The sequence below is a fragment of the Eleutherodactylus coqui genome, chromosome 2 (assembly GCF_035609145.1).
Source record: "Eleutherodactylus coqui strain aEleCoq1 chromosome 2, aEleCoq1.hap1, whole genome shotgun sequence".
NCBI lineage: Eukaryota > Metazoa > Chordata > Amphibia > Anura > Eleutherodactylidae > Eleutherodactylus > Eleutherodactylus coqui.
Window position 1 is genome coordinate 342477710 of NC_089838.1, and position 72089 is coordinate 342549798.

Here is a 72089-nt window from a genome sequence, read left to right on the forward strand (position 1 = left end):
ACCCATGTACTATCACTGATCCCAGTGTAATCTACCTACCTCTCCCTCATGTACTATCACTGATCCCAGTGTAACCTACCTACCTCTCACACATGTACTATCACTGATCCCAGTGTGATCTACCTACCTCTCACACATGTACTATCACTGATCCCAGTGTGATCTACCTACCTCTCCCTCATGTACTATTACTGATCCCAGTGTAACCTACCTACCTCTCACACATGTACTATCACTGATCCCAGTGTGATCTACCTACCTCTCACCCATGTACTATCACTGATCCCAGTGTAATCTACCTACCTCTCACACATGTACTATCACTGATCCCAGTGTAGTCTACCTACCTTTCATACATGTACTATCACTGATCCCAGTGTGATCTACCTACGTCTCAGTCATGTGCTATCACTGATCCCAGTGTAATCTACCTACCTCTCACTCATGTACTATCACTGATCCCAGTGTAATCTACCTACCTCTCACCCATGTACTATCACTGATCCCAGAGTAATCTACCTACCTCTCAGTCATGTACTATCACTGATCCCAGTGTGATCTACCTACCTCTCACTCATGTACTATCACTGATCCCAGTGTGATCTACCTACCTCTCACACATGTACTATCACTGATCCCAGAGTGATCTACCTTCCTCTCACTCATGTACTATCACTGATCACAGTGTAATCTACCTCCCTCTCACCCATGTACTATCACTGATCCCAGTGTGATCTACCTACCTCTCACCATGTACTATCACTGATCCCAGTGTAATCTACCTACCTTTCACTCATGTACTATCACTGATCCCAGTGTAATCTACCTACCTCTCACACATGTACTATCACTGATCCCAGTGTAATCTACCTACCTCTCTCATATGTACTATCACTGATCCCAGTGTGATCTATCTACCTCTCACCCATGTACTATCACTGATCCCAGTGTAATCTACCTACCTCTCACACATGTACTATCACTGATCCCAGTGTAATCTACCTACCTCTCTCATATGTACTATCACTGATCCCAGTGTGATCTATCTACCTCTCACCCATGTACTATCACTGATCCCAGTGTAATCTACCTACCTCTCACACATGTACTATCACTGATCCCAGTGTAATCTACCTACCTCTCTCATATGTACTATCACTGATCTCATTGTGATCTACCTTCCTCTCATACATGTACTATCACTGATCCCAGTGTAATCTACCTACCTCTCACCCATGTACTATCACTGATCCCAGTGTAATCTACCTACCTCTCACCCATGTACTATCACTGATCCCAGTATAATCTACCTACCTCTCTCGCATGTACTATCACTGATCCCAGTGTGATCTACCTACCTCTCACCCATGTACTATCACTGATCCCAGTGTAATCTACCTACCTCTCACTCATGTACTATCACTGATCCCAGTGTAGTCTACCTACCTTTCACACATGTACTATCACTGATCCCAGTGTGATCTACCTACGTCTCAGTCATGTGCTATCACTGATCCCAGTGTAATCTACCTACCTCTCACTCATGTACTATCACTGATCCCAGAGTAATCTACCTACCTCTCAGTCATGTCCTATCACTGATCCCAGTGTGATCTACCTACCTCTCACACATGTACTATCACTGATCCCAGAGTGATCTACCTTCCTCTCACTCATGTACTATCACTGATCCCAGTGTAATCTACCTACCTCTCACACATGTACTATCACTGATCCCAGTGTGATCTACCTACCTCTCACACAAGTACTATCACTGATCCCAGTGTGATCTACCTACCTCTCACCATGTACTATCACTGATCTCATTGTGATCTACCTTCCTCTCATACATGTACTATCACTGATCCCAGTGTAATCTACCTACCTCTCACCCATGTACTATCACTGATCCCAGTGTAATCTACCTACCTCTAACCCATGTACTATCACTGATCCCAGTATAATCTACCTACCTCTCTCGCATGTACTATCACTGATCCCAGTGTAATCTACCTACCTCTCACCCATGTACTATCACTGATCCTAGTATAATCTACCTACCTCTCACGCATGTACTATCACTGATCCCAGTGTAACCTACCTACCTCTCACACATGTACTATCAATGATCCCTGTGTAATCTACCTACCTCTCACTCATGTACAATCACTGATCCCAGTGTAATCTACCTACCTATCACCCATGTACTATCACTGATCCCAGTGTAATCTACCTACCTCTCACTCATGTACTATCACTGATCCCAGTGTAACCTACCTACCTCTCACCCATGTACTATCACTGATCCCAGTGTAACCTACCTACATTTCACTCATGTACTATCACTGATCCCAGTGTAATCTACCTACCTCTCACACATGTACTATCACTGATCCCAGTGTAATCTACCTACCTCTCTCATATGTACTATCACTGATCCCAGTGTGATCTATCTACCTCTCACCCATGTACTATCCCTGATCCCAGTGTAATCTACCTACCTCTCACACATGTACTATCACTGATCCCAGTGTAACCTACCTACCTCTCAAACATGTACTATCACTGATCCCAGAGTAATCTACCTACCCCTCACCCATGTACTATCACTGATCCCAGTGTAATTTTCCTCCCTCTCACCCATGTACTATCACTGATCCCAGTGTGATCTACCTCCCTCTCACCCATGTACTATCACTGATCCCAGTGTGATCTACCTACCTTTCACTCATGTACTATCACTGATCCCAGTGTAATCTACCTACCTCTCACACATGTACTATCACTGATCCCAGTGTAATCTACCTACCTCTCTCATATGTACTATCACTGATCCCAGTGTGATCTATCTACCTCTCACCCATGTACTATCCCTGATCCCAGTGTAATCTACCTACCTCTCACAAATGAACTATCACTGATCCCAGTGTAACCTACCTACCTCTCACCCATGTACTATCACTGATTCCAGTGTAACCTACCTACCTCTCACCCATGTACTATCACTGATCCCAGTGTAATCTACCTACCTCTCACACATGTACTATCACTGATCCCAGTGTAATCTACCTACCTCTCACACATGTACTATCACTGATCCCTGTGTAATCTACCTACCTCTCACACATGTACTATCACTGATCCCAGTGTGATCTATCTACCTCTCACCCATGTACTATCACTGATCCCAGAGTAATCTACCTACCTCTCACACATGTACTATCACTGATCCCAGTGTAATCTACCTACCTCTCACACATGTACTATCACTGATCCCAGTGTAATCTACCTACCTCTCACACATGTACCATCACTGATCCCAGTGTAATCTACCTACCTCTCACACATGTACTATCACTGATCCCAGTGTAATCTACCTACCTCTCACACATGTACCGTCACTGATCCCAGTGTAATCTACCTACCTCTCACACATGTACTATCACTGATCCCAGTGTAATCTACCTACCTCTCACACATGTACTATCACTGATCCCAGTGTAACCTACCTACCTCTCAAACATGTACTATCACTGATCCCAGAGTAATCTACCTACCTCTCACCCATGTACTATCACTGATCCCAGTGTAATCTACCTACCTCTCCCTCATGTACTATCACTGATCCCAGTGTAACCTACCTACCTCTCACACATGTACTATCACTGATCCCAGTGTGATCTACCTACCTCTCACACATGTACTATCACTGATCCCAGTGTGATCTACCTACCTCTCACACATGTACTATCACTGATCCCAGTGTGATCTACCTACCTCTCCCTCATGTACTATTACTGATCCCAGTGTAACCTACCTACCTCTCACACATGTACTATCACTGATCCCAGTGTAATCTACCTACCTCTCACACATGTACTATCACTGATCCCAGTGTAGTCTACCTACCTTTCACACATGTACTATCACTGATCCCAGTGTGATCTACCTACGTCTCAGTCATGTGCTATCACTGATCCCAGTGTAATCTACCTACCTCTCACTCATGTACTATCACTGATCCCAGAGTAATCTACCTACCTCTCAGTCATGTACTATCACTGATCCCAGTGTGATCTACCTACCTCTCACTCATGTACTATCACTGATCCCAGTGTGATCTACCTACCTCTCACACATGTACTATCACTGATCCCAGAGTGATCTACCTACCTCTCACTCATGTACTATCACTGATCCCAGTGTGATCTACCTACCTCTCACACATGTACTATCACTGATCCCAGAGTGATCTACCTTCCTCTCACTCATGTACTATCACTGATCGCAGTGTAATCTACCTACCTCTCACACATGTACTATCACTGATCCCAGTGTAATTTACCTCCCTCTCACCCATGTACTATCACTGATCCCAGTGTGATCTACCTCCCTCTCACCCATGTACTATCACTGATCCCAGAGTAATCTACCTACCTTTCACTCATGTACTATCACTGATCCCAGTGTAATCTACCTACCTCTCACACATGTACTATCACTGATCCCAGTGTAATCTACGTACCTCTCTCATATGTACTATCACTGATCCCAGTGTGATCTATCTACCTCTCACCCATGTACTATCACTGATCACAGTGTAATCTACCTACCTCTCACACATGTACCATCACTGATCCCAGTGTAATCTACCTACCTCTCACTCATGTACAATCACTGATCCCAGTGTAATCTATCTACCTCTCACCCATGTACTATCACTGATCCCAGTGTAATCTACCTACCTCTCACCCATGTACTATCACTGATTCCAGTGTAATCTACCTACCTCTCACACATGTACCATCACTGATCCCAGTGTAATCTACCTACCTCTCACACATGTACTATCACTGATCCCAGTGTGATCTATCTACCTCTCACCCGTGTACTATCACTGATCCCAGTGTAATCTACCTACCTCTCACACATGTACTATCACTGATCCCAGTGTGATCTATCTACCTCTCACTCATGTACTATCACTGATCCCAGTATAATCTACCTACCTCTCTCGCATGTACTATCACTGATCCCAGTGTAATCTACCTACCTCTCACACATGTACTATCACTGATCCCAGAGTGATCTACCTTCCTCTCACTCATGTGCTATCACTGATCCCAGTGTAATCTACCTACCTCTCACACATGTACTATCACTGATCCCAGTGTGATCTACCTACCTCTCACACATGTACTATCACTGATCCCAGTGTGATCTACCTACCTCTCACCATGTACTATCACTGATCTCATTGTGATCTACCTTCCTCTCATACATGTACTATCACTGATCCCAGTGTAATCTACCTACCTCTCACCCATGTACTATCACTGATCCCAGTGTAATCTACCTACCTCTCACCCATGTACTATCACTGATCCCAGTATAATCTACCTACCTCTCTCGCATGTACTATCACTGATCCCAGTGTGACCTACCTATCTCTCACCCATGTACTATCACTGATCCCAGTGTAATCTACCTACCTCTCACTCATGTACTATCACTGATCCCAGTGTAGTCTACCTACCTTTCACACATGTACTATCACTGATCCCAGTGTGATCTACCTACGTCTCAGTCATGTGCTATCACTGATCCCAGTTTTATCTACCTACCTGTCACACATGTACTATCACTGATCCCAGTGTAATCAATCTACCTCTCACCCATGTACTATCACTGATCCCAGTGTGACCTACCTACCTCTCACCCATGTACTATCACTGATCCCAGTGTGATCTACCTACCTTTCACCCATGTACTATCACTGATCCCAGTGTGACCTACCTACCTCTCACCCATGTACTATCACTGATCCCAGTGTAATCTACCTACCTCTCACCCATGTACTATCACTGATCCCAGTGTAATCTACCTACCTCTCACTCATGTACTATCACTGATCCCAGTTTTATCTACCTACCTGTCACACATGTACTATCACTGATCCCGGTGTAATCTACCTATCTCTCACACATGTACTCACTGATCCCAGTGTAGTCTACCTACCTCTCACACATGTACTATCACTGATCCCAGTGTAACTTACCTACCTCTCACCCATGTACTATCACTGATCCCAGTTTTATCTACCTACCTGTCACACATGTACTATCACTGATCCCAGTGTAACTTACCTACCTCTCACCCATGTACTATCACTGATCCCAGTTTTATCTACCTACCTGTCACACATGTACTATCACTGATCCCAGTGTAGTCTACCTACCTCTCACCCATGTACTATCACTGATCCCAGTATAATCTACCTACCTCTCTCGCATGTACTATCACTGATCCCAGTGTGACCTACCTATCTCTCACCCATGTACTATCACTGATCCCAGTGTAATCTACCTACCTCTCACTCATGTACTATCACTGATCCCAGTGTAGTCTACCTACCTTTCACACATGTACTATCACTGATCCCAGTGTGATCTACCTACGTCTCAGTCATGTGCTATCACTGATCCCAGTTTTATCTACCTACCTGTCACACATGTACTATCACTGATCCCAGTGTAATCAATCTACCTCTCACCCATGTACTATCACTGATCCCAGTGTGACCTACCTACCTCTCACCCATGTACTATCACTGATCCCAGTGTGATCTACCTACCTTTCACCCATGTACTATCACTGATCCCAGTGTGACCTACCTACCTCTCACCCATGTACTATCACTGATCCCAGTGTAATCTACCTACCTCTCACCCATGTACTATCACTGATCCCAGTGTAATCTACCTACCTCTCACTCATGTACTATCACTGATCCCAGTTTTATCTACCTACCTGTCACACATGTACTATCACTGATCCCGGTGTAATCTACCTATCTCTCACACATGTACTCACTGATCCCAGTGTAGTCTACCTACCTCTCACACATGTACTATCACTGATCCCAGTGTAACTTACCTACCTCTCACCCATGTACTATCACTGATCCCAGTTTTATCTACCTACCTGTCACACATGTACTATCACTGATCCCAGTGTAGTCTACCTACCTCTCACACATGTACTATCACTGACCCCAGTGTAACTTACCTACCTCTCACTCATGTACTATCACTGATCCCAGTGTAATCTACCTACCTCTCACCCATGTACTATCACTGATCCCAGTGTGATCTACCTACCTCTCACTCATGTACTATCACTGATCCCAGTGTAATCTACCTACCTCTCACCCATGTACTATCACTGATCCCTTTGTGATCTACCTACCTCTCACCCATGTACTATCACTGATGCCAGTGTAATATACCTACCTCTCACACATGTACTATCACTGATCCCTTTGTGATCTACCTACCTCTCACACATGTACTACCACTGATCCCTGTGTAATCTACCTACCTCTCACACATGTACTATCACTGATCCCAGTGTAATCTACCTACCTCTCACACATGTACTATCACTGATCCCAGTGTAATCTACCTACCTCTCAGTCATGTACTATCACTGATCCCAGTGTGATCTACCTCCCTCTCACCCATGTACTATCACTGATCCCAGTGTGATCTACCTCCCTCTCACACATGTACTATCACTGATCCCAGTGTAATCAACCTACCTCTCACACATGTAGTATCACTGATCCCAGTGTGATCTACCTACCTCTCACACATGTACTATCACTGATCCCAGTGTAATATACCTACCTCTCACACATGTACTATCACTGATTCCAGTGTAATCTACCTACCTCTAACACATGTACTATCACTGATCCCGTTGTAATCTACCTACCTCTCACCCATGTACTATCACTGATCCCAGTGTGATCTACCTACCTCTCACCCATGTACTATCACTGATCCCAGTGTGACCTACCTACCTCTCACCCATGTACTATCACTGATCCCAGTGTAATCTACCTACCTCTCACTCATGCACTATCACTGATCCCAGTGTGATCTACCTACCTCTCACTCATGCACTATCACTGATCCCACTGTAATCTACCTACCTCTCACTCATGCACTATCACTGATCCCAGTGTGATCTACCTACCTCTCACTCATGCACTATCACTGATCCCAGTGTAATCTATCTACCTCTCACCCATGTACTATCACTGATCCCAGTGTGACCTACCTACCTCTCACCCATGTACTATCACTGATCCCAGTGTGATCTACCTACCTCTCACCCATGTACTATCACTGATCCCAGTGTGACCTACCTACCTCTCACCCATGTACTATCACTGATCCCAGTGTAATCTACCTACCTCTCACACATGTACCATCACTGATCCCAGTGTACTCTACCTACCTCTCACACATGTACCATCACTGATTCCAGTGTACTCTACCTACCTCTCACTCATGTACTATCACTGATCCCAGTGTAACTTACCTACCTCTCACCCATGTACTATCACTGATCCCAGTGTTATCTACCTACCTCTCACACATGTACTATCACTGATCCCAGTGTAATCTACCTACCTCTTACACATGCACTATCACTGATCCCAGTGTAATCTACCTACCTCTCACACATGTACTATCACTGATCCAAGTGAAATCTACCTACCTCTCACACATGTACTATCACTGATCCCAGTGTAATCTACCTACCTCTCAGTCATGTACTATCACTGATCCCAGTGTAATCTACCTACCTCTCACACATGTACTATCACTGATCCCAGTGTAATCTACCTACCTCTCAGTCATGTACTATCACTGATCCCAGTGTGATCTACCTACCTCTCACTCATGTACTATCACTGATCCCAGTGTGATCTACCTACCTCTCACACATGTACTATCACTGATCCCAGAGTGATCTACCTACCTCTCACTCATGTACTATCACTGATCCCAGTGTGATCTACCTACCTCTCACTCATGTACTATCACTGATCGCAGTGTAATCTACCTACCTCTCACACATGTACTATCACTGATCCCAGTGTAATTTACCTCCCTCTCACCCATGTACTATCACTGATCCCAGTGTGATCTACCTCCCTCTCACCCATGTACTATCACTGATCCCAGTGTGATCTACCTACCTCTCACTCATGTACTATCACTGATCCCAGAGTAATCTACCTACCTTTCACTCATGTACTATCACTGATCCCAGTGTAATCTACCTACCTCTCACACATGTACTATCACTGATCCCAGTGTAATCTACCTACCTCTCTCATATGTACTATCACTGATCCCAGTGTGATCTATCTACCTCTCACCCATGTACTATCACTGATCACAGTGTAATCTACCTACCTCTCACACATGTACCATCACTGATCCCAGTGTAATCTACCTACCTCTCACTCATGTACAATCACTGATCCCAGTGTAATCTATCTACCTCTCACCCGTGTACCATCACTGATCCCAGTGTAATCTACCTACCTCTCACACATGTACTATCACTGATCCCAGTGTGATCTATCTACCTCTCACCCGTGTACTATCACTGATCTCAGTGTAATCTACCTACCTCTCACACATGTACTATCACTGATCCCAGAGTGATCTACCTTCCTCTCACTCATGTGCTATCACTGATCCCAGTGTAATCTACCTACCTCTCACACATGTACTATCACTGATCCCAGTGTGATCTACCTACCTCTCACACATGTACTATCACTGATCCCAGTGTGATCTACCTACCTCTCACCATGTACTATCACTGATCTCATTGTGATCTACCTTCCTCTCATACATGTACTATCACTGATCCCAGTGTAATCTACCTACCTCTCACCCATGTACTATCACTGATCCCAGTGTAATCTACCTACCTCTCACCCATGTACTATCACTGATCCCAGTATAATCTACCTACCTCTCTCGCATGTACTATCACTGATCCCAGTGTGATCTACCTACCTCTCACCCATGTACTATCACTGATCCCAGTGTAATCTACCTACCTCTCACTCATGTACTATCACTGATCCCAGTGTAGTCTACCTACCTTTCACACATGTACTATCACTGATCCCAGTGTGATCTACCTACGTCTCAGTCATGTGCTATCACTGATCCCAGTTTTATCTACCTACCTGTCACACATGTACTATCACTGATCCCAGTGTAATCAATCTACCTCTCACCCATGTACTATCACTGATCCCAGTGTGACCTACCTACCTCTCACCCATGTACTATCACTGATCCCAGTGTGATCTACCTACCTTTCACCCATGTACTATCACTGATCCCAGTGTGACCTACCTACCTCTCACCCATGTACTATCACTGATCCCAGTGTAATCTACCTACCTCTCACACGTGTACCATCACTGATACCAGTGTACTCTAACTACCTCTCACTCATGTACTATCACTGATCCCAGTTTTATCTACCTACCTGTCACACATGTACTATCACTGATCCCGGTGTAATCTACCTACCTCTCACTCATGTACTATCACTGATCCCAGTTTTATCTACCTACCTGTCACACATGTACTATCACTGATCCCGGTGTAATCTACCTACCTCTCACACATGTACTCACTGATCCCAGTGTAGTCTACCTACCTCTCACACATGTACTATCACTGATCCCAGTGTAACTTACCTACCTCTCACCCATGTACTATCACTGATCCCAGTTTTATCTACCTACCTGTCACACATGTACTATCACTGATCCCAGTGTAGTCTACCTACCTCTCACACATGTACTATCACTGACCCCAGTGTAACTTACCTACCTCTCACTCATGTACTATCACTGATCCCAGTGTAATCTACCTACCTCTCACCCATGTACTATCACTGATCCCAGTGTGATCTACCTACCTCTCACTCATGTACTATCACTGATCCCAGTGTAATCTACCTACCTCTCACCCATGTACTATCACTGATCCCAGCGTGATCTACCTACCTCTCACCCATGTACTATCACTGATCCCAGTGTAATCTACCTACCTCTCACTCATGCACTATCACTGATCCCAGTGTGATCTACCTACCTCTCACTCATGCACTATCACTGATCCCACTGTAATCTACCTACCTCTCACTCATGCACTATCACTGATCCCAGTGTGATCTACCTACCTCTCACTCATGCACTATCACTGATCCCAGTGTAATCTATCTACCTCTCACCCATGTACTATCACTGATCCCAGTGTGACCTACCTACCTCTCACCCATGTACTATCACTGATCCCAGTGTGATCTACCTACCTCTCACCCATGTACTATCACTGATCCCAGTGTGACCTACCTACCTCTCACCCATGTACTATCACTGATCCCAGTGTAATCTACCTACCTCTCACACATGTACCATCACTGATTCCAGTGTACTCTACCTACCTCTCACACATGTACCATCACTGATTCCAGTGTACTCTACCTACCTCTCACTCATGTACTATCACTGATCCCAGTGTAACTTACCTACCTCTCACACATGTACTATCACTGATCCCAGTGTAATCTACCTACCTCTTACACATGCACTATCACTGATCCCAGTGTAATCTACCTACCTCTCACACATGTACTATCACTGATCCCAGTGAAATCTACCTACCTCTCACACATGTACTATCACTGATCCCAGTGTAATCTACCTACCTCTCAGTCATGTACTATCACTGATCCCAGTGTAATCTACCTACCTCTCACACATGTACTATCACTGATCCCAGTGTAATCTACCTACCTCTCAGTCATGTACTATCACTGATCCCAGTGTGATCTACCTACCTCTCACTCATGTACTATCACTGATCCCAGTGTGATCTACCTACCTCTCACACATGTACTATCACTGATCCCAGAGTGATCTACCTACCTCTCACTCATGTACTATCACTGATCCCAGTGTGATCTACCTACCTCTCACTCATGTACTATCACTGATCGCAGTGTAATCTACCTACCTCTCACACATGTACTATCACTGATCCCAGTGTAATTTACCTCCCTCTCACCCATGTACTATCACTGATCCCAGTGTGATCTACCTCCCTCTCACCCATGTACTATCACTGATCCCAGTGTGATCTACCTACCTCTCACTCATGTACTATCACTGATCCCAGAGTAATCTACCTACCTTTCACTCATGTACTATCACTGATCCCAGTGTAATCTACCTACCTCTCACACATGTACTATCACTGATCCCAGTGTAATCTACCTACCTCTCTCATATGTACTATCACTGATCCCAGTGTGATCTATCTACCTCTCACCCATGTACTATCACTGATCACAGTGTAATCTACCTACCTCTCACACATGTACCATCACTGATCCCAGTGTAATCTACCTACCTCTCACTCATGTACAATCACTGATCCCAGTGTAATCTATCTACCTCTCACCCGTGTACCATCACTGATCCCAGTGTAATCTACCTACCTCTCACACATGTACTATCACTGATCCCAGTGTGATCTATCTACCTCTCACCCGTGTACTATCACTGATCTCAGTGTAATCTACCTACCTCTCACACATGTACTATCACTGATCCCAGAGTGATCTACCTTCCTCTCACTCATGTGCTATCACTGATCCCAGTGTAATCTACCTACCTCTCACACATGTACTATCACTGATCCCAGTGTGATCTACCTACCTCTCACACATGTACTATCACTGATCCCAGTGTGATCTACCTACCTCTCACCATGTACTATCACTGATCTCATTGTGATCTACCTTCCTCTCATACATGTACTATCACTGATCCCAGTGTAATCTACCTACCTCTCACCCATGTACTATCACTGATCCCAGTGTAATCTACCTACCTCTCACCCATGTACTATCACTGATCCCAGTATAATCTACCTACCTCTCTCGCATGTACTATCACTGATCCCAGTGTGATCTACCTACCTCTCACCCATGTACTATCACTGATCCCAGTGTAATCTACCTACCTCTCACTCATGTACTATCACTGATCCCAGTGTAGTCTACCTACCTTTCACACATGTACTATCACTGATCCCAGTGTGATCTACCTACGTCTCAGTCATGTGCTATCACTGATCCCAGTTTTATCTACCTACCTGTCACACATGTACTATCACTGATCCCAGTGTAATCAATCTACCTCTCACCCATGTACTATCACTGATCCCAGTGTGACCTACCTACCTCTCACCCATGTACTATCACTGATCCCAGTGTGATCTACCTACCTTTCACCCATGTACTATCACTGATCCCAGTGTGACCTACCTACCTCTCACCCATGTACTATCACTGATCCCAGTGTAATCTACCTACCTCTCACACGTGTACCATCACTGATACCAGTGTACTCTAACTACCTCTCACTCATGTACTATCACTGATCCCAGTTTTATCTACCTACCTGTCACACATGTACTATCACTGATCCCGGTGTAATCTACCTACCTCTCACTCATGTACTATCACTGATCCCAGTTTTATCTACCTACCTGTCACACATGTACTATCACTGATCCCGGTGTAATCTACCTACCTCTCACACATGTACTCACTGATCCCAGTGTAGTCTACCTACCTCTCACACATGTACTATCACTGATCCCAGTGTAACTTACCTACCTCTCACCCATGTACTATCACTGATCCCAGTTTTATCTACCTACCTGTCACACATGTACTATCACTGATCCCAGTGTAGTCTACCTACCTCTCACACATGTACTATCACTGACCCCAGTGTAACTTACCTACCTCTCACTCATGTACTATCACTGATCCCAGTGTAATCTACCTACCTCTCACCCATGTACTATCACTGATCCCAGTGTGATCTACCTACCTCTCACTCATGTACTATCACTGATCCCAGTGTAATCTACCTACCTCTCACCCATGTACTATCACTGATCCCAGCGTGATCTACCTACCTCTCACCCATGTACTATCACTGATCCCAGTGTAATCTACTTACCTCTCACTCATGTACTATCACTGATCCCAGCGTGATCTACCTACCTCTCACCCATGTACTATCACTGATCCCAGTGTAATCTACCTACCTCTCACCCATGTACTATCACTGATCCCAGCGTGATCTACCTACCTCTCACCCATGTACTATCACTGATCCCAGTGTAACCCGCCTACCTCTCACCCATGTACTATCACTGATCCCAGTGTAATATACCTACCTCTCACACATGTACTATCACTGATCCCTTTGTGATCTACCTACCTCTCACACATGTACTACCACTGATCCCTGTGTAATCTACCTACCTCTCACACATGTACTATCACTGATCCCAGCGTAATCTACCTACCTCTCACACATGTACTATCACTGATCCCAGTGTAATCTACCTACCTCTCAGTCATGTACTATCACTGATCCCAGTGTAATCAACCTACCTCTCACACAAGTAGTATCACTGATCCCAGTGTGATCTACCTACCTCTCACACATGTACTATCACTGATCCCAGTGTAATATACCTACCTCTCACACATGTACTATCACTGATTCCAGTGTAATCTACCTACCTCTAACACATGTACTATCACTGATCCCGTTGTAATCTACCTACCTCTCACCCATGTACTATCACTGATCCCAGTGTGATCTACCTACCTCTCACCCATGTACTATCACTGATCCCAGTGTGACCTACCTACCTCTCACCCATGTACTATCACTGATCCCAGTGTAATCTACCTACCTCTCACTCATGCACTATCACTGATCCCAGTGTGATCTACCTACCTCTCACTCATGCACTATCACTGATCCCACTGTAATCTACCTACCTCTCACTCATGCACTATCACTGATCCCAGTGTGATCTACCTACCTCTCACTCATGCACTATCACTGATCCCAGTGTAATCTATCTACCTCTCACCTATGTACTATCACTGATCCCAGTGTGACCTACCTACCTCTCACCCATGTACTATCACTGATCCCAGTGTGATCTACCTACCTCTCACCCATGTACTATCACTGATCCCAGTGTGACCTACCTACCTCTCACCCATGTACTATCACTGATCCCAGTGTAATCTACCTACCTCTCACACATGTACCATCACTGATTCCAGTGTACTCTACCTACCTCTCACACATGTACCATCACTGATTCCAGTGTACTCTACCTACCTCTCACTCATGTACTATCACTGATCCCAGTGTAACTTACCTACCTCTCACACATGTACTATCACTGATCCCAGTGTAATCTACCTACCTCTTACACATGCACTATCACTGATCCCAGTGTAATCTACCTACCTCTCACACATGTACTATCACTGATCCCAGTGAAATCTACCTACCTCTCACACATGTACTATCACTGATCCCAGTGTAATCTACCTACCTCTCAGTCATGTACTATCACTGATCCCAGTGTAATCTACCTACCTCTCACACATGTACTATCACTGATCCCAGTGTAATCTACCTACCTCTCAGTCATGTACTATCACTGATCCCAGTGTAATCAACCTACCTCTCACACATGTAGTATCACTGATCCCAGTGTAACCTACCTATCTCTCACCCATGTACTATCACTGATCCCAGTGTGATCTACCTACCTCTCACACATGTACTACCACTGATCCCAGTGTAATCTACCGACCTCTCACCCATGTTTTATCACTGATCCCAGTGTGATCTACCTACCTCTCACTCATGTACTATCACTGATCCCAGTGTAATCTACCTACCTCTCACACATGTACTATCACTGATCCCTGTGTAATCTACCTACCTCTCACACATGTACTATCACTGATCCCAGTGTAATATACCTACCTCTCACACATGTACTATCACTGATCCCAGTGTGATCTACCTACCTCTCACACATGTACTACCACTGATCCCAGTGTAATCTACCGACCTCTCACCCGTGTACTATCACTGATCCCAGTGTAATTTACCTACCTCTCACACATGTACTATCACTGATCCCAGTGTGATCTACCTACCTCTCACACATGTACTACCACTGATCCCAGTGTAATCTACCTACCTCTCACACATGTACTACCACTGATCCCAGTGTAATCTACCTACCTCTCACACATGTACTATCACTGATCCCAGTGTGATCTACCTACCTCTCACTCATGTACTATCACTTATCCCAGTGTAATCTACCTACCTCTCACACATGTACTATCACTGATCCCAGTGTAATCTACCTACCTGTCACCCATGTACTATCACTGATCCCAGTGTGACCTACATACCTCTCACACAAGTACTATCACTGATCCCTGTGTAATCTACCTACCTCTCACACATGTACTATCACTGATCCCAGTGTGATCTACCTACCTCTCACCCATGTACTATCACTGATCCCAGTGTAATCTACCTACCTCTCACACATGTACTATCACTGATCCCAGTGTAATCTACCTACCTCTCAGTCATGTACTATCACTGATCCCAGTGTGATCTACCTACCTCTCACTCATGTACTATCACTGATCCCAGTGTAATAAACCTACCTCTCACACATGTAGTATCACTGATCCCAGTGTGATCTACCTACCTCTCACACATGTACTATCACTGATCCCAGTGTGATCTACCTACCTCTCACACATGTACTATCACTGATCCCAGTGTAATATACCTACCTCTCACACATGTACTATCACTGATCCCAGTGTGATCTACCTACCTCTCACACATGTACTACCACTGATCCCAGTGTAATCTACCTACCTCTCACACATGTACTACCACTGATCCCAGTGTAATCTACCTACCTCTCACACATGTACTATCACTGATCCCAGTGTGATCTACCTACCTCTCACCCATGTACTATCACTGATCCCAGTGTAATCTACCTACCTCTCACACATGTACTACCACTGATCCCAGTGTAATCTACCTACCTCTCACACATGTACTACCACTGATCCCAGTGTAATCTACCTACCTCTCACACATGTACTATCACTGATCCCAGTGTGATCTACCTACCTCTCACCCATGTACTACCACTGATCCCAGTGTAATCTACCTACCTCTCACACATGTACTACCACTGATCCCAGTGTAATCTACCTACCTCTCACACATGTACTACCACTGATCCCAGTGTAATCTACCTACCTCTCACACATGTACTATCACTGATCCCAGTGTAATCTACCTACCTCTCACACATGTACTATCACTGATCCCAGTGTAATCTACCTACCTCTCACACATGTACTATCACTGATCCCGCTATAATCTATCTGGCTCAGTCAGACTACGTACGTTTGGAGCTGGTAGTTTGCCTCCGCGCTCCCGGAACGTTCCGTTCACCTTGTAGATTAGGTCTTGTACATATTTGTTATATGTGGGATGATTATTTGATATTGTGGGAATGTGAGCAGCTGCGTTCGCGCTTCCCCTCCTTTACCGGACGGCGCGGGCGGGCCGGGCGCACTGATGGCCAGGATTCTTCTGTTGTTACCCGACGTACGACCCAATGAGCAGGAAGTCTATCTGTAAAAGTGACTTTATTCTTTATTTCGGTAACATTCTGCGTTTTTTGCTCTTAACAATTAATTTTCCTTCTAAAGAAACAGAAGACCATGAGAAAAAATATCCTGATAAAAACTCAAACAAAAATATTTCTGTTCGATTTACCGACGGAGGATTTTACCACGGACACAAATATTATATATTCAGCCTGGAGGACGGAAAACGGCAAAAACACAAAGTCAGGTGGAGGAGATGGAGGGGATCCAGGTACATTCAGAATGGGGGGCGGAGAAGGCAAAACACAGGTGGAGGAGATGGAGGGGATCCAGGTACATTCAGAATGGAGGGCGGAGAAGGCAAAACACAAAGTCAGGTGGGGGAGATGGAGGGGATCCAGGTACATTCAGAATGGGGGGCGGAGAAGGCAAAACACAAAGTCAGGTGGAGGAGATGGAGGGGATCCAGGTACATTCAGAATGGGGGGCGGAGAAGGCAAAACACAGGTGGAGGAGATGGAGGGGATCCAGGTACATTCAGAATGGAGGGCGGAGAAGGCAAAACACAAAGTCAGGTGGGGGAGATGGAGGGGATCCAGGTACATTCAGAATGGGGGGCGGAGAAGGCAAAACACAAAGTCAGGTGGAGGAGATGGAGGGGATCCAGGTACATTCAGAATGGGGGGCGGAGAAGGCAAAACACAGGTGGAGGAGATGGAGGGGATCCAGGTACATTCAGAATGGAGGGCGGAGAAGGCAAAACACAGGTGGAAGAGATGGAGGGGATCCAGGTACATTCAGAATGGAGGGCGGAGAAGGCAAAACACAAAGTCAGGTGGAGGAGATGGAGGGGATCCAGGTACATTCAGAATGGGGGGCGGAGAAGGCAAAACACAGGTGGAGGAGATGGAGGGGATCCAGGTACATTCAGAATGGAGGGCGGAGAAGGCAAAACACAAAGTCAGGTGGAGGAGATGGAGGGGATCCAGGTACATTCAGAATGGAGGGCGGAGAAGGCAAAACACAAAGTCAGGTGGAGGAGATGGAGGGGACCCAGGTACATTCAGAATGGAGGGCGGAGAAGCCAAAACACAAAGTCAGGTGGAGGAGATGGAGGGGATCCAGGTACATTCAGAATGGGGGGCGGAGTAGGCAAAACACAAAGTCAGGTGGAGGAGATGGAGGGGACCCAGGTACATTCAGAATGGAGGGCGGAGAAGGCAAAACACAAAGTCAGGTGGGGGAGATGGAGGGGACCCAGGTACTTTCAGAATGGAGGGCAGAGAAGGCAAAACACAAAGTCAGGTGGAGGAGATGGAGGAGATCCAGGTACATTCAGAATGGGGGGCGGAGAAGGGAAAACACAAAGTCAGGTGGGGGAGATGGAGGGGACCCAGGTACATTCAGAATGGAGGGCGGAGAAGGCAAAACACAAAGTCAGGTGGAGGAGACGGAGGGAATCCAGGTACATTCAGAATGGGGGGCGGAGAAGGCAAAACACAAAGTCAGGTGGGGGAGATGGAGGGGACCCAGGTACATTCAGAATGGAGGGCGGAGAAGCCAAAACACAAAGTCAGGTGGGGGAGATTGAGGGGACCCAGGTACATTCAGAATGGGGGGCGGAGAAGCCAAAACACAAAGTCAGGTGGAGGAGATGGAGGGGATCCAGGTACATTCAGATTGGGGGGCGGAGAAGGCAAAACACAAAGTCAGGTGGGAGAGATGGAGGGGACCCAGGTACATTCAGAATGGGGGGCGGAGAAGGCAAAACACATAAAGTCAGGTGGGGGAGATGGAGGGGACCCAGGTACATTCAGAATGGAGGGCGGAGAAGGCAAAACACAAAGTCAGGTGGAGGAGATGGAGGGGATCCAGGTACATTCAGAATGGAGGGCGGAGAAGGCAAAACACAAAGTCAGGTGGAGGAGATGGAGGGGACCCAGGTACATTCAGAATGGAGGGCGGAGAAGGCAAAACACAAAGTCAGGTGGAGGAGATGGAGGGGACCCAGGTACATTCAGAATGGAGGGCGGAGAAGGCAAAACACAAAGTCAGGTGGAGGAGATGGAGGGGATCCAGGTACATTCAGAATGGAGGGCGGAGAAGCCAAAACACAAAGTCAGGTGGAGGAGATGGAGGGGATCCAGGTACATTCAGAATAAAGGGCGGAGAAGGCAAAACACAAAGTCAGGTGGAGGAGATGGAGGGGATCCAGGTACATTCAGAATGGAGGGCGGAGAAGCCAAAACACAAAGTCAGGTGGAGGAGATGGAGGGGATCCAGGTACATTCAGAATGGAGGGCGGAGAAGGCAAAACACAGTCAGGTGAAGGAGATGGAGGGAATCCAGGTACATTTAGAATGGGGGTCGGAGAAGGCAAAAACACAAAGTCAGGTGGAGGAGATGGAGGGGATCCAGGTACATTCAGAATGGAGGGCGGAGAAGGCAAAACACAAAGTCAGGTGGAGGCGATGGAGGGGACCCAGGTACATTCAGAATGGGGGGGGCGGAGAAGGCAAAACACAGTCAGGTGGAGGAGATGGAGGGGACCCAGGTACATTCAGAATGGAGGGCGGAGAAGGCAAAACACAGGTGGAGGAGATGGAGGGGATCCAGGTACATTCAGAATGGAGGGCGGAGAAGGCAAAACACAGTCAGGTGGAGGAGATGGAGGGGATCCAGGTACATTCAGAATGGAGGGCAGAGAAGGCAAAACACAGTCAGGTGAAGGAGATGGAGGGGATCCAGGTACATTCAGAATGGAGGGCGGAGAAGGCAAAACACAAAGTCAGGTGGAGGCGATGGAGGGGACCCAGGTACATTCAGAATGGGGGGGGCGGAGAAGGCAAAACACAGTCAGGTGGAGGAGATGGAGGGGACCCAGGTACATTCAGAATGGAGGGCGGAGAAGGCAAAACACAGTCAGGTGGAGGAGATGGAGGGGATCCAGGTACATTCAGAATGGAGGGCGGAGAAGGCAAAACACAGTCAGGTGAAGGAGATGGAGGGGATCCAGGTACATTCAGAATGGAGGGCGGAGAAGGCAAAACACAGTCAGGTGGAGGAGATGGAGGGGATCCAGGTACATTCAGAATGGAGGGCGGAGAAGCCAAAACACAAAGTCAGGTGGAGGAGATGGAGGGGATCCAGGTACATTCAGAATAAAGGGCGGAGAAGCCAAAACATAAAGTCAGGTGGAGGAGATGGAGGGGATTCAGGTACATTCAGAATGGAGGGCGGAGAAGCCAAAACACAAAGTCAGGTGGAGGAGATGGAGGGGATCCAGGTACATTCAGAATGGAGGGCGGAGAAGGCAAAACACAAAGTCAGGTGGAGGAGATGGAGGGGACCCAGGTACATCCAGAATGGAGGGCGGAGAAGGCAAAACACAAAGTCAGGTGGAGGAGATGGAGGGGACCCAGGTACATTCAGAATGGAGGGCGTCTGCCTTAATTCAAGGTGCTTCATAATTAATACATTCATTAATGAGAAGAAGAAAATCAACATTCAAACCGTTTGGGTTAAATCAACGTAAACAATACATGAAAAAGGGGGCGTTCTGCTAATATATCAAAGGAAGTGGCCTGATTGTAGCGCCATCAGCAGGCCGCGGAAGGTACGCAGAGAGGTGGAACTAACGGCACCTTCGGACCTCCCTCGCCAGAAACATCATCTTTTCTGCATCCGCGGTTTGGAAATTGATGGAAAACCGTCATCTCCCAAATTCATCCAGACTCCCCTCCCTCCCACGAGACACGCCCGCCTAAACGCTGATGGCTCCGCCTACTGCGCCTGGGGATCTGGCCCGTGTGCAGGGGCGTACTGTTGTGCCTTCAAGATCCTAAATGCCGTCCTCTGCGCAGAAGCGCGGCTGACTGGCCTGGCTACAGCACGATGGGTGCGTTCAGCAGAAGGAGGCGCTCAGATGCGTCCGGGAGACGAGCCGCGCAATTACCGGCATTTATGTACCGGACGGATCGTGCAGGACAGACGATATATATGGATGGAGGGACCGGCGGTACAATAGGGTATTGGTCGCATCACGCCGTCCCGCCTCTCATCATGGGCTCAGTTCATACTCTTAGGATCCGGAGGAAAGAAAAAATAATCAGAATTAAAAGTGGAAGCTTCCCCTAAGGGGTTAATAATAATACAGAACTTGTGGAGAATGGGAAATAAACATAAATAATGCAGAAAAAGGCATCAAATAAAACGATCAGATTAAGGTAGTTTAGGCGGCAGAGACTCTCCGATGTGAGGCGGCGGCCGGCGGGCGGAAAGTCAGAGAAAAGAGGGAAAACAACCAGCAGAAATAACAACTGCGGAGAGAGAAGCGCAGGAAGGAGGCGGATCAATATGGAGGGAACTCCGAGGGGCGGGAAGGAGGGGAACAGTTTGGAAAATCCAGCCGCAGCGCCGCCGGATACAATAGGGGGGCGCTGTGGCCGTATACAATAGAGGGGGCGCTGCGGCCGGATACAATAGGGGGGGGGGGGGCGCTGCGGCCGGATACAATAGAGGGGGCGCTGCAGCCGGATACAATAGAGGGGGCGCTGCGGCTGGATACAATAGAGGGGGATACAATAGAGGGGGCGCTGCGGCCGGATACAATAGGGGGGGCGCTGCGGCCGGATACAATAGGGGGGGGGGGGCGCTGCAGCCGGATACAATAGAGGGGGCGCTGCGGCCGGATACAATAATGCACTTGGTTTCAGGTGTAAAATGATACGTCAAAAAAGAAAACCTAAAAATAATGTAAAAAACCAAAAGCAGGCGGTGAAGTGTTAGACAGATGACACCGAGGCTACAATCAGTACGATCTCTGCGGCTCGCCGAGTCCTCCTATGTACAAAAAGCTTTATATACACCAATAAATATGTGAAATTCCTTCATTATTACAGTCCACAAAACGAGCCCACAAGGCGGCGCCGGCGGCGGACCCCGGGATTGTCGGCGGACCCCGGGGATTGTCGGCGGACCCCGGGATTGTCGGCGGACCCCGGGGATTGTCGGCGGACCCCGGGGATTGTCGGCGGACCCCAGGATTGTCGGCGGACCCCGGGATTCATCTGTTTTGGGGTTTTACGTTTTTTGTAATTAGTCAGCTGCTTAGTAATTACCGAGAAGAGATTGAAGCGGAGGGGTAATTCCTCATATTCCGGCCCCATATCCGGAGCCCCCCAACCTGCGCTCATCCAGTTTGTTAAAGGGGTCAACTGCTCCAATAGGGCTGCCTGCAGTAAATGAACTGAAGCAAACTTACTTCCCCGCAACTGCCGGGATCCAGCGCTGCCACCCGCTGCAGTCCCAGTGTTTGTTGTGAGTGATGATGTCACAGGAAATCAGGTGACCGCTGCAGAATCATAGAATGGTGGAGTTGGAAGGGACCTCCAGGGTCATCGGGTCCTCCAGGGTCATCGGGTCCTCCAGGTTCATCAGGTCCACATCATTGTGCTCAGGATACAAGTGCCGATGGCAGGAGAATGAGTGATGGCATTGCAGCCTCTCATTGGACGCAGCGGTCACCTGATTTCTTGTGACATCATCTATGACAACAAACACCGGGAGCACAGCGGGGCTGCAGCGTTTGATTCCGGTGGCCATGAAGAGGTAAGTATACTTTAGTTTATTATTTTAATGCAGGAAGCCCTTTGGGGGTGGGGTTATCCGGTAAGCAGACCACCCCTTTAAGACACCCATACACATTAGATTCCTTTGGGGAGATTCCACTATTTTCATGGGGGGGGGGGGGGATCATTGCTGATTTACATCGAGCTTCTAGAGGTCTTTGGAGTTTGGTGACATCATGTGACACCTCAGCACCAATGTACCATTACGACCATCGCACCACCACAAGCCCAAGATGTCGTATCCAGTATGACAAGGAAGCCCTGGATGTGGGAGGACGAGGGGCGAAGGTGAATCTTGTACCTGTTATTGGGGCAAAGCCATATTTTTGGTGGTTCCCTGTTGGTGGAGCCTTGGAGGGGCATTAGCCAAGTTGGCCCTCACTAGCCTTATTGTGATAAATGGAGCCAGGCTTATCCCGCCCCCACAGGGACCGCCGCAGACGTTTTGACCTCCAATGATCTAATGTGTATGTCAGGCTGGAGGCACGGTCACCCATGCTTCACTGCTGGAATGAACTGGTCGTTAATGGCGTCAACTGAATCTCATAGCGACCATCAATGAAGCCGAAGCACCAAGTTCAAAGAAGCCTTAAAGGGGTGATGCCACCTGAAGTATGCCCTCCCTGTGGTGTCACCTGCCCATTGGGATCATGAGATCCGCCATCTCGGCTCGTCTGTTTATTGGTGACTGAGGGCGGTACAGCATTAGTACTGCCATTACTGGTGGCTCCTATAGGTTAGAGGGCCCCGTGGCCCTGCAGCCTGTAGGACAGCAGCTGACTAGTTGCATGGATTTGCCGATTCTTATTTCGGGTGATTTGCCCGCTGTCGCCTGCGGGTCGTGTGATTGGCGCCGCTCCCTGTGCGTGGTTCTGTCTGGTTAGCCCTTGACCTCGCTGGCGGATGCCACTACTGCCTGGAGTGACCCAACGCTCGGGGGGCTCCTTCTCACAGGTGGAACCTCAAGTACAACCCAACAGCCATTGCTACGGCCACGAAGCGAGAGGACCCCAGCTCTGGACTATCACCCTCATCATCTTTGCCCCCAGCTCCTCCAGTGTAAAACATTTCTCTGCTCTTTGCTGCAGATGATTGCCGTTTCCATATCTGCAGATTTTCCCCTTTTGCCCCCACAGACTTCCTCTCGTGCCCACCTCCACCGCAGGGTTTCGGCCAGCGTCCCTGGGTACAGAAAGGGGGTGAGGATTCTCAGATGGCAGTGTCCCACAACACAGCCTGTTGCCGATGGCAAGGTGGAGTCCCCCCCTTCCGAACTTCGGACCCTCGCCTCCAGCTGGGCAGAATGGGCAGGCTTTCCTGCTTGCAGAGCCCCCTTTCTGCCCTTGGCTGCCGCGACTTGATCTCGTGGCACAGAAATCTCTTCCTCTCAATCACCTCCTGTAATTTCCCGTCACGTTCCCGGCCACCAGAGGGCACTGTTGGGGTTGGGGACAAAACAGCCTGGCAGAAGGAGAGAGAGAAAATCAGGAGTTGGAAGTTCAGGAACAATGGGTAATGAGCTGATATGCATGCGGGAGGAGTAATAGTCTGCAGGGTGGTCAGTTGCTACGCATGCAGGAAAAATACTCTGCAGGATGGTCAGTAGACATGGATGCAGGATTAATGCTCTGCAGACCAGTAACAGACAAGCATGCAGTAATGTCCTGCGGGGATGAGAACAGGAAAGGTGTAACGGCCTGCAGAGAGCTGAGATAATCTGCATGCAGAAGTAATGCTCTTAGGAATGGAGAGATGCTCTGCAGGAAGAAGTAAGAACCCGTGTGGAGTTCAGATTATGGGCATGCAAAAATGATGCTCTACAGAGAGGCGAGATCATCTGCACACATGGGGAATGGAGAAAACCAGCAAGTAAGAGTAAGGCTCTGCAGACATGGAGGATGAGTTTTGCTCTGGAGGAAGTAAGATGATCTTAAAGGAAATGAGGTCAGAAAACGGTATAAAATAATCGGCATGGAGGCGAATAGCTCTGCGGAGATGATCACAATGCAGCAGTAATGCTCTGCAGAGATGGGTGAACTCCATTTGGGAATAATGCTCTGCAGAGAGAGAGAATGATAAAATGATGTCATGAGTTTTGCACAATGGAGAGCTGGGCACATCTGCATGTAGTAGCAATGCTCTGCACAGAGGTGCATGATCTGCATGCAAGAGTAATGCTCTGCAGCGTAGTCAGCTGATGTGCACAATACATTAATGCTTTGCAGGCTTCAGTGTCTGGGCACAAGATGCACAGTACCTGATTCTGCCTGTGGGCGGATGTCTGGCGCACCCCAGAGGTGGAGGCTGAGCGGCCCAGGCGATAGCCACCTCCGAAATCTGCAGGAAGGAGACAGGAAAATGCAGTCATCAGCCATGCACTTGCATCTATCACCACCAGGAGGCAGCAGAGTCCAGACACCAAGAGGAGCCAGGCTGGCCTGCCATGATTTGGCATCAGTTATACTTGTTGTCATGAGGTATTATAGTACCAACTATACTAATGTACGAGCCCGAGTCCAAAAATCCGGGTAAAATGTAAGAACGCGATGCTCTGCAGATCCGGCATCGAGCTACTCTGGCATTATTGCACTTGGCACCAGGTATAACTGTATACTTGTCAGGTGAGTCCTGTCTAGCATGGCGCCCGCTATAGTGCTGTCCGTGGACTTGGTACCAGGTATAACTGTGTACTCATGGCACCCGCTATAGTGCTGCTCGTGGACTTGGCTCCAGGTATAACTGTGTATGCATGGCACCCGCTATAGTGCTGCCGGTGGACTTGGCACCAGGTATAACTGTGTACTCATGGCGCCCGCTATAGTGCTGCCCGTGGACTTCGCTCCAGGTATAACTGTGTACTCATGGCGCCCGCTATAGTGCTGCCCATGGACTTGGCACAAGGTATCACTGTGTACTCATGGCGCCCGCTATAGTGCTGCTTGTGGACTTGACACCAGGTATAACTAGGTACTCATGGCGCCCGCTATAGTGCTGCCCGTGGACTTGGCACCAGGTATAACTGTGTACTTATGGCGCCTGCTATAGTGCTGCCCATGGACTTGGCACCAGGTATAACTGTGTACTCATGGTGCCCACTATAGTGCTACCCGTGGACTTGGCACCAGGTATCACTGTGTACTCATGGCGCCTGCTATAGTGCTGTCTGTGGACTTGGCACGAGGTATAACTGTGTACTCATGGTGCCTGCTATAGTGCTGCCCGTGGACTTGGTACAAGGTATAACTGTGTACTCATGGTGCCCGCTATAGTGCTGCCCGTGGACTTGGCACCAGGTATAGCTGTGTACGCATGGCGCCCGCCATAGTGCTGCCCGTGGACTTGGCACCAGGTATAGCTGTGTACGCATGGCGCCAGCTATAGTGCTGCCCATGCACTTGGCACCAGGTATAACTGTGTACTCATGGTGCCCACTATAGTGCTGTCCGTGGACTTGGCACCAGGTATCACTGTGTACTCATGGCGCCTGCTATAGTGCTGTCTGTGGACTTGGCACGAGGTATAACTGTGTACTCATGGTGCCCGCTATAGTGCTGCCCGTGGACTTGGTACAAGGTATAACTGTGTACTCATGGTGCCCGCTATAGTGCTGCCCGTGGACTTGGCACCAGGTATAGCTGTGTACGCATGGCGCCAGCTATAGTGCTGCCCGTGGACTTGGCACCAGGTATAGCTGTGTACGCATGGCGCCAGCTATAGTGCTGCCCATGCACTTGGCACCAGGTATAACTGTGTACTCATGGCGCCCGCTATAGTGCTGCCCGTGGACTTGGAACTCGGTATAACTGTGTACTCATGGCGCCCGCTATAGTGCTGCCCGTGGACTTGGCACCAGGTATAACTGTGTACTCATGGCGCCCGCTATAGTGCTGCCCGTGGACTTGGCACCAGGTATAACTGTGTACTCATGGCGCCCGCTATAGTGCTGCCCGTGGACTTGGCTCCAGGTATAACTGTGTAGTCATGGTGCCCGCTATAGTGCTGCTCGTGGACTTGGCACTAGGTAAAACTGTGTACTCATGGTGCCCGCTATAGTGCTGCCCGTGGACTTGGTACAAGGTATAACTGTGTACTCATGGCGCCCGCTATAGTGCTGCCCGTGGACTTGGCACCAGGTATAGCTGTGTACGCATGGCGCCAGCTATAGTGCTGCCCATGCACTTGGCACCAGGTATAACTGTGTACTCATGGCGCCCACTATAGTGCTGCCCGTGGACTTGGAACTCGGTATAACTGTGTACTCATGGCGCCCGCTATAGTGCTGCCCGTGGACTTGGCACCAGGTATAACTGTGTACTCGGCGCTTGCTACAGTGCTGCCTGTGGACTTAGCACCAGGTATAACTGTGTACTTATGGCACCCGCTATAGTGCTGCCCGTGGACTTGGCTCCTGGTATATCTGTGTACTCATGGCGCCCGCTATAGTGCTGCCCGTGGACTTGGCTCCAGGTATAACTGTGTACTCATGGTGCCCGCTATAGTGCTGCCTGTGGACTTGGCACCAGGTATAACTGTGTACTCATGGCACCCGCAATAGTGCTGCCCCTGGACTTGGCACAAGGTATAACTGTGTACTCATGGCACCCGCTATAGTGCTGCCCGTGGACTTGGCTCCAGGTATAACTGTGTACTCATGGTGCCCGCTATAGTGCTGCCTGTGGACTTGGCACCAGGTATAACTGTGTACTCATGGCACCCGCAATACTGCTGCCCCTGGACTTGGCACAAGGTATGACTGTGTACTCATGGCGCCCGCTATAGTCCTGCCCATGGATTGGCGTGACAGTCTGCCTCCTTCACTACGCATATAGAACTATTTTAACAAAAAAACTATAGTATATAGTTTGATAAACATCAATATAACCGATGTCAAATACTTCACTGGCAAACTTGAGCTGGTGCAGAGGCGCCCCGGGCTACTGGTCGGCACGGCCTTCAGGCTCCGCTGAAGTGTGTGGAATTTAAAAAATCAAAACAATCCGACTCACCTGCTGCGTTGCACCCCGGCGGCCGTCCGCCTCTGTGTGATCATGTGATTGTCACATGGCAGCGTTGGACGGCGCGCTGGAGGAGAGCGACACAGGAGGAGGTGTAACTACATACAATGGGACATTGGCGCATGATTTCTGAAAGGGGGCATCACGTCTGAAAATGGGGCATTACTTCTAAATGGGGGCAAACAGAGACATTATTTCTGGAAGGGGGCATTATTAATGAATGGGGACAAAATGGGCAATATTACTGAATGGAGGCAGAAGTGGGTATTATTACTGAGTGGGGATATAAAGAAGGCATTATTGTTAAGCGGGGGCACTTTTACTGTGTAAGGGTGATTATAAGTAGCGCTTACCGTGTGGGATCTGCAGGGGACACAAAATGGGGATAGGATACCACAGGTGTCATTATTACTACCTTGGGTACTATGGAAGGGGAGATTGTGTAAAGGTGTAGATAACGCAGGGAGGACAGCGGAAAAGCGAAGAGACAAAGAATTCCACAGAGACAAGTTGTGCCCAGGAGAAGTCACCATGGGGGTCTGGGCCAGATACAGAAGAAAAGGGAAAGTGAATGACTCTAATCAGAGGTGACATCACCTGTGATCACTGGTACTGTAACCATTTATATGGTCTGCTAAGCACCTGTGTAGAGCTGATATGTGCCTTTATATGGTCATTGGGGCAGATTTACTGCCCCATGGGTCATGACACACTGTAAAGGGGCCCACTGAGACTCTGTTGCTCAAGGCCTGCATAAACCTGAACTTGACTCTAGTCTCTACAGAGTTTGGGCATGTACCTGTACTCCTATGGCATGCTGGAAAGGTTTGACATGGCACTGGAAGACCGGTACGTGCCACTCCACGGGCAAGTGCACTGTCCAAGCTTTGTTGGCTCCGAACAGGGATCCCAGACACAGCTGTTCCATGACTGGTCTTCTCCGGTCTTCCTGGATTCCCATTCCAAACACGGGGCACATCGGTCAATGCTGGGATGAGACAGAAAATTATGCTTACACTAGGTGTCAATATGGTGGTAATGCCAAGTTTGTCTCGGCACAGACAATAGACAGCAGGACTAGGCCATGATGGTTGACTTACGTTCCCCAAGTTGGCTCCTTCGCCCACATGACATCCTTCTCTGTATTTCCCATACAGACCCCGGCCTCTCCTCCTCTGCTGCACCTGCTGCACTGCTTACACGAGTTTCGGAAGCCTGAACGACTGGTGTTCTTGAGCCCTTTATGCTGGTCTCGTATGCTGGTGGTCTCTTGCCTGTAGGGTAGGTCCAGACGGCAGGAGAAGCCTGCTCCCCTTGGACCTGATGGAGGTGTGCTGAAGGAGGTCGACTTGGGAGTTGTGTGCCCGCCACACGGGATGCTGGGCAGATAAGTCCAGCCAAGACTGAGATCTCTCTCTCTGTTTTTTCCTCAACCTGTGAGGCTGGTAAGAGAGAATGTGTCACCTTGACAGAAGAATACACCATGGTATAAGAAAGGGCTTTGTCCCGATTATGTCCATGGGGAATGGGTAGCATTGATGCCCCTTTTTCCTGTGAGCATGTTGACCCTCTTGGGGTTTCAGACTCCGGTCTGCGTTGGGTGGAAGCCTGTGGGGGCAATGGTGTTGAGTGACTACGGGCACGACCAGACGGAGGAAGGTGAACAGATGATGAGGAAGCTGCACTTGGCATTTCCTTGTGAGGGACTGGCAGCTTAGATGATGAGGCCATTTGTGAAGGCTTTGTAACTTTTTGGCCCTTTCCAGATGGTGCCCCAAGAAGAGGAGGTCGATGTTGTAGGAGGTTAGGAAAAGGTGGAGGGATGTCAACCTCCGGAGTTCTAGGTGGTGGAAGTCGCCGGCGCTGAGGATGTCGCAGATGGGATGGATGCTCTTCATGAAGAGGATATTTCATTTCCTCATAAATTGCCTCTTCTTCACCATCTGATTCCTCCTCTGGAGGTGCTGGGGTGGGTGGAGGAGGAGGCCTTCGGGACGCGTTGCCTACCATTTCAATGTACACAGGTTCTTCCAGGGAAGGTGAAGAGGCACGGGTACTGGAAGTGAGAATGGCAGATGTTGAGGCAGGTCGGTTCGCATAGGCCTCATCAAAAGAGGCAGAGAGATGCGTATGGGGGCTGCGTTGTGGCTTCTGTGGGGGCATCCGGCGAGTGTCAGAGGCACTTTTTAGGGACCCTGTAAGACAAATATAAGACTCAAGTCTTTAAGTTGAATGACCGTTGTGGTGCCCAGACAAGATATGCCACACTGTGACTCTATGTAGAACAAGACCACTAATTGGCACCTCATGGTGCGCTTCATCATTTGTTCTTACCTTCTTTCCTAATCCTACGTTCCTCTGCTGTCCTTCCCTCTCCACCAAGGCTGAGTTTTGTGCTCGGGTTTCTCTTAGGTTTGGCAGGGGGTCTCCTCCCTGGAGGACCTCCTTCATTTCCACTATCCTCTGGTGCACTGCCCACTGAGTGACAGGAAAGAGATCGGGGGGCCATGGCACTGGCACATGGGAGAGGCGCCCGCTCCTGAGAGGCTGGCATCGTCATAAAACCCATACGGAAATGGCGACGAAATGAAGCCATGTCCCGAACCTTTCCCGAGCTACAAAACAAACACACATAAAATAATGCAAATACAGCCATATGAAGTTCGATGAGACGAGATAGCAGCCCGGTGGGCTTGTTTGATGTTTGCCGGACTGTGGTTGTCGAATTCAGGTGGCAAATCTATAACCATGCATTAAAGCATGAGGGATATCTGAAGGAATCCAACATGTCTGACCTTTCGTCTACTGAAGATCTGTCCAGTCTAAGGCTCGTGGTGACGTAAGTCCCCACACCCACACCCTCCACACTATGTATTTACCTTTTCTTAGGCTCCTCCTCCTTCTGTCTCCACTCCACCCGACTCTTCCTGTACAGCAGATTCATGGCTCCAGCCTTTTCGATCCCAAGAAATGTCACAGTGTCAGAGGAGCTGGGGGTCATCTTCTGGAGACTGACCTTTAGACCCCACTGAGGGTGGAGACTATGTGAAACAATGAAGAAGTCACTATAAGAACAGCATGATGAAAGAAGAGAGAAGTTCAATTCTTTTTAATAAAAAAAAGCTAGGACCAAAGGCCCATTTACACGCCACGATTATCGCTCAAAATCCGTTCAAATGATGGCATATGAGCGATAATTGTTTAGTGTAAATGCTACAATTGTTCACTCTTCAGCTGAACCATGATTTTAAGGTGAGCTTAAAATCCATTGTTCAGCTTAAGAGAGATAACACAGACTGCATGCTGTGTTCTGCACGGGAGTCAGAGATTACATTTTATTCAGCCGACAGTCCATGCGAGAAAAATGGAGCTGTGTGCAGAGCTCAGACCACATGCCTTGCTCTGCAAACAGCTTCTGGAGTCCCTTTTACATGCAAATGAAGCTAATAAAGTGTTAATGGACATTAGTGTCCATTAACACTTTATGCAAAATAATCACTAAAACTGTCAATCTTTCAATCGTTTGAAAGATTGTCTGTGCGTGTAAATGGGCCTCAAGTCACAGGGAGTGTGTAATGACCTGGTTGTGGACCTTTTTGGGCTTATTTGGGATTTTAACCTGGGACATTTCACATCTAAACTTAGGTCAGCATGCTGTCTACAAATCAAAGATGTCTAAAACTTCTAGGAAAGGGGCATTTGATGTTGATGCAGCTGATCCTAAATGCCATGGACTGCTTCTATGGCCGGGACATCAACACGTGAAAACGTACGCTATGTTGACAAAAGTATTGGCCCTCCACCAAACCTGTTCTGTCAGGTGATGTGTGAGCATTAGGTATAATGTACAGGAGAACACAGGTGTAGAGCTGACAACGGGGTCTGGTGGGGGGATGTAACCAGGTGTAGAGCTGACAACGGGGTCTGGTGGGGGATGTCACCAGGTGTAGAGCTAACAATGGGGTCTGGTGGGGGGATGTCACCAGGTGTAGAGCTGACAAAGGGGTCTGGTGGTGGAATGTCACAAGGTGTAGAGCAGACAACAGGGTCTGGTGGTGGAATGCCACCAGGTGTAGAGCTGACAATGGGGTCTAGTGGGGGAGATGTTACAAGGTGTAGAGCCGACAGCGGGGTCTGGCGGTGGGATGTCACCAGGTGTAGAGCTAACAATGGGGTCTGGTGGTGGAATGTCACCAGGTGTAGAGCAGACAACGGGGTCTGGTGGTGGAATTTCACCAGGTGTAGAGCTGATAACGGAGTCTGGCAGTGGGATGTCACCAGGTGTAGAGCTGACAACGAGGTCTGGTGGTGGAATGTCACCAGGTGTAGAGCTAACAATGGGGTCTGGTGGGGGATGTAACCAGGTGTAGAGCTGACAACGGGGTCTGGTGGGGGATGTCACCAGGTGTAGAGCTAACAATGGGGTCTGGTGGGGGGATGTCACCAGGTGTAGAGCTGACAAAGGGGTCTGGTGGTGGAATGTCACAAGGTGTAGAGCAGACAACGGGGTCTGGTGGTGGAATGTCACCAAGTGTAGAGCTGATAACGGAGTCTGGCAGTGGGATGTGTCACCAGGTATAGAGCAGACAACCGGGTCTGGTGGTGGAATGTCACCAGGTGTAGAGCTGACAATGGGGTCTAGTGGGGGAGATGTTACAAGGTGTAGAGCCGACAACGGGGTCTGGCGGTGGGATGTCACCAGGTGTAGAGCTAACAATGGGGTCTGGTGGGGGATGTAACCAGGTGTAGAGCTGACAACCGGGTCTGGTGGGGGATGTCACCAGGTGTAGAGCTAACAAAGGGGTCTGGTGGGGGGATGTCACCAGGTGTAGAGCTGAGAAAGGGGTCTGGTGGTGGAATGTCACAAGGTGTAGAGCAGACAACGGGGTCTGGTGGTGGAATGTCACCAAGTGTAGAGCTGATAACGGAGTCTGGCAGTGGGATGTGTCACCAGGTATAGAGCAGACAACCGGGTCTGGTGGTGGAATGTCACCAGGTGTAGAGCTGACAATGGGGTCTAGTGGGGGAGATGTTACAAGGTGTAGAGCCGACAACGAGGTCTGGTGGTGGAATGTCACCAGGTGTAGAGCTGACAATGGGGTCTAGTGGGGGAGATGTTACAAGGTGTAGAGCCGACAACGGGGTCTGGCGGTGGGATGTCACAAGGTGTAGAGCTAACAATGGGGTCTGGTGGTGGAATGTCACCAGGTGTAGAGCAGACAACGGGGTCTGGTGGTGGAATGTCACCAGGTGTAGAGCTGATAACGGAGTCTGGCAGTGGGATGTCACCAGGTGTAGAGCTGACAACGGGGTCTGGTGGTGGGATGTCACCAGGTGTAGAGCTAACAATGGGGTCTGGTGGGGGGATGTCACCAGGTGTAGAGCTGACAAAGGAGTCTGGTGGTGAGATGTCACCAGGTGTAGAGCTGACAACGGGGTCTGGTAGGGGGATGCCACCCGGTGTAGAGCTGACAATGGGGTCTGGTGGTGAGATGTCACCAGGTGTAGAGATGACAACGGGGTCTGGTAGGGGGATGCCACCCGGTGTAGAGCTGACAATGGGGTCTGGTGGTGAGATGTCACCAGGTGTAGAGCTGACAACGCGGTCTGGTGGTGGAATGTCACCAGGTGTAGAGCTAATAACGGAGTCTGGCAGTGGGATGTCACCAGGTGTAGAGCTGACAACGGGGTCTGGTGGTGGAATGTCACCAGGTGTAGAGTTGATAATGGGGTCTAGTGGGGGAGATGTTACAAGGTGTAGAGCCGACAACGGGGTCTGGCAGTGGGATGTCACCAGGTGTAGAGCTGACAACAGGGTCTGGTGGTGGGATGTCACCAGCCAATTAGTACGGGGCATGTTATTGGGAGATGGAAGCCATCCGGTGTGTGCGGTGCAGCACACGTTTAGGGAGACCTCGTAAACTGAGAGAATGTGCACAATGAAGCCTTGTAGGAGCTGTAAAGACATCACACACATCGTCTGCCCTCGCTCAGGGGGTCTCACAGGCCATTGGAACATCCATTAGCACCAGAACCCTCTGTAGCTTACTGTATGTAAAGGGTTACCATGGCTCAGCGGCTGCACACAACATCACAGCGGTGCCTGCAATGGGGCTCGGAGCGACGGACTGTAAGTGAGTGGAAGCAAATGTTGTGGATGAATCACAGTCCACTTTCTTCCAGTCGGATGGCGGCACTTGGGTGTGGTGGTTGGCTGGAGAGCGGTTTCTATGTGACTGCATCGCTCCAACTGTGAAGGAGAATCTTCTGTTGGGCCATTGGTTTAGTAAAAGTCCACCCTCAATGCACCCTCTGGGTACAGAGACATTTCAGACAGTGTGGTATTACCTACCTTGTGGCAATACTTTGGCACAGCTTTGTGTCTCTGCCAACATGACCGAGCACCATGTCCTACAGCATGCAGTGTTGAGGCTTGGTTTGAGAAGCAAATCGTCTGTACACTTAATTGGCCAGCCCAAAGTCTTGATTTCATCCAATTTTGGGATGAACTAGAACCCCATATCTGTGCATGCCCAACACACCCATCACTATCTAAAGCTTGAGGAATGGAGGCACATCCCTCTACACGTCTAAGGGAATTTGGTGGAAAGCATGCTAAGCAGGGCGGCCCATCACTGTATTGAGAAATGTGAATAAAATCAAATTTCATTACTTTCTGTGTCCCAGTATTTGTACCAACAAAGCGCACGATAGACCTGATCCCCTTAAATGACTGCATGCTTTCTATAGCCTACCTTAGGGTGTCTCACTTCGGGAAGTTCATCCCACAGCCATGTCTCCCGATCTTGCATGTGGGTCAAGTTGAATAAACTGACCTCACGTTCTCTACAAGGACTGTCCAGAGATGTTCATGCAGGATCCGTTCTTGTCCCGAGCAGGAATCAATCCATAAAGTCAATTCTGAACACCTGTTTACAAACGTTTCAAAGCTCCGTCCTACATTTCATAGGTAGTGGGGGAAACTCCTTCCTCCTATGAAGATGTAGGTTTCACATGGATCCAGTATGAATGCAGACCATGGCCATACGAAGACGTTATTCGGCATGCATCTCCTGTGCCCAAACCTTTTCTCAAAGGACACAGAGAAAATATAATCTAAAGATATTGCACAACTGACCCTGGAGAATGGTCCATCGGCTACAGTCATCTACAAAATCTCCAGCATAATTCGACCACATCAAAGATCACGGGTTGGTGGGTTACCAGTGGTTGGACTGGTATATGCTAAAGCAGATCAGTATGTACAGGATAGAAATGCTACCAGGTCAGTGTACACATCTTATCTTTAGAATAAGAAAGGTCTCTTTCCTCACTCAAGTCAGTGGTGGATGAGGTCTTGGCCGACAGAGGTATGCTGATGTAAAGCCCATAGGTAGGTCAACAGAAACAAAGTGGACTGTGTGGTGCCTCTACTTTCTTGGTACAAACTTTGTCCATATAAGATGGGGTCATAAGACAGAGTGACTGGAAGACATCTTCAAGGACAGATCTCTAGAAGAAAACAAAGTAAGAGTAATGAGGCATCACCATCTTTCTGGCTATGGGTAATTACATTGGTGAAAGGTACTAAAGAAGTGGAGAGGTAAAAACAGAGGTGGGGTAGTGATAGAAAGCACAGCTAATAACATATAGTGGAGGAAGTAACGGAGAACATAGGTAGTAGCAGAGGCAAGAGGTAATAACAGAAATAAAAGACAGTAACAGAAATCAATTGTAGTAAGAGAAGACAAATAGTAACAAACGAGAGATCACATAACAGAGAAAAGGTAGTAACGGAGAGGAGAGGGATGTCAGGTTGTGCTGCTGGCACCTGTGGTTCTTTGAAGTTCCAGGAGCACTCCTTCACAGGTGTGGGATAATTAAGCTGGCTGAGTGTGAAGTTTCTCCAGCCAGCCAACCCCCCTGGTCTGCTGCACATGAATACCAGCTCCTCTGGTTAGAGGTTGACGGTCATTTTACTCATTCTATCATATTCCCACTCAGAGCTAGTGTTATGCATGCTAGTCTGTAGTGTCTCTCTCCTTCCCTGAGGACGGTCTGGACACCTGTTGTCCTCCTCTGCATCTTATGTGGACCCCCTTTCCCTTTCCATTTGACAGGTGCAGCCTCCAGATGTCTGATGTCATTTATGGTCACATGGGTGATTCTTGACACGGTTCCCTTTATGTCAGCACGGTGGCTGACTCTCTTTCCCCTTGGTGTGAGCACACTTGGACTAGATATTGTTTACTACCTTTATGCATGAGAGTTTTGAGTGGGGTTCCTGTTCTGTGTGGTTTGCATTACTTGGTCTGTTAGTGGGAACAGTGACATGTGCATTGGGTCTGTTCTGGTGGCCAGACATGTGAAGTATGATTCATCCTGTTCTGTGTATAGGTGTGAACAGTTTTGTGTTCTGTGGTTGGTGCATCTCTCCAGGTTCATAATCAGGCATAGCCAGGTCCGAGATGACGACGGTGGGGCCGTCCTTATTAGGGCACCTACCCTGCTCTTAGGCAGGGGTTTCCCCACTTTCCCCAATTAGTAAGGGACAGGTTCCCTTCTATCTGTGCCTGGAGTGGTATAATTTGTCATTGCAATCACTGTGAGTGTGTTTACGGGTTTACTAGGACACCGTCTTGCGTCCGTACTGAGGTGCGGTGCTTTAGTGCACCGTGCGGACATAAGAGGGGTTAGTAATCCTTTAACCCCTTGAGGACATGGCCTATTTTGGCTATAAGGACACAACAATTTTGGGGGGTTTTTCATTTCCACTTTTCAAAAGCCCAAACCTTTTTACTTTCCTGTCGCCCCGGCCGTCTGAGGGCTTGTTTTTTGCGTGGCGAACTGTAGTTTTTATCGGTGCCATTCTCGGGTCCGCAGACTATATTGTAAAGCTTTCATTAAATTTTTATGATCGTAGGGAGAGAAAACGCATCAATTCTGTCTTGTATTTTTGTGTTAATCACGCAACATAAATGACACAATACATTTTTTTGCAGGTCGGTACGATTACAACAATACCAAAATTATTACTATTTTTTTAGGTTTTTCCACTTTTCCACAATAAAACCCCTTTTTTTGGAAATTATTTGTTTTTCTAAATTGCTGCATTCAAAGTCCTATAACTTTTTTATTTCTCCATGGACGGCGCTCTGTGAGGGCTTGTATTTTGCCTGACGAGCTGTCGTATTTATGGGTACCATTTTGGGGTACATACGACTATTTTGATCACTTTAATTGCTTTTTTTAGGAGGCAAAATGAAAAACAGTAAGCATTTTGCCTCAGTTTTTTAGTCGTTTTTTTTTTTTAATGCTTTTTGCTGTGCAGAATAAAAAGTGTGCTCAATGTTTTAATAGCATTAATCATGCAGCATAAATTATGTGTTTTTTCTGCGGGTCGGTACAATCACAACTATACCAAAATTCTTCTAATTTTTTAAAAAGATTTTTCTACTTTTGCAGAATAAAAAACTTTTTTTGGAGATTATTATTTTTTCAGTTGCATTCAAAGTCCTATAACGGTTTAACCCTTCCATGGACGGAGCGGCTTGTGTTTTGAATGGTGAATTGTAGTTTTTATTGGTATTTTGGGGTACATGCAGTTTATTTGATTTTTTGGTCATTTTTATTGTGTTATTTGGGAGGCAAAACAAACAAATAAGCTTCCCCCCCCCCCCCCACTTTTTAGGTTGTTTTTTTTTTTAATGTTTTTTGCCACCCAGGTTAAATAATGTGTTGAATTTATCATACATTACGGATAGGATTATGCCAAATATGTGGGATTTTTAAAATGTTTTATATAATAATTAGATTTTTTTAAATACAAATAGGGGAAGTGTGCAAAAAAGTGGGTTTGTTTGTTTTATTCTACATGCTTTTTTTTAAAACATTTTTTTATGTCCCTGTGGGGGACTTGAACCACAACAGCTATGATCGCTATGACAATGCATTGCAGAACTTCTGTACTACAATGCCCTATTGCTTACAATAGCAAACATAGCATATGGCAGGCCGGGACAGCAGTATCCGGCATCCTGTTTCCGTGACAACCCATCGGCCCTCTGTGATTTCTGCTCCCTCTCTTAACCCATAGATTGCGGCATGTGGGGGGTTAACGGCAGAGACCGCTGTTCTTATCTATGCCTGCTGTTGCCAGCGGTAACAATAACTCCTGCTGCAGGGTGATGTGTGCTCACTCCATCCATAGGATGTACATTTATGTCCTGTAGTGTTAAGGGGTTAAAGAAGAAAGGCAGTAATAGTGAGGAAAGTAGTAAAACAGAGTAGAGGTAGTAATAGAGAGAACGTTCAGCAACTCGGAGGTATGAGAGGAAAGGTAACATAGCAGAGGGGTAGTAATAGAGGGGCGAGATATTGGAGGGCAGGGGAAGAAACAGAGAGGAGATGTAATAGAAGGGCGAGATATTGGAGGGCGGGGAAGAAACAGAGAGGAGATGTAATAGAAGGGCGAGATATTGGAGGGCGGGGAAGAAACAGAGAGGAGATGTAATAGAAGGGCGAGATATTGGAGGGCGGGGAAGAAACAGAGAGGAGATGTAAGATGTGTAGAGAGAAAAGCTGAGAGAGTAAAACAAAGGAGAAGTAATGGAGAGCAGCGGTTGTAAGACAAAGGAGAGGTAATAAGGAGAGCAGTAATAATACAGAGGAAGGGTAGTAACAGAGAGGGCAGGTAGTAACAAGGACAGGACATAACGGAGTGGCAGTAACAGAGAAGAGGTAATAAAGAGAAAAGGTAGAAATACAGGGGTACGATAGCAGCAATGAGGAAAGGTAGTAAAAGAAAGGGGAGATAGTATTAAAGAGGGATGGTAGCAAAAAAAGATGAAGGGTAGTATTAGAGATAAAGGGTAGTAACAGAGAGGAAAGGTACTATTAGAGAGGAGAGGTACTAACAGGGCAAACAGTAACAGGAGATGAAGTAAGAGAAGGGAGATATAGTAACAGAGCGGATGTAACACAGAGTAGAGGTCATAACAATAAGGAGAGGTAACAAATGAGAAAAAAGGTAGTAGTAGAGGGGAAAAGAAGGAACAGAGATTAGAGATAGTAATAAATAGGAGAGGTACTAAGGGAATCGGTAGTAATCCAAAAGAGTGGTCATACTATAGAGTAGGGGAAGTAACAAAGAGGAGAAGTACTATTGAGATGAGGTACTGGCACTAGGGTGAAGCCTCAGGTGTAACAGGCTCAGGTCTAGAGAGTAGTCAGATGGAAAGCCAGGAGTCAGCGAGAAAAGTCTCAGTATGCAGTACAATGGATGGATGGATAATGTAGTCAGTAGGGAAGCCAGAATTCGGTAACGTTTTTCAGGAGAGAAGCAGGTTTAGGGGATGACAATTGATCAAGACAATAGAGCACAACAATCACACAAGGAAGGAGGGATCAGGGGCAGGTTTATATAGCAAGCCTAATCAGGGACAGGGCAGAGCCAGAATGGAGACTGGATAGCGGGATCTGGGAACAAGGCTAAGTTATGCAGGGAAACTGTCTAAAGGCTGGATAGGCTGGAAAGATCAACAGGGCACTACCACCCAGACGACCATGTTGCCTTCGGAAGGTGGAAAATCCATAATGAAGTCCATGGACAAATGAGTCCAAGGTTTCATAGGGATTAGCAAAGGTAATAATTTTCCAGCCGGTGGGTAGTAAGGTGACTTGGTTCTGGCACACACCTCACAAGACGATACAAAACTGAACATATCCCGTCGTAACGACGGCCACCAAAACTTTCTCAAGAGTAGCTTATGGGTATTATTAATTCCCCGATGACCTGCCAATACAGAACTATGAACCTCGGACAGCATCTGTAACCTTAGATGAACTGGAACAAAAAGTTTTCCAGCAGGAAGCTTTGACAGAGCTAAATCCTGAGATTTACAGACTTGCTCCTCTAACTCCAATGACACTGCTGACCCCACCACCCCTTCAGACAGGATAGGGGCAGGAAGCTCAGTAGAAACTACTGGAAGAAAGCTTCTCGAAAGAGCATCGGCCTTCACGTTCTTCCAACCTGGACGATAAGTAACTAAAAAGTTGAAACGGAAAAAAAAAAACCGACCACCGTGTCTGTCTACGATTAAGTCTCTTAGCTGATTACTAGAAATGGCCGTTTAAGGCCGATGCTTGATCGAGCATCGGTCTTCTCGAGTAACCGATTACTCGACCAAGCACCATGCGGGGGGGGGGGGGGGGGGCGCGGCGGGGGTACCCGGGGGAGAGTGAGAGAGATCTCTCCCTCCCCCCGCATGGTGCTCGGTCGAGTAATCAGTTACTCGAGAAGACAAGGCTCGATCGAGCATCAGCCTTAAACGAGCGTGCTCGCTCACTTCTACTGATTACAGATATATAAGGTTTTTGTAATCCACAAAAACCGTCACTTTGTGTCGCGCCCCTTCTAGAAGATGAAGCCACTCCTCAAATGCCCATTTAATTGTTAATAGTTCCCTACCCCCGATATCATAATTTTGTTCCGAGGAAGAAAATTTAGAAGAAAAGAACTCACACAGGTGAAGATCTTGCAATGTCACAGTTCCCTGAGACAGAACCGGTCCAACCCCCACCTCTGAAGCATCGACTTCAACAACAAAAGGCCTAGAAGAATCTGGCTGCACCACAACTGGAGCCATAGCAAAACACTTCTTCAAGTTCTGAAACGACTGCAGTGCTCCCACAGACCATTCAGTCATGAAGCAGCCCTTCTTTATTATATCCGTAAGAGGTTTAACTACCACAGAAAAATCCCTAATGAATCGATGGTAATAGTTGGCGAATGCCAAGAACCTTTGTAGGGCTTTCACATTCTCTGGTAGGACCCAGTCATGAACTGCTCGAACTTTCTCAGGGTCCATCTTGAAACCCTCTCGGGTAATTATATGCCTCTAAAATGTGACCTCTTGCACAGCAAACACAAATTTCTCTCTCTTGGCGAATAAACAATTCTCGCACAAAACTTGGAGGACCTGGCGAACATGGGAAACGTGAGACTCAAAATCAGGGGGAAAAAACAAAATATCGTCCAGGTAAACCAACACAAATCTGCCCACAAACTCATAGAGAACCTCATGGGTGAAGGACAGAAACACAGCAGGGGCATTAGTGAGACCAAAAGGCATCACCAGACTCTCATAATGCCCCTCTTGGTTAGTAAACGCGGCTTTCCACTCGTCCCCCTCCTTAATCCGGATAAAGTTATATGCCCCACATAAGTCCAATTTAGAAAACCAGTTGGAGCCATTCAACTGCAAAAACAGATCCGTAATAAGGGGGAGAGGGTATGGATTGCGTTTCGTGATTTTGTTCAGTTCTCTAAAGTCAACACAAGGACGTAAACCGCCATCCTTTTTCTTCACAAAAAGAACCCAACTGCTAACGGGGAACTAAAGGCCATATACGATTCTTTCCCAAACTGTCCAGGATATAATGTTTAAGAGCCTGTCTCTCAGGGACACATATCATCGAGTCATAGAATGGTAGAGTTGGAAGGGACCTCCAGAATCATTGGGTCCAACCCCCTGCTCAGTGCAGGATCACTAAATCATCCCAGACATACATTTGTCCAGCTTCTGAAGACTTCCATTGAAGGAGAACTCCCCACCTCCCATGGCAACCTGTTCCACTCATTGATCCTCTCACTGTCTAATATCTACTCTGTCTCCTCCCTTTCAGTTTCATCCCATTGCTTCTAGTCTTTCCTTGTGCAGATAAGAATAGGGCTGATCCCTCTGCACTGTGACAGCCCTTCAGATATTTGTAGACAGCTATTAAGTCTCCTCTCAGCCTTCTCTTCTGCTAAACATTCCCAGATCCTTTAACCGTTCCTCATAGGACATGATTTGCAGACCGCTCACCATCTTGGTAACTCTTCTCTGAACTTGCTCCAGTTTGTCTATGTCTTGTATAAAGTGTGATGCCCAGAACTGGACCCAGTATTCCAGATGAGGTCTGACTAAGGAGGAGTAGAGGGGGATAATGACCTCACGTGATCTAGACTCTATGCTTCTCTTAATACATCCCAGAATTGTGTTTGCCTTTTTGGCTGCTGCATCACATTGTTGACTCATGTTCAGTCTATGATCTATTAGTATACCCAAGTCTTTTTCACATGAGCTGCTGCTTAGCCCAATTCCTCCCATTCTGTATGTGCTTTCTTCATGTTTCTTGCCCAGATGTAGGACTTTGCATTTCTCCTTGTTAAATACCATTCTGTTAGTCGCCGACCACTGTTCAAGCTTTTCTAGATCTTTCTGAATCCTCTCTATCTTCCCTAGTGTTAGCTATCCCTCCTAGCTTTGTGTCATCAGCAAATTTGATCAGTTTCCCACCAATTCCCTTCTCCAGATCATTTATAACAATGTTGGCCACCACTGGGCCTAGGACAGAGCCTTGTGGTCCCCACTTGATACATTCTTCCACTATGTTATACATGCGACCTTTGGGAAACTTGCAGTCATGGAGATGTTCAATTGCACAATCCCCCTTTCTGTGCGGTGGTCATTTATCTGCCCCCTCCTGGGAAAACACATCAGTGAAGTCAGCAATAAATTCAGGTAACTCTTTTACATTAACAGAATGTAATAAGAAAGACAGAAGGAGCTCTATTTAGTGATGTTCTCCCAATCTACTACCGGGTTATGTAAGTGTAACCAAGGCCACCCCAAAACAACTTGCGTAGGAAGGGATTCCATGACATATAATGTAATAATCTCTGTATGGAACAACCCTATCTTCAAATAAACACGTGGCACACAGAACCCCAGACTTCTCTGAGATAGTGGAGCAGCATCAATGGCGGACACAGGGATAGGGAAATCCAAAGGATTCATCTCTAAGCCTAAACGTTTGACCGTTTCCTGATGTATTAAATTAATACTAGCTCCACAATCCAGAAAGACTCTTATGGGACTGCCCATACCGCCACAAAGAATCTCAGCGGGAAGCACCAGCCTGGAGGACGATACCCAATCAATAGGATGGCCTAGAGGGACCTTCTCACTAATCTCCAGGCCATCAAATTCCGGCCGGAAATTATGAGGGGGACAAAACCGAGCCATATGATCTGTGCGATTACAGGAAAAGCATTGACCGTGACACTGTACCTTCCTCTCACTCCTAACCCTGCCAGCCAGTGATCCCAGCTGCATGGGCTCCTCCACATCCGCAGTCCCTGTCCCTGATGCCTGTCCCAGCTTTAATAGCCAGAGACATGGCCTCATCTAGACTGCGGGGTACTGGATACCCTACCAGTAAGTCCTTGATCTTATTGGACAGACCACAATGGAGCTGGGTCTTTAGGGTAGGGTCATTCCACTGAGTTTCCGTTGCCCACCGTTGAAACTCAGGACAATAATCCTCTACAGGGACGTCCCCCTGTTGCAAATGTCTACTATTTCCCTCAGCCATATATATCTTATCTGGGCCTTCATAGATCGGACCCAAGGCTACAAAAAAAGATATCAACTGAGACCAAGACCTCAGACGTCAGAGGCAAGGAGAAAGCCCATGCCTGCAGCACCCCTTGAAGTCAGGAAATTACAATGCCCACCCTCTGGGCGTTGTCCCCCGAAGACCCTGGATGCAGTCTAAAATAGAGCTTGCAGGCTTCTTGAAATTATCCGAATTTCTGTCTATCACCAGAAAAACAATCAAGTAATTCTGTTTTTGGTTCCTTGCTGGGAACCTGCAGCACCAGTTGTTGCTGTTTTACCTTTGCGAGCTTAGCAGCCAGCGCCCCTAACTGGTGCAACAAAACCTCAAGCAGAGTCATAATAGACAAGCAGAATCCCCGTAAGTAAGGGCGGGTCAATCTATTACGTCCTGACTGGACATGAAGGGTAATTAAATGCAAAGAAGCACGACCGTGCGTAACTAAACCAAAACCACCACCGTGCGTAACTAACATAACTAAACCAAAAGGGAAAATCTATCCCTAAACAAAACCCCTTACCCAGGAGAAGCCACCACCTAATAGGCAAGCCGATCACTCTGATAAAGAGCAGACCTTTATCTTAAGCGTCTGAAGGGTTAACTGTGATAAAATCATTGCCTGTCAGCTTTGTCTGCTGAGTGTATCTATTCTATTGTGTCATGTGGTGTAAATAAATAGGAGTGTCTGAGAGCGGGAAAGGAGTTCCATCTTCAATCTGTGAGTGCTATCTTGTTCAGGGACCCAAGAGAGTGCTAACACAGAGCCACATGGAAGCACCTTTAGCTTTCATGTAGGTGAAGATCGAAGAGGAGAGCGACATCGCGTAGCGATTGAAGTGTGGAGTTGAGGAGTGAGTCCCAGCAACACAGAGAGAAAGAGCAACCCCAAGTTTCCTAAAACAGGTACCCGTGCACAATACATGCGTTTTCCTGTGCGATCGTCCGTCATTAGGATCACCGCACAGAGGTACTTGATTGTGACATCCATGCTTATGCTGTCCAGGGTGTATATTAGCTAAGACATTTTTTGAGTTATTGTCTGCCAGAGTGTATGTGGAGTGACACCTATCCCCTTCCTCCTTCTGAATGCTCCCAATCCACGACTGGTGACATATAGCTAATGTGGACTATAGGGCTGTATTGATCCTGTGTATCCTCCCTACCTCTGAGCTTTGGCCTGTCTTTCTGCTGAAAGTGAATTGTACCTGCATTGCCTGTTATTCAAGTTTATTCTTAAGTAAAAGTTATACCGGGCCTTGACCATTCCTAAGGACCCGAGATACTATACACAAGTCTCCGTGTTTATTACTCTGCCGCATAGAATAACGGTGTGTGGGAACGGTGGCATCACGAGTGATATCTACTACAACCCCCTCATCCCCTTTATTGGCACTCCCTGCCAAAGGAGTGTCGAAGCCTGGCTTGCAAACTACACTGGCCTTGGCTGCATGTCATCCCTCCGGGACCAAAGCAGGGTAAGTGCCACTGTGACAAGACAGCACTTATCCCTCCAAGCTCTTCATGTTAGCCGAGTGCCCAGAGTCATCCCTCTGGGGTGTTGCAGGACGACTGTTGGGCAAACGATACCCGACACTTGTTCCCGCACATACTCACTCTGGTGCTGCTGTACAGGAGCTAGTATCGCTGGCTCACAGTGGGGCGGCTGCAGGAGATTTCTCTCCTCGCTCTACCCCACCCCTCTCCATTGACATATTACTGCAGCCGTTCAGTATTGACCTGCTGCTATTTATACTGAGCGATCAGCTCATCGTCCATTGCCATATGCTGTATAAACGATGGACGATGAGCTGATCGCTCATCGTTCAGTGTAAATAGCGGTCGTTCAGTACTGAACGGCTGCTGTGTTATGTTAATAGAGAGGGCAGAGGAACGAGAGGAGAGAAATCTCCTGCAGTCGCCCTGCCCCCTGCTGGCCGCTCTGTGAGTGAGCCAGCGCTACTAGCTCCTGTACAGACGCATGGGAGCAAGGACACACAGGGTTGAGTGCCGGGCATCACTTGCCCGACATTCGTCCTGTGTAAACCCAGCTTTAGACTATATAGGGCAGGGCAAACTAGTGACAGATGACAACTGACATCACTCACCCGACACCATGCCCCTTAACCCCAGGAAAGGCAGAGATACTGCTAAAACCTGGTCTGGTCTGAAAGCAAGGTGAAGGTCCCAGAACAACTGCAACAGAGGATAAGTCTAGAAGGAGGAGCACAATATTATTATAGATGGAGGATAGGTCAGGAAGCATTTCTGGATTCTGTGGCTCATCCAGCCACTGGGTTCTATGATTCTCCGTGCAACTCTTCAAGTTAAGTATGGTGGTTTGTTGTGTTGTGAAGTTTGATTATTTGTGCAGTGGTAATCTTTAGTTAGAGGTTGCAGGGTTACTGAGTGCCCCAGGAACGTGGGTGAGTGCGTCCTTATCGGGACGGACCATTCACTATTAGGTAGGGACCGTCACCTGCTAAAGTACCATAGGGAAAGTTCTCTTCTTCTTTGCTTTTCGTTACTACTTATAGCTTGCTTTTTGTACTATAGTGTGAACAGTGCCAAAGGGAATATTTTTGGTTTACCATTACAGCATATTTGAAGTAGACATGACAGATTGAATGGCCTTCCTTTTTCTGTGGTGAATTTACAGATTCCATAGAAATCTTGTCCAACCAACTCAGGCTGCTGGCAATGGAGGTCACTGAACTTAAGCAGCAACTGGTTTAGAGGGGCTCAGTGAAGGAACCAAAGCTTGACTTACTGGACCAGTTTTCAAGTAGCAGGTAAGAGTTTGCTACATTTAGGAAGTCCTGTAGACTATATTTTAGGTTGCGCCCCATTTCTTCAGGTGATGACAGTCATATAGTGGGTATTGTGACATCTAGGTTGCAGGGAGACCCGCAGGCCTGGGCCTTTACCTTGTCACCCACTTCAGAGGCTTGGTCATCCATGGATATTTTTTTTTTTGCATTAGGTCTGCGCACTGGTCATTGTTCTTTTCACGTTTCAACTTTGCGGTCACATACCATCTCGGCAGTAAAAATGTCAAGGCAGATGCTTTGGCCAGGAGCATGGTTCCAGCAGTTTCACTGGATCTCCTGTGCATATTCTCTCTGAAGGGGTTGTAGGATCAGCTGGATCACTGGATTTGGACACAGGAGAAGCTTTTTGTGCCGGTACATTTGCGTTTGAAAATTCTGTCTGAGGTTGAATAGTTCGGTTCTGGCAGATCATCATGGAATCCATAATACTAAGAGACTACTTCCTAGAATGTTTTGGTGGGCGGGTTTACGCGGGGATGTTTTTAGTTTTGTTTCCGCGTGTCAGACTCTTCCTGCTGGAAGGCTGTTACCTTTGCCAATTCCTGAGAAACCTTGGACTCATTTGTCTATGGATTTTATTATGGATCTTCCACCTTCGAGGGCACTGTGGTTATTTGTGTGGTGGTTGATCGCTTTAGTAAGATGTGCCATTTCGTGGCACTGCCCAGTCTTCCCAATACTTAGACTTTGGCGAAATTATTTCTCCATCTCCAATCGGCGAGTACAATTTGTTTTCACATTTTGGTGATTGATGTGTACCCAACTGGGAATTCAACTCTCCTTTTGCGTATCATGCTCAGACTAATTGTCAAATGGAAAGATGTAATCTAAATTTGGAGCCATACCTATGGTGTTATGTATTCTGATAATCAGGAGGAGTGCTCAGAATTTTTGCCTTTGGCGAAGTTCGCGATGAATAATAGGACCTTGGAGTCTGCAGGCACATCACCATTTTTTTGTAACTATGGATTTCACCCTTGTTTTGGCCAGTTTTCTTAAGCACGTTCAGAGGTGCCGGAGGAAAATGACTTATCCTCTAACATTGAGACTATTTGGGAGGAGGTCGAGAGAAGCTGATGGCAGGCGTTCTGTGGGGGTTGACTGCTTGATGTCTACCGAGAACATTAAATTCAAGCAACAGTCTTTCAAACTGGGATCCCTGGTTATTGGTCCGTTCAAAATCATAGAAAGGGTCAATGCGGTTTCTTTTAGGTTGAAGATTCCTAACTGTAGGATAGCTAATGTGTTTCACAAACCTTTATTAAAACAGTATGTCAATTCAGGAGATGGTTCGTCCCCTCCTGCCCCGATGGAGGTTGATGAAGATCTCCAATTTGAGATCAGTCGCATTGTAGGCTCCCATCTTGTGAGAAACAAATTACGACACTTACAAGGTTATGAGCCAGAAGAAAGGATGTGGTTTCTGGCCATGGATATTAATGAGGACCGTCTCATAAAGAACTATCTTAGACGTAATCCTGGTAGAGGGCACCTAAGGGTCCAGAGGCCCCTTCTTAAAGGGGAGCTACTGTTGTGCTGGTTTGAGTTTGATTCTGATGGTTATTTTGGATTTCTTTTCCTTTGTCTCCTCAAACACTGGTGGGAGATGTTATGGGTGTGTTTTGCTGCTGGAGGACACCTGAGGGCTATTAGGAAGGCTTTTTATTTCCACCTTGCCTTGGTTCTGTGCTATTCAATTTATGCAGTCTCCTTCAATAGGCGGAAGTGAATATTGCTGGATTCTGTGGATCATCCAGCATCTGGGTTCTGGGATTCTCCCAACTACTTTTCAAGATAAGCACAGTGGTTTGTTTTGTGGTGGAGTTTGTTTATTTGTGCAGTGGTAATCTTTAGTTATAGGTTGCAGGGTTAGTGAGTGCCCGAGGAACACAGGTGAGTGCGTCCTTATCAGGGCGGACCATTCACTATAAGGTAGGAACTGTCACCTCCTGGAGACCCATAGGGAAAGTTCTTCTCTTCTTTGTTTTCCATTCCCATTTATAGCTTGTTTTTCTGGTTCTATGGTGTGAACAGTACCAGAGGGAGTATTTTTGGTTTACCACTATAGTACATGTAAAGCGGACGTGACAATATCTAGAAGAAGATGCACAGTGTAATGTAGAAGGGGGATAGAAGGAAGAACACAGAGTAATGTAGAAGGAGTAGGGTAGGAGGAGGAGACCATAATAATGTAGTAGAAGAAGAACAGGTATAGAAAAAGGAGCACAGAATAATGTAGAAGGGCAGGTTTAGAAGATGCACATAGTAATGTGGAAGGAGGAGAACAGATCTAGTAGGAAGAGCATAAGGTAATGTAGAAGGCAGAGGGCAGGTCAAATGCAGAAGGTAGAGGACAGGAGTAATGTAGAAGGAGTAAGACATCTAGAAGTAGAACACAGAGGAACATAGAAGGAGGAGCACAGAGTGATGTAGAAGGAGGAGGAGAGGTCTAGAAGTAGGAACTCAGAGTAATGTAGAATGAGATCACATCTAGAATGAAGAACACAGAGTAATGTAGATGGAGGAAAAATCCAGAAGTAAGACCACAGGGTAATGTAGTAGGAAGAGGGCAGATCTAAAAAGAGGAGCGCAGAGTAATGTAGAAGGAGGAAAGGTCTAGAAGGAAGAACACAGTGTAATGTCAAAGGAGGAGGACAGGTCCAGAAGGAGGAAAACAGAGTAATGTAGAAGAGGAACAGGTCTAGAAGGAGGAGCACAGAGTAATGCAGTAAAAAAAAGCAGGTCTAGAAAGAGGAATACAGAGAAACGTAGAAGCAAGAGCAAGTCTATAAGAAGGAGGAGCAAAGAGTAATGGAAAAGGCAGAATTCTAGGAGGAGGGGCACAGAGTAAGTGAGAAAAGGGCTGATCCCTCTGCACTGTGACAGCCCTTCAGATATTTGTAGATAATAATAATAATAATAATCTTTATTTGTATAGCGCCAACTTATTCCGCAGCGCTTTCAGGCATGGATAAATGCAAAACAATACAACAATTGCAACAATTACAATGTGAGATACATTGGGTTAGACACAAATGGGTTGGGGGTGGTACAGGAGGTGCAGGGGTTGGGGAACACAGGCAATAGGGGATTTCATGTACAGATCATTTATTAGAAGGCAAACAGGGTTGGGCGCCATAGGGAGGGGCGGGGGACTAGGCCGGAGATTTGGTATGCTTCCCTGAAGAGGTGCGTTTTTAAGGCACGTCTGAAATTTCGTGCATCGGGAATTGTCCGGATGCCTTGGGGTAGAGCATTCCAGAGGATGGGTGCTGCTCTAGTGAAGTCCTGTAGGCGAGCATGAGAGGTTCGTATTACAGGGGTGTTTAGTCTGAGTGTGTTAGCCGATCGGAGTGAGCGCGCTGGGTGGTATACTGACAGTAGGGAGGCGATGTATGGTGGCGCAGCGCCATGCAGAGCTTTGTGAGTGAGGTAGAGGAGTTTAAATTTAGTTCTGCAGTGGATGGGCAGCCAATGCAGCGACTGGCATAATGCAGAGGTATCTGAATAACGACTGGATAGAAAAATGAGTCTAGCTGCTGCATTTAGTATGGATTGGAGTGGAGCGAGTCTAGTGCGGGGGAGGCCAATGAGTAGCAAGTAGCAGTAGTCAAGCCGGGAGTGGATGAGCGCAACCACGAGCGTCTTTAGCGTGTCCGTGGTTAGGAACGGACGTATTGTATTGTAGATGGCTATTAAGTCTCCTCCTTGCCACCTCCTGTGGCAACCTGTTCCACTCATTGATCCCCCTCATTGTCTAATATCTAATCTGTGTCTCCTCCTTTTTAGTTTCATCCCATTGCTTCTAGTCTTCCCTTGTACAGATGAGAATAGGGCTGATCCCTCTGCACTGTGAAAGCCCTTCAGATATTTGTAGACAGCTATTAAATCTCCTCTCAGCCTTCTCTTCTGCTAAACATTCCCAGATCCTTTACCCGTTCCTCATAGGACATGATTTGCAGACCGCTCACCATCTTGGTAACTCTTCTCTGAACTTGCTCCAGTTTGTCTATGTCTTGTATAAAGTCTGATGCCCAGAACTGGACCCAGTATTCCAGAGGAGGTCTGACTAAGGAACAGTAGAGGGGGATAATGACCTCACGTGATCTAGACTCTATGCTTCTCTAAATACATCCCAAAATTGTGTTTGTCTGGATCGGTAAAATCTCCCATGATCACTATGTTGGGCTTCTTTGAGAGCTTGGCCATCTGATGTAGAAAGAGTTCCTCCATATCTTCTGCTTGTCCAGGCGGCCTATAGTAAATGCCTACAATGGTGTCCTTTCTGTTCTCTCCTTGTATTCTTACCCAAACAGTTTCTACAGAACTCCCAGCTCTGAAGCTTGAATCTCGGTGGAGATGAATGTTCTCCTAACATACAACACAATACCTCATCCCCTCTTATTAGGTCTGTTTCCTATAATTACATTGTATCCTACAAGCCTTGTATACCAATCATGTGTATCATCCCACCAAGTGTCCGTGATGCAGATGACATCATATTTCTCTTCCTGTGTTCGGAGCTCCAATTCTCCTTGTTTGTTTCCCAGCTCTGTGCATTTGTGTAGAAACATGTTAGTTTGTGATTGGGGTCTCTTGTTCAGTTCTCCTTGTTTGTTTCCCATGCTCTGGGCATTTGTGTACAAACATGTTAGTTTGTGATCGGGGTCTCTTGCTCCTCTACTTTACTTCATTTTTTTTTTCTTTGTTCTTTCTTTCTATTTCTTCTAACAGGGTTCTCAATTGTATTCATTAGCTGTATATTTTTGCCTGGCCAATGTAATTTAGTAACGTAGAAAGAGACTAGGTATAGAAGGAGAAGTACGGAATAATGTAGAAGGAGAAGGACAGGTATAGAAGGAATAGCACAGAGTAATGTAGAAAATGGATGGCAGGTCTACGAGGAAGAGCAGAGAATAACATGGAAGGAGAATAGGTCTAGAAGGAGGAGTACAGAATAATGTGGGAGGAGGATAGCTATACAAGGAGATGTGCAAAGTAATCAAGAAAGAGGACAGTTTTAGAAGGAGGAGAACAAAATATTATAGAAAAAGGATAATTCTAGATGGAGGGACACAGAATAATGTAGAAGGAAGAGAACAGTTCTAGAAGTATGAGCACAGGGGGGCGTGGCCTGCAGATGCCCGGATAGGACGTGAGCGAGACGAGCTCCCATGGCACTCACCCCTACCACGGCAGTAAACCTCCGACGATCGGCAAATTTCGCCCACCCAGACCGGGATGGGCAAGAAGGCGGCAGCGGACATCAGACCAGCAGCAGCAAGCGGCAGGAAAGGGGCTATGGAGCGATTTCTCGGCGCACCGAGCCCAGACGGGAGAAAAACTAAGATGGTGCCGACTCTAATGAGACAACGCGAGTCACTGCCTCCCTCAGCCTGCACAATGCTGGACAGCCCAACATCTCAGCGGCATCAGCCTCTCCCGACCGGGGCCTCAACCAGAGAGGCAGAGACAGAGGAGCGCCCCCCACCTGCAGGGCTGTCAGGACCAGCGGGCCCAGAACCTGGATCCCACATGGATCTGAGTGCCAGCGGCAGAACTGTGAGTAACAATGTAAAATCACTCACAGGACAGGGGGCTTTGACCACATCATTTACATCTAATATGACACAGCCACACCATGAAGATAATAAGGACAGTGACCCTCCACCAGTAGCCCTGGTCACAACACATCAGAGAGGGCAACCTCTAATGGTGATAGGGACAACTGGAAGGCATGCGTAATGTCAATTCCAACTAAAAGTGAACTGGACACGCTATTCATGAGATTTGAAACATCAAACAAACAAGCTCTGGAGCAGATTCACACTGATATACACCAAATAGGCCATAGGCTGATTCAGGTGGAGGAAGCACCGGAGGGAACGGGGGCCATTTTAGAGTCACATAGACAGGCCATCCAATTTCAAGCTGATCAAATAGCTAACATCACTATTAGAGATGAGCGAGCGTACTCGGATAAGCACTACTCGCTCGAGTAATTGGCTTTATCCGAGTATCGCTGTGCTCATCCCTGAAGATTCGGGTGCCGCTGCGGCTGACAGGTGAGTCGCAGCGGGGAGCAGGGGAGAGAAGGAGAGAAAGATCTCCCCTTCGTTCCTCCCCGCTCTCCCCTGCAGCTCCCCGCTCCGTGCCGGCACCCGAATCTTTAGACCCGAGCACAGCGATACTCGGATAAAGCCAATTACTCGAGCGAGTAGTGCTTATCCGAGTACGCTCGCTCATCTCTAATCACTATGCATCTAGACGATCTCGAAAGCAGAAACAGGAGGAACAACCTCCGCATCCGAGGTGTAACAGAAGAGATAGAAGGTCACAAATAAGAACCGCGGGCTCAAACCTTTTTCCTGCAACTTCTGGGCTGCACCTCGGACGACCCGGTCATTATCGATAGGATTCACAGAGTACTAGGACCCAGAACGGCTGACCCAAACAGACCTAGAGATATAATCTGCAGGATCCACTTTTCAGAGACAAGGAATCTATATTACGCAAAGCCGGAGAAAAGGGAGACATTACTCATAGCGGCAAACCTATTATAATGCTACAGGACTAGCACGCCACACGCTTTGCCCCAGAGGAGCCCTAAAACCACTGTTAGCAATGCTTTGTGAACATGACATTCCCTATAGTTAGGGCTACCCATTCGCCCTGACTGCCAAAAAAGATGGCAAGACGGCCACACTCCGCACACTAGGCGACCTACCTAAACTTCTGGGAACCTTCCAGCTGCCAATGATCACACTCCCAGACTGGCCTACGGTCCCGACTTTGATCGCACCCGCAGCTCAAGAGCATTGGTGGACTGCTCATCCCAAACAAAGCAACGAACGGCACTGAGGCCTGGACTCTGACACCTGAAGACTTCTACTTTATATTGAAAATCCTTTATCTGGGACTTCTCTGGGGACACACTGGGGGTATAGAGGACGGCAGAGGGTGCACCTCCTATTTCCCCTGACACTGTCCACGATTTAGTTGATTTGGTTGCTGACCCTGTGGCGAGAGAGAGATCAGCTTGGTTCACCTGGGGGCATGCAACTCTGGGGACCCCCTATGTCTCCTCTTGGTGGATGTGGAGAAGGCGTTCGATAGGGTGAACTGGAGGTTCCTGGAGGCAGTTTTGGAATGTGTGGGCTTTGGCCCCAGGCTCAGGAGCTGGATAATAGCTCTGTACCATGATCTCTCTGCGCGTGTTCGGGTTAATGGTCAGCTATCATCACCCATACAAATACGCAATGGCACGCGACAAGGTTATCCCCTGTCCCCCTCCCTGTATATTTTGGTGATGGAGACCCTGGCGAACGCCCTACGTGCAAACGTTAACATCGGCGGTGTAAAAATAGGCGATATTGAAAATAAAGTAGCCCTTAATGCAGACGATTTACTAATTCTAAGTCTATATCACAAATTCCAGAATTGCTGTCCCTAATAGATTGACAGAATCCAAACGGTTGGGAAGGCTCTCCAATTTCAAAGTGAACCTTAGTAAATCGGTAATCCTTCATATCACTTTAGCAGACTCTCAGGCCCACCCTCCCATTTAAATGGAGCCCAGACGAGCTTACATACCTGGGGGTGGTGATCACGGCAGCGCTGAAAAAACTTTAGGAAAAATTATGAACCTCTCTTAGCCAAAATTGAAACAGACTTTAATAATTGGAAGGCGGTCCCTTTATCCTGGTTGGGGAGAATCATTGCGGTGAAAATGAATGCCCTGCCGAGATTTCTTTATATTCTCCAAACGGTACCCATTAGTTTGCCGGGATCATTCCTCTCACGGGTCAGGAAAATTGTAATGAATTTCATATGGGGAGGGAGTAGGCCTAGGCGTAACTGGAAGGCCCTTACTAGCCTAAGGGAATCGGGCGGTGTGAGTATACCGAACATCACTGACCAGACGGATCCTAGACTTGCTCCATAGCTGATTACAGAGGCTCCCAGGAAAAAGGACGCACAGAGGTCTCGGACTGTCCCCATTTATGGAAGATATGGTGACGGCTTGGATAGGGCAAGCGACTAAAACGGGGCTGATTAGGAGATCGGCCCACTCACTCCCTTGGTAGGGAACCCGGATATTCCCAACCTTATAAGGGGCTCTCTTTTGACAAACAATATTTCTGACACGATCCTCAGGGTCCGGGACATTACTCAGGGTGTTCGATTCAAAACACTACGTGAGATATTGAGAGTCCAGCGACCCCCACCCGGTGCGTGGTTTCAGTACCTACAGCTATGCCACTATGTGGGGGCTCTGGGGGATGCGCGACAGCTAAGAAACTGTGCGTTTCGACCCCCACAGTCCAACAGAGGATCTCAACGCTATACCGGATGTTCCTAGAGGAAGATACGAGCAATAGTAATAGGGATATAGAACGAGAATGGGAGAGGGATCTCGGTTTTATGCCCCCGGAGGAGTCTTGGAGAAAAACCTATATCTTGACCCATAAAATTAACGTATCCAGCAAAATGCAAGAGCTAAATGATAAAATATTGACCAGATGGTATCAGACCCCAGTGAGTCTGGCCAGGATATTCCCCCAGTATCCGGATGCCTGCTGGTGATGCCTTTTGGGGACTGGGTCCCTAATCCACCTCTGGTGGTCTTGCCCCCTGATCCTCCCCCTCTGGCAGGAGATCAACACCCTCTATTCCTCAGTTTGCAGAAACCGAATCTATTTCACACCAGAAACAGCATTGCTGTCCATGATCCCAGGATCCCTAACGTGTGCTAAGGGTTTTCTGCTCAGGTTCTTCATACTGGCCATGCGCCAGATAATTCCTAGGAACTGGAGATCTACAACACCTCCCTCCAGACTGATGTGGTTGGAAGCCTTAGATCATGTAAAAAACATGGAGCAACATTGTGCATGAGACGAAATGAGACATGACAAATGTTCCACAACGTGGATGATAAGGAACCAGTCCCGCTTTTCTCCAGACCTAAACGTGTGGCTTGAAAGCAAAACCTTACCCGCCACATACACAAACAACAACCTAGCCAACACTACAAGACCATAAGATACCATTTCCTTCTCCTCTGCTCAGAGGCCGGGCCGTACACCCCCCCCCCCCCCCCCCACAACCCTCTGTTTCTGCCTCTCCTTCCTTTCTCTCCTCTCCTTTCTTGTTTATCTGTTTGTCAGTATTTTTTAGTTTAGATTTTTTTTTCTCTGTTCTTTTTGTTTTCTTTGATTCTAATTATCGTTTAATATCTGATATCTGACTGGTAAAATATTCTAGAGTTATCCAAGAGGTATTATAGAACTAAAATAACTGTCTTAGAACATTGGAAATGCAATCTGAAGAAGGAGGACAGATTTCTTGCTTGTCCATTTTGTTTATTCGATGACTGGTTTTTACAATTCAGTATTCATTGTATCTCATTGACAGACTAAATAAAAACTTTTTGAACCATAGAAGTATGAGCACAGAGTAAGGTGGAAGGAAGAGCGCATGTCTAGAAACCAAAGCCTAAAGCAATACAGAAGGAGGGCAGGTGTGGAATCATGTAAAAGGAGAAGAACAGAATAATGTAGAAAGAGGGCAGGTCTAGAAGGAGGAGCTCAGAGTAGGATAGAAGGCAGAGGACAAGTCTAGCAGGATGAGCATAGAGTAATGCAGAGGGGAGAGGGCAGGTCTGGAAGGATGGGCATCGAGTAATGTAGAAGGCAGACGACAGGTCTATAAGTAGGAGCTCACAATAATGTAGAAGGAGGACAAATCTAGAAGGAGGAGCATTAAGTGATGACGAAGGAAGAGCACACATCTAGAAGTATGCGCACAGCGTAGAGAAGAAGGAGGAGGACAGGTCTAGAAGAGGGAAGACAGAGTAATGTAAAAAAGGGCAAGTGTCAGGGCTCATAACCAGGAGCTCCTGTGCCCTCGTTGGCAGCTCTCTCTGCTGAATTATCCAGCTGTCAGGACAGCTTCCCTGCGAAAAGGTCTAGAAGAAGGAGCTCAGAGTAATGTAGAAGGAGAGCAGATCTAGAAGGAAGGCCAAAGAGAATTATAGAAAGCAGAGAACAAGTCTAGGAGGATGAGCACAGAGTAATGTAGACAGCAGAGGACGGATCTAGAAGGAGGAGCACAGGTCTAGAAATAGATGCTCAAGGAAATGTAGAAAGAGAGAAGGTCTAGAAGAATGAACACAGAATAATGTGGAAGAAAGAAAGATCTAGAAGAGGACAGGGTAATGCAGAAGGACGACGGGTCTAGAAGTAAAAGATCAGAGTAATGCAGGAGGAGGGCAGTTCTAGAAGGAGGAAGTGATGGAGAAGAAGAAAAAAAGGTCTAGAAGTAGAAGGTGATGTAGAAGGAGGAGTAAAGAGTAATGTAGAAGGCGGAGGACAAGTCTAGACAATGGAATACAAAGTAATGTAGAAGGAGTGTAGGTCTAGAAGGAAGATCACAGAGTAACATAGGAGAAGAGCACGTCTAGAAGGAGGCACACAGAGTAATCTAGAAGGCATATGACAAGTGTATAGGGAGAAAGAGTAATGTTGAAGGAGGACAGGTCTATAATGAAGAACATAAAGTAATATGGAAGAAGGAGAACAGGTCTGGAAACAGATGCACAGAGTAATGCTGAAAGAGGGCAAGTCTAAAAAATGGAGTACGGAGTAATGTAAAAGGAGAGCGTGTCTAGAAGGAGGAGCAAAGGGCAAAGGCCAGGTCTAGGATGAGGGGCACAGAGTAATATAGAAGGCACAGAGTAATCGTGAGGCTTGGGCAATTCACAGATCATTGGTGATTTTGGTGAAGGACATTTCAGCAGAGTGATGGGATCAGAAACTAGATTGCAGTCGGTCAAGAGGGGGTTGGATGAGAGTTAGTAGACCAGTCTGAGATGGACATGTTGATCAGGGAGCTTCAGATAAATGGGAGTAGTGAGATAGGCTGATAGCTAGAGAAATACTATGAGTGGAGGATGGAATTGTGGGATGTGTGTCTAAAAGAAGAAGGGAAAACACTGTAATAGATTGAAAAGATGGGTGATGGTTGGGAGAGACATAGGGTCAGGTGGTTGATGAGGTGGAATGGGGTTGGGTCAAGTCGCTCTATCTAGACTTGTGTTAAATAGTTCATTACCTACATTATATACTTAGGATCTACAAGGAACGGTTTCAGCTGGGTTCACATGTTGCAACTGCAATGCAGTTTAGGTGCACCTAGAATCTGTCCGAAACCGCGCCAACATGCAAATCAACGTGTTTTTCATCTTGACCGCAACTAAAAGCAGTTTTTATTGTTTTGAACGATTAGCGGATCACCTTAGCTGCAACGTATGAACCCAGTCTTGTAAATGACATCTTTCCTCCCAAACGGTCCAATACTGACAGGTGCTACAGGGACCTGCCGATAGCGAGAGGTGTGCAAGAACTGCAGCTGTGGAGTGTGACTACTAATGCATTGGAAAATGGAAACCCACTGCTGCGCAGACCCCTGACTGTAAGGTCACAGCAGACTTATGCCCAACCACCTCATGTTGTTCCCCCTTACCACGATATTGGTATTCTAATGAGGATGAATGGGAGCAGGTGAGAGAAACAAATATGTGACGTTGTACTAAATGATGTATATACGTGTGTGCATATGACTATGTAATATACACATACATATGATATATAATAATAGACACTGTTTACTACATATAGTATAGCCAAACTGGAGCAAGTTCAGAGAAGAGTTACCAAGATGGTGAGCGGTCTGCAAATCATGTCCTATGAGGAACGGTTAAAGGACCTGGGAATGTTTAGCAGAAGAGAAGGCTGAGAGGAGACTTAATAGCGGTCTACAAATATCTGAAGGGCTGTCACAGTGCAGAGGGATCAGCCCTATTCTCATCTGCACAAGGGAAGGCTAGAAGCAATGGGATGAAACTGAAAGGGAGGATACACAGATTAGATATTAGACAGTGAGGGGATCAATGAGTGGAACAGGTTACCATGGGAGGTGGGGAGTTCTCCTTCAATGGAAGTCTTCAGAGGCTGGACAAAGATCTGTCTGGGATCATTTAGTGACCCTTCACTGAGCAGGGGGTTCGACCCAATGACCCCGGAGGACCCGATGACTCTGGAGGACCCTTCCAACTCTACCATTCTATGATACAATGATTCTATATATACACACATATCCTACATAATAGTTACTGTGTAATATACACTCCTTGTCATTTTGCTGCAAAACCCGGCTTGCAGTTTCATCTCAGGCAGATATGATGAGAGTTGTGGTGATTAGATGAACCGTCACTGGAGACCCTAAAAGTGGTTCCCCCCTTGGCCTATAAGAGGCTCTCAAAGGCTCCTTGTGTGCAGTGACCTCTTCTTCCGCTTGTAGAGCTTGTTGACAACTAGACACCTCTACGATGCAGAGAAGAGATGTCACCCCGTTACCAGAGGGGGGCGCATTATTGGGATCTGAGAAGCTGTATGGTCATATCGATGAATTGTCCCCCACCGGCCGTTCTTTCCAGACTGTTAGAAGGTGTTTGGACCAGTGGATGGGGGCACACAAGGTGACCGGGCTCAGAATGCCCCCTACAGACTACCAGTAGAGAGGAGCGTCTGACCAGACTGTTAGGAGGTGTTGGGACCAGTGGATGGGGGGCACACAAGATGGCCGGACTCAGGACGCCCCCTACAGACCACCAGTAATGAGGAGCATCTGACCAGAGTGTTATGAGGTGTTGGGACCAGTGGATGGGGGCACACAAGGTGACCGGGCTCAGGATGCCCCCTACAGACCACCAGTAGAGAGGAGCATCTGACCAGACTGTTAGGAGGTGTTGGGACCAGTGGATATGTGAGGGCACACAAGGTGACCGGGCTCAGGACCCCCAACAGACCATCAGTAGGGAGGAGCATCTGACCAGACTGTTAGAAGGTGTTTGGACCAGTGGATGGGGGCACACAAGGTAACCAGGCTCAGGACCCCTGACAGGCCATCAGTAGAGAGGAGCGTCTGATCACACTGTTAGGGGATGTTGGGACCAGTGGGTGTGCGAGGGCACACAAGGTGACCGGGCTCAGGACCCCCAACAGACCAACTATAGAGAGGAGCATCTGACCAGAGTGTTAGCAGGTGTTGGGACCAGTGGATGGGGGCACACAAAGTGACCGAGCTCAGGACGCCTCCTACAGACCACCAGTAGGGAGGAGCATCTGACCAAACTGTTAGGGAGTATTGGGACCAGTGGATGGGGGCACACAAGGTGACCGGGCTCAGGACGCCTCCTACAGACCACCAGTAGAGAGGAGCGTCTGACCAGACTGTTAGGGGGTGTGGCGACCAGTGGATGGGGGCGCACAAGGTGATCAGGCTCAGAACGCCCCCTACAGACCACCAGTAGAGAGAAGCATCTGACCAGACTGTTAGGAGGTGTGGCGACCAGTGGATGGGGGCACACAAGTTGACCGGGCTCAGAGCACCCCCTACAGGCTATCAGTAGAAAGCACCAGCAGCTCGAATTGTTTTGTTGTTCTCCATCCAGAGACAGGGGGCACCATGTATCTGTCAGGACCATTTACAGGCACTTAGCTAAAAAGACATTTGGTGTCATGGCCCCCAATACATGTACGGCCTTTGACACCCACCGTCTCCTCTGTTCGCACTGATATTGCGAATTATGTAACTGGACGCTACGGAGGGAAACCGGGTTGTTTTCAACGACAAATCCAGGTTTAGTTTACATGCTGACGATGGCCGTGATCATGTCTGGAGACCTTGAGTGAGCGCCTCAATCCTGCCTCTGCTGTGGAGCGGCACGCTGCCCCCTGCTGGTGCGATAGTCCGAGGGGCCATCCCATACAAAAGTCGGACCCCCTAGTAGTGGTACGAGGGACAATGACAGCTCAGCGATATGTTCAGGACATCCTGCAGCCACATGTGTTCCTCTCATGGCGGCTTCCAGCAGGATAATGCTCAGCCGCACACACAAAGGGGTCACAGGAGCCCCCACAACATGGTCACACCTCCGTGGCTGCCCGGTCACCAGATTTATCACCAATAGAATATCTATGGCACCATCTGGGACGCCAACTACCACAGCCGCCGAATTACATGATCTACAGGGTTAGTTATAAAAAATGTGGACTAATATGCTGCAAGATACTATACAAAACCTGTATGCCCCCATGCTCACACGTATCACATCTTGTATCCAAGCCAGAGGCGGTACAACAGGGTACTAGAGCCCCCATGCTCACACGTATCACATCTTGTATCCAAGCCAGAGGCGGTACAACAGGGTACTAGAGCCCCCATGCTCACACGTATCACATCTTGTATCCAAGCCAGAGGAGGTACAACAGGGTACTAGAGCCCCCATGCTCACACGTATCACATCTTGTATCCAAGCTAGAGGTGGCCTAACAGGGTACTAGATCCTCCATGCCCACCCGTATCACATCCTGTATCCAAGCTAGAGGCCATACAACAGGGTACTAAAGCCTCCATGCCCACCTGTATCACATCCTGTATCCAAGCTAGAGGCGGTACAACAGGGTACTAGAGACTCCATGCCCGCCTGTATCACATCTTGTATCCAAGCTAGAGGTGGTACAACAGGGTACTAGAGCCTCCATGCCCGCCAGTATTACATCTTGTATCCAAGCTAGAAGTGGTACAACAGGGTACTAGAACCTCCATGCAAGCCTGCATCACATCTTGTATCCAAGCTAGAGGCAATACAACAGGGTACTAGAGACTCCATGCCCACGGATGTATCACATCTTGTATCCAAGCTAGAGGCGATATCCACATAAATGATCCTTTTGCTCTGATATTGTAATCACTTACTTATATTAGGAAATAACTTCCCAACCCCAGGCTAGCCCTGACCCTAGTCTTGTCAGCACTGCATCTAGCTCCTGCTCACTGTCTGCACTCAGACCAGCGACAGAGGAAGAAGTCTCCAAATTGCTCTTCTCTTCTCGCCCCACCACCTGCGCTAGCGACCCTCTCCCCTCGCACCCCCTCCGGCCCCCTCTCCCCTCACACCCCCTCCGGCCCCCTCTCCCCTCCTCCGGTCCCTCTCCCCTCACACCCCCTCCGGCCCCCTCTCCCCTCACACCCCCTCTGGCCCCCTCTTCCCTCCTTGGCCTAAAGGACACTGCCCTCTCCTGGTTCTCCTCCTACCTATCTGACCGCTCTTTCAGTGTCTCCTTTGCTGGCTCTACCTCCCCTCCTCTTCCCCTTGCTGTTGGGGTCCCCCAGGGCTCGGTCCTCGGCCCCCTCCTCTTCCCCTTGTGGTTGGGGTCCCCCAGGGCTCAGTCCTCGGCCCCCTCCCCTCCTCTTCCCCTTGTTGTTGGGGTCCCCCAGGGCTCGGTCCTCGGCCCCCTCCTCTTCCCCTTGTTGTTGGGGTCCCTCAGGGCTCGGTCCTCGGCCCCCTCCTCTTCCCCTTGCTGTTGGGGTCCCCCAGGGCTCGGTCCTCGGCCCCCTTCTCTTCCCCTTGTTGTTGGGGTCCCCCAGGGCTCGGTCCTCGGCCCCCTCCTCTCCTCTTCCCCTTGCTGTTGGGGTCCCCCAGGGCTCGGTCCTCGGCCCCCTCCCCTCCTCCTCCCCTTGCTGTTGGGGTCCCCCAGGGCTCGGTCCTCGGCCCCCTCCCCTCCTCTTCCCCTTGCTGTTGGGGTCCCCCAGGGCTCGGTCCTCGGCCCCCTCCTCTTCCCCTTGCTGTTGGGGTCCCTCAGGGCTCGGTCCTCGGCCCCTTTCTCTATCTACACAGCCCCTATTGGACAAACCATCAGGAGATTTGGCCCCCAATACCCCCTCTATGCTGATGACACCCAGTTATACACCTCTTCCCGTGACATCTCTGCACCTTTACTCCAAAACATCACCGACTGTCTGTCCGCTGTCTCTAACACTATGTCCTCTCTCTACCTAAAACTAAACCTCTCTAAAACTGACCTGCTGGTGTTTCCACCCTCCACTAACCGCCCTCCTCCTGACATCTCCATCTCAGTGTGTGGCACCATAACTCCCAGCATGCCCGCTGCCTTGGGGACATATTTGACTCCGATCTCTCTTTTACCCCCTACATCCAATCTCTGGCCCGAACATGTCAGCTGCACCTCAAGAACATTGCAAGAATCCGCTCTTTTCTCACTGTGGAGACGTTATAAACGCTTACTGTTGCCCTCATCCACTCCCGGCTCGATTATTGCAACTCGTTGCTGATCGGCCCCCGCACCAGACTCTACCCTCTCCAATCCATCCTGAATGCGGCAGCCAGGCTCATCTTCCTGTCCAGCCGCTACTCGGATGCCTCTGCCCTGTGCCGCTCACTGCACTGGCTGCCCGTTAAATACAGAATTCAATTCAAACTGACTACCCTCATCCACAAAGCCCTCCACAGCGCAGCGCCCCCTATATTGTATCCCTCATCCACAGCGCAGCGCCCCCTACATTGTATCCCTCATCCACAGTGCAGCGCCCCCCTATATTGTATCCCTCATCCACAGCGCAGCGCCCCCTATATTGTATCCCTCATCCACAGCGCAGTGCCCCCCTATATTGTATCCCTCATCCACAGCGCAGCGCCCCCTATATTGTATCCCTCATCCACAAAGCCCTCCACAGTGCAGCGCCCCCCTATACTGTATCCCTCATCCACAGTGCAGCGTCACCCTGTATTGTATCCCTCATCCATAAAGCCCTCCACAGCGCAGCGCCCCCCTATATTGTATCCCTCATCCACAAAGCCCTCCACAGCGCAGCACCCCCTACATTGTATCCCTCATCTACAGCGCAGCGCCCCCCTATATTGTATCCCTCATCCACAGCGCAGCACCCCCCTATATTGTATCCCTCATCCACAGCGCAGCACCCCTCTATATTGTATCCCTCATCCACAAAGCCCTCCACAGCGCAGCACCCCCCTATATTGTATCCCTCATCCACAGCGCAGCGCCCCCCTATATCGCCTCCCTCATCTCAATCCATCACCCAGCCCGGGCTCTCCGCTCTGCTAACGAAACCAGACTGAGCGCCCCTTTAATTCGAACTTCTCATTCCCGCCTCGAAGACTTCTCCAGAGCAGCACCGGTCCTCTGGAACGCACTACCAAAGGCTACCCGAGCAATCCAGGACTCGCAGAACTTCAGGCGTGCTCTAAAAACGCACCTCTTCAGGGAGGCATACCGCATTCCCTAAACAAACCCCTCTGTACCCCCCTGATAACATGCTCCCTGACCTACTGACTGCAGTCCCTGCTAGCCACCATCAACCGCTCCTGCAGTCATACCGATCCTGCAATCACACGGCCAAATGTCTGATCATTGTCTATGTGTATAGCATCCCTCACTCTCCAGCCCGCCATACCGTGCACATCTCCAGCCCCTTTACCTTCTGTATCACCCCACTATTTGTAGTATGTAAGCTCGTTGGAGCAGGACCCGCCCCCCTATTGTTTCCATCAATTGATTACTATGTAACCGCGGTTCTGTAATGTTTGTCCTTTTGTCTTTCTGTATCCCCCGTCTATGTAAGCGCTGCGGAATATGTTGGCGCTATACAAATAAAGATTATTATTATATAAACGTTACAATCACAGAGAAAGTTTCCTTCCGACAACTTCTAGGGGAGGGAGGTTACTGACCATTAGTGTATATATATATATACACTCTTTCTAGGACAGGTATATTGCTGACAATAACTGTATATATTTTAGGGTGACCTCCTTCACTATAAAAAGTACAGGGCCGTTTCAAAAAAGACAGGGAGTAAAATCTGCATCCAAAAAACAGTCAAGAGCTTCAGCCGCTACTGTGTGGCGCTCCCATCACCTCCTCTATAGGCTTTCCACTGTCAGCGCTCCCCGGCTACTGGCTCCCAGTGAGCTGTAGTGGCCCCAACTGACCAGCGGCGCCGCACCTGACCAGCATCACCTGACCCGCGGCGACACAACTAACCAGCGGCACCGCCCCTGACCAGCGGCGACACACCTGACCAGTGGTGCCGCACCTGACCAGAGTCACCTGACCAGCGGCGCCGCACCTGACCAGCATCACCTGACCCGCGGCGACACAACTAACCAGCAGCACCGCACCTGACCAGCGGCGACACAACTAACCAGCGGCACGGCACCTGACCAGCGGCGACACAACTAACCAGCGGCACTGCACCTGACAGCGGCGACACAACTAACCAGCGGCACCGCACCTGACCAGCGGCGACACAACTAACCGGCGGCACCGCACCTGACCCGCGGCGACACAACTAACCAGCGGCACGGCACCTGACCAGCGGCGACACAACTAACCAGCGGCACCACACCTGACAGCGGCGACACAACTAACCAGTGATGCCGCACCTGACCATCACCACCTGACCAACGGCGCCGAACCTGACCAGCAGCGATGCAACTGACCAGGATGCTGGGAACCAGAAGCCGGGAAGCGCTGAAAGAGGAAAGCCTACGTAGGAGGTGAGGGCAGTGCCGCATAGTATGAAATCAACCGCGGGTAAGCGGCTGATTTTCATTCAAAATGGGTTTTGGATGCGAAAATGTTGCAGAAATTCCACAGCATTTCCGCCATGTGTAAACATACCCCAAGTCAGCTTGAGGTACGCTGCCACGTGCAGTGTGGCCCCAGTAGTAATAGTGACCTCCATAGTGACCCAAGTAGTAATAGTGACCCCTATATCGGCCACAGTAGTAATAGTGACCTCCATAGTGACCCAAGTAGTAATAGTGACCTCCATAGTGACCCAAGTAGTAATAGTGACCCCTATATCGGCCCCAGTAGTAATAGTGACCCCTATATCAGCCTCAGTAATAATAGTGACCCCCATAGTGACCTAAGTAGTAATAGTGACCCCTATATCAGCCTCAGTAATAATAGTGACCTCCATAGTGACCTAAGTAGTAATAGTGACCCCTATATCGGCCCCAGTAGTAATAGTGGCCCCTATATCGGCCTCAGTAATAATAGTGACCCCTATATCGGCCTCAGTAGTAATAGTGACCCCTATATCGGCCCCAGTAGTAATAGTGGCCCCTATATCGGCCCCAGTAGTAATAGTGGCCCCTATATCGGCCCCAGTAGTAATAGTGGCCCCTATATCGGCCCCAGTAGTAATAGTGGCCCCTATATCGGCCTCAGTAGAAATAGTGACCCCTATATCGGCCCCAGTAGAAATAGTGACCCCCTATATCGGCCTCAGTAATAATAGTGGCCCCTATATCGGCCTCAGTAGTAATAGTGACCCCTATATTGGTCCCAATAGTAATAGTGACCCCCTATATCGGCCTCAGTAACAATAGTGACCCCTATATCGGCCCCAAGTAGTGATAGTGACCCCTATATCGGCCCTAAGTAGCAATAGTGACCCCTATATCTGCCCTAAGTAGTAATAGTGACCCCTATATCGGCCCTAAGTAGTAATAGTGACCCCTATATCAGCCTCAGTAGTAATAGTGTCCAGTATATCAGCCTCAGTAGTAATAGTGACCCCTATATCAGGCTCAGTAGTAATAGTGGCCCCTATATCGGCCTCAGTAGTAATAGTGGCCCCTATATCGGCCCCGAGTAGTAATAGTGTCCCCTATATCGGCCTCAGTAGTAAAAGTGACCCCTATATCCGCCTCAGAAGTAATAGTGACCCCTATATCGGCCTCAGTAGTAAAGGGTGACCCCTATATCAGCCCTTAGTAGTAATAGTGACCCCTATATCAGCCTCAGTAGTAATAGTGACCCCTATATCAGCCTCAGTAGTAATAGTGTCCCCTATATCGGCCTCAGTAGTAATAGTGGCCCCTATATCGGCCCCGAGTAGTAATAGTGAACCCTATATCGGCCTCAGTAGTAACAGTGACCCTATATCAGCCACAGTAGTAATAGTGACCCCTATATCGTCCCTAAGTAGTAATAGCGACCCCTATATCGGCCTCAGTAGTAATAGTGACCCCTATATCGGCCTCAGTAGTAAAGGGTGACCCCTATATCGGCCCTAAGTAGTAATAGTGACCCCTATATCAGCCTCAGTAGTAATAGTGACCCCTATATCAGCCTCAGTTATAATAGTGACCCCTATGTTGGCCTTAGTAGTAATAGTGACCCCTATATCAGCCTCAGTAGTAATAGTGACCCCTATATCGGCCTCAGTAGTAATAGTGACCCCTATATCGGCCTCAGTAGTAATAGTGACCCCTATATCGGCCTCAGTAGTAATAGTGACCCCTATATCGGCCTCAGTAGTAAAGGGTGACCCCTATATCGGCCCTAAGTAGTAATAGTGATCCCTATATCAGCCTCAGTAGTAATAGTGACCCCTATATCAGCCTCAGTAGTAATAGTGACCCCTATGTCGGCCTCAGTAGTAATAGTGACCCCTATATCAGCCTTAGTAGTAATAGTGACCCCTATATCGGCCCTAAGTGGTAATAGTGACCCCTATATCAGCCTCAGTAGTAATAGTGACCCGTATATCGGCCTCAGTAGTAATAGTGTCCCCTATATCGGCCCCGAGTAGTAATAGTGACCTCAATGTCGGCCTCAGTAGTAAAAGTGGCCCCTTTATCAGTCCCGTTACTAATAGTGACCCCTATATCGGCCCCAGTAGTAATAGTGACCCCTAAGTCAGTTCCGGTAGTAATAGAGTCCCCTATTTCGGCCTCAGCAGTAATAGTGTACCCTCTATTAGCCCCAGAGGTAATAGGGACCTCCACAGTGTCCTCAGTAGTGGCCCCAGCAGTAATAGTGTCCCCTCGGCCTCAGTAGTAATAGTGACCCCTATATCAGCCTCAGTAGTAATAGTGACCCCTATATCGGCCCTAAGTAGTAATAGTGACCCCTATATCAGCCTCAGTAGTAATAGTGACCCGTATATCGGCCTCAGTAGTAACAGTGTCCCCTATATCGGCCTCAGTAGTAATAGTGACCCATATATCGGCCTCAGTAGTAATAGTGTCCCCTATATCGGCCCTGAGTAGTAATAGTGACCCCTATGTCGGCCTCAGTAGTAAAAGTGGCCCCTTTATCAGTCCCGTTACTAATAGTGACCCCTATATCGGCCCCAGTAGTAATAGTGACCCCTAAGTCAGTTCCGGTAGTAATAGAGTCCCCTATTTCAGCCTCAGCAGTAATAGTGTACCCTCCATTAGCCCCAGAGGTAATAGGGACCCCCACAATGTCCTCAGTAGTGGCCCCAGCAGTAATAGTGTCCCCTATATCGGCCTCAGCAGTAATAGTGTACCCTCTATTAGCCCCAGAGGTAATAGGGACCCCCACAGTGTCCTCAGTAGTGGCCCCAGCAGTAATAGTGTCCCCTATATCAGCCTCAGTAGTAATAGGGACCACCACATTGGCCCCAGCAGTAATAGTGTCCCCTATATCGGCCTCAATAGTAGCAGTGTCCCCCACAGTATCCTCAGTAGTAATAGTGACCCCTATATTGGTCTCAGTAGTAATAGTGTCACCTATATCGGTTTCAGTAATAGTGTTCCCTATATCAGCCCCAGCAGTAATAGTGTCCCCTATATTGGCCCCAGCACTAATAGTGTCCCCTATATCAGCCCAAGTAGTAATAGTGTCCCCTATATCAGCCCAAGTAGTAATAGTGTCCCCTATATCAGCCCCAGCAAGTAATATTGGCCCCAGCAGCAGTAGTGTCCTCTATATTGTCCCCAGTAGTAACAGTGAACCCTATATCGGCCTCAGTAGTAATCGTGACCCCTATATCGGCCTCAGTAGTAATAGTGACCCCTATATCGGCCCCAGTAGTAATAGTGACCCCTATATCGGCCCCGAGTAGTAATAGTGACCCCTATATCGGCCTCAGTAGTAATAGTGACCCCTATATCGGCCTCAGTAGTAATAGTGACCCCTATATCGGGCTCAGTAGTAAAGGGTGACCCCGATATCAGCCCTAAGTAGTAATAGTGACCCCTATATCAGCCTCAGTAGTAATAGTGACCCCTATATCAGCCTCAGTAGTAATAGTGACCCCTATATCGGCCTCAGTATTAATAGTGGCCCCTATATCGGCCCCGAGTAGTAATAGTGACCCCTATATCGGCCTCAGTAGTAATAGTGACCCCTATATCAGCCTCAGTAGTAATAGTGACCCCTATATCGGCCCTAAGTAGTAATAGCGACCCCTATATCAGCCTCAGTAGTAATAGTGACCCGTATATCGGCCTCAGTAGTAATAGTGTCCCCTATATCGGCCTCAGTAGTAATAGTGACCCCTATATCAGCCTCAGTAGTAATAGTGACCCCTATATCGGCCCTAAGTAGTAATAGTGACCCCTATGTCGGCCTCAGTAGTAAAAGTGGCCCCTTTATCAGTCCCGTTACTATAGTGACCCCTATATCGGCCCCAGTAGTAATAGTGACCCCTAAGTCAGTTCCGGTAGTAATAGAGTCCCCTATTTCGGCCTCAGCAGTAATAGTGTACCCTCTATTAGCCCCAGTAGTAATAGGGACCCCCACAGTGTCCTCAGTAGTGGCCCCAGCAGTAATAGTGTCCCCTATATCAGCCTCAGTAGTAATAGGGACCACCACATTGGCCCCAGCAGTAATAGTGTCCCCTATATCGGCCTCAATAGTAGCAGTGTCCCCCACAGTATCCTCAGTAGCAAGAGTGACCCCTATATCGATCTCAGTAGTAATTGTGTCCGCTATATCAGCCTCAGTAGTAACAGTATCCCCCACAGGGTCCCCAGTAGTAATAGTGACCCCTATATTGGTCTCAGTAGTAACAGTATCCCCCACAGGGTCCTCAGTAGTAATATTAGTGAATAATAAAGACAACAGCAGCACTCACATGGATTCACTCTAGAGCAGTCCCAGTCGTTCTGCTGCAAAAATGCAGTGAGGAGCAGGTAGATGCAGCAGCCCAGCTTAGTCAGGATCACGACCCAATAATCAGTAGGAATATGCTTGAGAAAGGTCACGATAGTGACCGAAACGTCGCAGGTTTTTCCTTTGTTGGAGGAATAAAGATTGGAAATTGTTTTGAAGATCCATCTGATGCTGCCTGGTCTTTGCTGTATATTCCTACTCAGTAGTAATATTGACCCCTATATTGGTCCCAGTAGTAATAGTGTCCCCTATATCGGTCCAAGTAGTAATAGTGTCCCCCATATCGGCCCGAGCAGTAATAGTGTCCCCCATATCGGCCCCAGCAAGTAATATTGTCCCCTATATTGGCCCCAGCAGTAATAGTGTCCCCTATATTGGCTCCAGCAGTAATAGTGTCCCCTATATTGGCTCCAGCAGTAATAGTGTCCCCTATATTGGCTCCAGCAGTAATAGTGTCCCCTATATTGGCTCCAGCAGTAATAGTGTCCCCTATATTGGCTCCAGCCGTAATATTGTCCCCTATATCGGCCCAAGTAGTAATAGTGTCCCCTATATCGGCCCCAGCAAGTAATAGTGTCCCCTATATCAGCCCCAATAGTAACAGTGAACCCTATATCGGGCTCAGCAGTAATAATGTCCTCTCTATTAGCCCCAGTAGTAATAGTGTCCCCTATAATCGGTCCCGGTAGTAATAGTGACCCATATATTGGCTTCAGTAGTAATAGAGTCCCCTATATCGGCCTCAGCAGTAATAATGTCCCCTCTATCAGCCCCAGTAGTAATAGGGACACCTTTGTGAAGTCAGCACCCCATCTCTCAAAAAAGTAAATTTTTTCATAAGTTCTGGATGCACCCCAAAGAGTTCTAGAGTTCTTAATTAATTTTTAAAATAGTTCTAGCGAATTAAGCAAAAAAAAATCACCAAATGTATCTCTGCGGTGCTAACTTCCAAAAAGGATATTACTAAATCAGCGAGAACTTTCTAAATATGGGTTCTAGAGCTTCCAGCATTTAGAGTTTTCTTAAGAACTCTTGAGGCGTTACCCAGAACTGTTATAAAATCGCGGGATTTCCCAAAAAATTATTGACACATAATAATTACACTTTATAATAAAATCAGTTATTATGTGTAAATAATTTTGGAGGGGAAATCCCGCGATTTTATAAGAGTTCTGGGTAACACCTCAAGAGTTCTGAAGAAAACTCTAAATGCTCGAAGCTCTAGAACCCATATTTACAAAGTTCTCGCTGATTTTTAGATGCCGGATCGAAAAATTTCAGTTATTATGTGTAAAAAATTTTGGGGAAAATCCCGCGATTTTATAAGAGTTCTAAAGAACTTAATGCTCGAAGCTCTAGAACCAATATTTACAAAGTTCTCGCTGATTTAGTCATTTTTGGAAGTTAGCACCGCAGAGATACATTTTTTGCTTAATTCGCTAGAACTATTTTTAAAATTAATTGGGAACTCTAGAACTCTTGGGGTGCATCCAGAACTTTTTTTAAAGATGGGGTGCTGACTTCACAGAGGTAATAGGGACCCCCACAGTGTCCTCAGTAGTGTCCCCTAGTAATAGGGACCCTCACAGTGTCCTCAATACTGTCCCCTATATCGACACCAGTAGTAATATTGTCCCCTTTATTAGCCTCAGTAGTAATAGTGTCCGCTATATTAGCCTCAGTCGTAATAGTGTCACCTATATCGGCCCCAGCAGTAACAGTTTTCCATATATTGGCCCCAGCAGTAACAGTGTCCCCTCTATCATCCCTAGTAGTAATAGGGACCCCCACAGTGTTGTCTGTAGTAATAGTGACCCTTCTATTAGCCCTACTAGTAAGAGTGTCCCCTATATTAGCATCAGTAGTAACAGGGTCTACAATTTCAGCCCCAGTGGTAATAGTGTCACCTATATTAGCCCCAGCAGTAGTAATGGTGTCCCCCATATTAGCCCCAGTAGGTATAGTGTCCCCTATATCAGCCTCAGTAGTAATAGTGTCCCCTATATCAGCCTGAATAGTAATAGTGTTCCCTATATTAGCCCCAGTAGTAATAGTGTCCCCGATATCAGCCTCAGTAGTAATAGGGGCCACCACATTGTCCCCAGCAGTAATAGCGTCCCCTATGTCGGCCTCAATAGTAGCAGTGTCCCCCACAGTTTCCTCAGCAGCAAGAGTGACCCCTATATCGATCTCAGTAGTAATAGTGTCCCCTATATCAGCCTCAGTAGTAACAGTGTTCCCCACAGTGTCTTTAGTAGTAATACTGACCCCTATATTGGTCTCAGTAGTAATAGTGTCACCTATATAGGTTTCATTAATAATAGTGTTCCCTATATTATTCCCAGGAGTAATAATGTCCCCTGCATGGCCACAGTAGCAATAGTATCCCCTATATTGGAACCAGCAGTAATAGTGTCCCCTATATCGGCCCCAGCAGTAATAGTGTCCCCTATATCGGCCCCAGCAGTAATAGTGTCCCCTATATCGGCCCCAGCAGTAATAGTGTCCCCTATGTCGGCCCCAGCAGTAATAGTGTCCCCTATGTCGGCCCCAGCAGTAATAGTGTCCCCTATGTCGGCCCCAGCAGTAATAGTGTCCCCTATATCGGCCCCAGCAGTAATAGTGTCCCCTTTATCGGCCCCAGCAGTAATAGTGTCCCCTATATCAGCCCCAGCAGTAATAGTGTCCCCTATATCGGCCCCAGCAGTAATAATGTCCCCTATGTCGGCCCCAGCAGTAATAGTGTCCCCTATATTGGTCTCAGTAGTAATAGTGTCACCTATATAGGTTTCATTAATAATAGTGTTCCCTATATTATTCCCAGGAGTAATAATGTCCCCTGCATGGCCACAGTAGCAATAGTATCCCCTATATTGGAACCAGCAGTAA

General features: G+C 47.8%; 1 protein-coding gene across 1 annotated transcript; it reads right to left on the reverse strand.

The window, feature by feature from the left end:
• Nucleotides 1-23308: 23308 nt before the first annotated feature.
• On the reverse strand, nt 23309-35188 carry NYAP1 (neuronal tyrosine phosphorylated phosphoinositide-3-kinase adaptor 1). Its single transcript, XM_066590113.1, has 7 exons — nt 34855-35188; nt 30979-31140; nt 30434-30714; nt 29200-30294; nt 28899-29087; nt 25342-25421; nt 23309-24545 (listed from the first exon to the last, which is right to left on the reverse strand). Exons 2-7 carry the CDS (start codon nt 31098-31100, stop codon nt 24294-24296), a joined length of 2019 nt encoding a protein of 672 aa, XP_066446210.1. The 5' UTR covers nt 31101-31140; nt 34855-35188; the 3' UTR covers nt 23309-24293.
• Nucleotides 35189-72089: the final 36901 nt, after the last annotated feature.

Bases quoted from the DNA above. Each gene is read 5' to 3' on its own strand.
- NYAP1 (XM_066590113.1), bottom strand. From the start codon at position 31,100: ATGACCCCCAGCTCCTCTGACACTGTGACATTTCTTGGGATCGAAAAG. The intron at 29,088-29,199 runs GTAAGTCAACCA...GTCTCATCCCAG, and splicing joins AAGGAGCCAACTTGGGGAAC to CATTGACCGATGTGCCCCGT. The intron at 25,422-28,898 runs GTACATGCCCAA...TCCTTCCTGCAG, and splicing joins AGCATGCCATAGGAGTACAG to ATTTCGGAGGTGGCTATCGC.